This window comes from Sturnira hondurensis, unplaced genomic scaffold, assembly GCF_014824575.4.
Source record: "Sturnira hondurensis isolate 20B ecotype Veracruz unplaced genomic scaffold, ASM1482457v3 Scaffold0020601, whole genome shotgun sequence".
NCBI lineage: Eukaryota > Metazoa > Chordata > Mammalia > Chiroptera > Phyllostomidae > Sturnira > Sturnira hondurensis.
This window is the reverse complement of record NW_028093232.1, coordinates 1,945,210-2,017,298: the sequence shown is the minus strand read 5'-3', so window position 1 is coordinate 2,017,298 and position 72,089 is coordinate 1,945,210. Positions and strand designations below refer to the sequence as shown.

Here is a 72,089-nt window from a genome sequence, read left to right as displayed (position 1 = left end):
GTGCGGCACATTCCAATGGCTGCGTTGTTTAGCCTGGAAGTGTCTCCTATTTCTTCAATGACTTTTTTTTCTTTTTAAAAAATTTTTCCTGGCATTTTAAAATTAATTAATTACATTTTATTGTGAATGTTATTACAATTGTTGCTGCTTTCCCCCCCTTTTCCCCACTTCCACCTGGCGCCCCCCTTCTCCCTCAGGCAATCCCCATACCATTGTCTGTGTCCCTGGGTCATGCATATATATGTTCCTTTACAGAGTCTCTAAATCCTGTTTTAAATCACTCTCTGCTTCACCTAGCTGGTGTAGTTTCTGTTATCTGCAGTTTAACCCTGACCAATATAAATTAGCAGAGTATTGGGCATATTGTAGATATCAGGACATATTTCTTATCTAAATGAATTTAAGGTCAGGGACTAAAGGGTTTTTAAGAAGAGGATATTTAATATTCAATTGCTGATTGTTCACATTGTTGCAAACAATCCTTTCAACAAAATCTAATAGTCTCTCTGAGGTAGGTTAGGGATGACGTGAGGAAATGAAGGGGCGGGTGGCGGCGGGAAACGTGGCTGCCCCATCCGCCAGCGTGGCGATGCTGTGTCGAGGCAGCGGCAGAGTTGCGGTCCCAGGGCTCCGGGCCGTGGCTGGAAGTGAATAACAGTGTCTCTTGGTGCGAAGCAGCTGCAGTTTGAATTCCATGCAGGAGCTGATCGAGGGAAAAAGACACTGGAAGGAGGTCACCTTACAGTGGGCGGGTGGGTGGCAGGCAGATGCTGATACTTGGGTTTACATGCAAACCCATTAATTCTATATATGTCCGTAGAGCTCTTCCTCAGAGATTTAAAAAACCAACCCAGAAGAGCCACCTCCTTTTCTCCTTCTTGCTGTCTTTCCAAGGTATCTTCCTTCCATTGTTTTTTTTTTTTTTTTACAGCTGAGCACCCCCCTCAAACAGAAGGTTTAAGGCAAACACTCTAATTCAGTCTACTGTGGAGAAGGCTCGTTGTGCTCATAAAATCTCAGCTATTTTCTGAGAAGTAGGTTTCATATACTTTGAACTGTACTCTCACATTTCAAAGGACATTGAACATAAAAAAGACAATGTCTGAAAGAGGTAGAGGTCAATGAAGTTTTGCAGAAAAATTCCCGAGCAAAGGTGAAAACACACTTAAAATATCAGGACTTCTAAAGTTAAAATTGTCAGCACTTCTGTAAAAGCACTCACTTGTTTGCTGAGAAGAACTGCAGGAAACTTAGGTGGAAGTGGTCGTTTGTCCAGATGATAAACCGCAGTAATCGAAGTTTCTCTTCAACCGTTATCTCAGGCTAATTCCTCACTTCTGCACCTGGGACCATCCAGGCTGATGAGAGAAACTAATCTAGTCTTTAGCTTTGCCAAGCAGTGTTTAACATCTCAGTCGAAGGGCTGTGGAATCTCCCTTGAAGAGGAGGACAGATTTAAACCATTGTCTAATTCTCAACCTTCCTTTTTTCTTTTCCTCACACTGACCAGGTACGCCCTGAAGGCTGATGCTTTATTTCATTAGTGTGTCTAATTACAACTAATTCTGACAATGTGTGGAGGCACTACACTCTCTCTGTATACACAATTTAGATGGAATTATTTATTTATAATAAAGTTAATTCTTAAATATCATAACATAGCCAGCCAGAGTTACAATGTCCAATCATCTCTTAAGTGCTAGAGGATTTTTTAGTCTTATGGTTTGTTCAAATCAAGATCTAAATAAGGTCCTTGTGTTGCAATCACAATGCGAGGACCTTCCTCTGTCTCTGTATCTCTGCAGTTTGTCTGTTGAAGAAATGAAGTAATTTGTTCTGTAGAGTTTTCATAGTCTGGGTCCTGCTGATAGCATCCTTGAAAACGCTCCTAATTTTTGCATTTCCTGTAAATTGGTCACTGGATGGAGGTTTGCTCTCATTTACATAAGCCTTTCAGTGAGACTCCTTCATGGACAGTGCTCTGTGCTTCCCTCGGGAGGTGCGTCCTATCTGGTTGTCTTTTTCTGTGACGTTAGCAGCTATCGGGGGCTCCTGACTAGATGCATTAATTCATGAGGCAGTCCTGGCTTTTTTATTTTAAAATAATTATGAACTCATAGGAAGTTATGAAACTAGTACAGAGTCACATGTACCCTTCACCCAACTTCCCTCAGCTCTAAAAGTAATTTGTTATATAACCTGAGTTCAATATCATAACACAAGTACAATAGTAATTGACTTTTAAATGTTCTCTGATTAGAACATTTTTCCAAGTCCAGCAGAAGAATCCAATTCAAGACTATCCATGATGCGATTAATTAGGTGTGAGTTTCACAATTCTGTTCCACCTCAAAATAAAGATTTTTCTCTGGAAGTTAAATTATGAACCTAGGTTAAAAATACATCAAAGCTAGCTTTATTTTTGTCTGAAGACAGCATTGGCACCGTCTGATCCTGTTCCAGAGATTTATCTGTAATTCAGTGGTATAAATTTGGATTCTGGGTATCCAGGAAAAACATGCCCAAGGCCCACTTTCAAAAGAATGATCTTTTTGGCGGTGAGGTCACCCTCCTTTTTCTTGAACTTCAGGGAATGCACTTATATGATGACTTCATGGAAAAACAGCACATCTGCAGTTACCAGGGATGACAGAAGCATTTTTAGTGTTTTGTAACTTACAAAGTACTTTAGTTAAATAAAACTGTACTGGAATAGGGTGTTTGAGTTTAAGAGTCAGTGGAAGGCATATCTTTCTTGGAATATATATCCTTTCTTTTTTTTTAAAATTTACTTTTATTGTTATTCAAGTACAGTTGTCTCTATTTTCCACCACCAGGTTTCCCCGCCCTACCCACCCCCACCTCCCACCCTCAATCCTACCTCTCTTTGGGCTTTGTCCATGTGTCCTTTTTACATGTTCCTTGACGACCTTTCCCCTTCTTTCCCCCATTATCTATCTCCCTCTTCCCCTCTGGTTACTGTCAGTTTATTCTTTATTTCAATGTTACTGGTTATATTTTGCTTGCTTGTTTGTTTTGTTGATTAGGTTTCACTAATGGTGAGATCATTTTAGTAAAAGTGGCCTCGGCAATTCTGGCCATGTTAGCAGTGCTGCTTGCAGTCATTTAAACATTGCTATTTGTTGAGACACTTCTGAACACTTCCAGGTCTAGTTTTAAAATTTAAAGTTACTCTTTAGATTTATAACTTGCAAAGGTTGGCAGAAATTTTATAGATCATTTGGGCTACCTAGTCATGGTATAGAGGAAGGACTGAAGCTCAGAGAGGTGAACTGAGTAACCTGCTCAGGGTCGCCCAGCTAGCCATCTGCTAGGCCAGTGAGTTTATGGTTCTGATAAGCCAGGATTAGGGGCAGACGAGGCAGCATGTGTCAAGGCACAGAGGCCCAAGACAGTGTGATATCTTCAAGGACTTGCAAGGTCACTGTAGGTTCCAGGAGGGCTGGGGCCGTGTTTTCCTGTTCACTGTTGTAACTGGGCCAGAGAGGCACGTGTGACATTCATGAGTCATTGAAAGTGGCTAAGATAGGATTTGTATGGGGGAATGATGGGAGATGAGACTGAAAATTCTGGCAGGGACAGATCATCATGAACTTTGTACACTCTGTTAAAAAGGGCTTGGCCCTGGCTGGTGTGGCTCAGTGGATTGAGCGTGGGCCCGTGAACTACACGATTGAGGTTAGATTCCCAGTCAGGGCACATGCCTGGGTTGCAGGCCAGTTCCCAGCAGGGGACTCACGGGAGGCAATCATACATTGATATTTCTCTCCTTCTCTCCTTCCCTTCCTCTCTAAAGATAAATAAATAAAAAATATTTTAAAAAAAGGGCTTGAGCTTTGGGTTGGAAGAATGACAGCCCTGGGGATTTTAATACAACATAATCAAATGATCATTTTAGAAAGATTGTTTGATAACAGAGAAAGATGAGTAGCTAGAGGCTGATGAGACTAGGGCAGAGGTTCCACATAGAGAGTTATTGGGGCAAGTGATAGACTTTGAAGTAAAGCAGTGGCACGAGCATGGAGTTTACAGAGTTGCATTTGGAAGATGCTTAGTGGGTAGAATTAGTCAGTGACTCACTGTTGTGGGGAAGGTTGAGAGAGGAGAGAGGGCTGGCTCCTGTGTTTCTGGTTCGGGTAAGGTGGCTGATGGTGTTTTACTTGCTAAGATAAAGAAGGCAGGCTTGCTGGGGGAAGATGAGGGTTTAAATCTGGAGATGATGAATAGAGGTCTGGAGCTCAGAAGGGAAATGCCAGCCTCTCTCCCAGGGCTGAGATAGTAGCATGGAAGTTCACAAATTTGAATGCTTTTAAAAAGAATTTTGTCTACACAATATAACCTTGATGTGTTTCTTGCATTAACAAGAAACTCACTCAGTTTCTTTGCAGAAATGATTAAAATAAAAGTGCTTCAGATGATTTTGTTACCAGAGAAACGCTGGTTCTTCTTGCTGACACAGTAAAGAATTACAGGTCAGCAAGACTATTAGCATGAAAGCCAGTTTATTGGTGCTAAGTTCTAATGGGAGAGCAAAAGCATGGATGGCAACAGCAAGGGCGGTCAGAGGCTGGGCAGCCAGGGGCAGGAGAGCCAAGACAGTGAGTCCTTTGTTCTGGGAATCTATGTAGTGGGCAGGGGTGAAGAAGATACATTTTGATTGACAGGTAAATGTGGGGCCAGGTTTTGGAGGGATGTGATTACCCAAACATAAGTATGGGTGGCAGTCTGTTAGCCTCAATCCTTATCTTGGCCCAGACTCTATTTGTTCATTTTCCATATGTGACTGGGAGCAGCCAGTTAACCAAAGTTGTTTTATGGGTTTTTCTTTGAGCAATGAGGACCCCTTCCCCCCCCCCCCACCCCAGGCCTTGGGGTGAATACACAGTCTCAAGGATTTCCTTTTCTCAACAAGTGGAGATGATACACACAGACTCTCAAGAGCTTACCCACTCCCCCCACCACTATCACAATTTATTTGTGTTGTTTGGAATTCCTGGCAGCCTTACCAGACCAGGCTCACGTCAATGGGTGAGACACGTCTTCCTTTGTTTCTAGCCTCCTGTATTAAGTTATTTGTGAGATCATGATGCTGAGGGCCCTGCCTTTATTTCCACTCTGGCTGTTCATTCCTAGCTGCTACCTTAATGTTCCCCCCTCAAGTAATAGGAACCCAAATCTCTGGGAACTTTGGGCTCCGGACTACTGGGTCCACAGATGAGATATGTCTCCCTCCTCCTTCCTGCCTTGGCTTGCTGTCTATCCTACCTAACATCCCCAACCCCAAACATTCGGAACCCAAATCTTTGGGGCTGATGACCCCTCTGACTGCTTCCTATTCTAAAAGAGTCATTGAGCCTTCTTTGAGTTCCATTTGCTTCCTAACTCTCAGTCAGAAGAGGTGGAAGGAGGTGTCCCTCCATCGGCCCACGATAGATGTCCGGAGTCTGAGATTCCAGAGGTTGATAGCTGTCATTTGTAGCTTTATAACTTCTGTTCTAGAAGAGATAATTTTAGTTAGTAAGTTGATTATCATGGGTCCAAATAGAAATATTGCTAGTATAATTAACAACGGTGCTGTGTGGTGGATCCAGGGCTGGATTCCCATCAGCTTTAGGGAAGAACGTGATGTCAACAGGGTGTCATAAGGACCAGCACACTGTTTGGCCAGCTGCTGTCCAGGGCCTTCAGTCTTTCAGGTCTGTAGAAAGACTCGGCCTCCAGCTGGAATGAGTGCAGGGGCTCATCAGCGGGATAGACAAACCTGCAATTAGCAAACTTGTGCAAAATAGTTAATTCACACAACCACCCAGTAAGCAGTCTCTGGGTCTGCAAGACTGTCTTTTGGGAAGACATCCAGTTGTAAGGGCTTTGCTGAAATGACATTTAACAGTGGCAATTTGACAGGTCCTTCTTGCCTATAAATTCAGTATTTTTGATGATGATACAAACCCAGTTTCAACTTGCAAATGAAAACAAACGTTGAAGACAGTTAGCTGCCCTAGTCTAGTGTCTGCCACTTGGCATTGTGCTTTTCCTTGAATCATGATTTTTCTCCTTAAGATCACCCTCATTGTCATTAAAGGGACGGCATTAAGTCCAGTTTAAATTTTGCCTGTTTGTATAAATGCAACAAGAGCAGCAATTGACCTTTATGTCTGTTTTGCCGGAACTCTCACGAGGAAGCTGCAGGAGGTTCCTGCTGTGCCTTAAGGTTCTTGTAAGTACAGCTGACGAGCTGGTATGAGGCTGCCAGTGCCAGGACGTGGGGCGCTGGGTGCAGCACCGATTCACTTATTCCTTAGAGTCCTATAAATCCTTGCCATTTTAAAGGTATGATTTGAAAATTTATTTCTAGAATTAAGTTTGGGAGGAAAGGGATCCAAACAGTATATTATGGAAAAATTTGGCTTTCAAATTGACAAGTGACAGGGGGTGTGTACCAACAAGTCCTATATTTTTCTTCAACCCCCACAATAGTATCCGAGTTAGAGGAGAGAGGTCCAGGGTAAAAGTTGAGGACAGAGGGAGTGGCCCCAGTATCAACAAGAAAATTAATTTTCTTACCTGCCATGTCAGGCACCACCCAGGGTTCTTCGGTAGAGATTGAGATGCTGGTGCAGGCTGGGGCCACCCTGCTCCCCGGCACCCTTAGTCCTCAGGTGCTGCCATGGCCATAGGAGATGACCCCTTTCTGCTCTGGGAACGAGGGCAGTCTGCTTTCCAGTGCCAAGGGTCAGGGCTTGTGCCTTTGCACTTGGGACGTGGCCCTGGGGGTGGCCTAGTGCGTTCCCTTGCCCAGTGTCCAGGGTGTTTGCACTTAAAATGCATTTGATCCTTGTGCCCTTCAGGCCTTTGTGACTTTCCTGGGTCACCTTGAGGTAGTTGGTCACGACCGGTGTGGCCACTCATAGCTAGTGTGAGTCTCGCCTCTAAATCCTGATTGATAAAGACTGAGAAAGCAACATCCATCAGTTGTGCCAGAGGGGCTTGGGGTCCCATTTGTAATTTCTGAAGCTCTTTATGGATATCAGGAGGCTGACTGGGTGATAAAGTGTTGCCCTATTAATACTTGTCCTTCTGGAGAGGATGGGTCTATATTAGCACATTTCTGAGAGGCCTCTATCGGTCTGTTGCAGAAGAGCTCAGGGTTCTCTTCGTCTCCTTGTGTTATTTCCTTATCTTTATCATAATTCACATTGGTAGATCCGGAAGTACATATTTCTGTCAACCCAGAACAAAGAGGTGGCACATGAGATGACATAAGAGGCCTGCTTTTAGGGAAGCTCTGACCACTTGCCTCGCCTCCAACAGAATACACGTGATTGGAATATAGTATTGTAATTGATACTCCCATTTTGGGGGCCAAATTTTCTTATTTCTGAACTTATACTGAGGCCAGGTTGTATTGCACAAGGAAACTAGCCTCTTTTTTTGAGCGTTTCAGCATCAGACTTATCCCAGTTCCCAAGAATGCATCCCAGTGGGGATCCTGGGGAGACAGAGGGTGCATTTCCTATCTGGTCTGTGGAGTACCTGGGAAAAGAAAACAGAGTAGAACTTCTGGGCTCCCAAGAGGTGTCTGCCTTGATCACCCAAGGAGCCTTCCAGTGGGTTGCAGGGTGTCCCCTGTCTTCCCACCACAAAGCTACCAGATGACTCTGGCAACACAGAGCTCAGATGCCCTGGTCAGGGAAAGAAAAGAAAACAAGGAACTCCAGGGCTCCATGGGCATTCAACCCCCGCCCTCCCCACCCCGCCCTCCCCACCACTGCCGCTCCTTTGTCCCAGGAGTTGACTAGTGGGTTGTACATTGTCCCCCATTCTCCCACTGCAATGCTACCAGACATCTCTGGCAACATGACAGACTAAGAGCTGAGCTTACCACAGGCTACTTGTATCGCCTTTGCTAGGGGCTAAGTCGACAGCTTTAATTAAGCTGGGCCCTGTCTGCAGATCTGAGGGCTTTTTTTTTTTAAGCTTGGCTCCTCAGCTGCAAGGAGCTAAAGAGAGGGGAGGGCACTAGTCATTTGGTGTATTTCCTGCAAAGACTGGAGGCCGATATAATATTGTTTAACCCAAGAAGAGAGGTTCCTACTATGGCGAAATATCTGCCACCTATGTGGCCCTGGGTCACCCTGGTCTCGGTGGCCTATTGGATTAAAACATAGAAGGTGTCTAAGGAAGAGAGGCAAGGCTCTCTGTGTAAAATACCAGGGGGGTTGGGGAGTGAGCCGGGAGCAGAATCTCCCCCTCACTGCCCCGGGGCTAGAGAAGGAAAAAAAACTTTATTCTTGGTGATTACTATATTCCTGTAGTGTGTTCAAAAGTGAGCTGTTTCATTATCTAGTGACCTTGACAACGTTTGCAGAGGCTAGAGAAGAGGCAGAGGAGATACCCAGCTTGGCATGGCTTGTTCCTGAGCTTCACTGTCTACCTAATGGGCTCTCTGATCGCATCAAAACCAAGCAACTCCTTTTTTAAAACAGAAACAAAAATGGCATCTAAAGCAAAGATGAAGTTTCAAGGGGTCACTGGGACACTAGCTTTAGATTCTTATCTCACACCAACCAGCACCACAAACAGCCCTGACAAGGTCCAAGTGTGTGAAGCCAGAATGGTGGAGACAGAAGACCCCTGGTATGTACAAAACAGCAAAGATCAAACCAAGTCCCCAAAAAGTAAGGAATCAAACAAAGGATGACTGCATTTGCTCTGGTGGAGGAACACAGAGACCAAACTAACAGACAGTTAAAAGCATTGGGATTCCCATGCAAATTTCTTTGAGGCTGGAACAAGACAGTGGAGATTTATCAGGCTCGGGCTTCAAGCAGAGGCCAAAAATGGCCTGAGTTTTAAAGACCCTTTTCCCCTCTGCGTTGGAAGGACACGCACCCTGCCGTTTCTACAAGCTGCAATGAGTTTGAGTAGCAAGTTAATTTAGTCATTGTTTCAAAGACTTATATACTCATTTTTCTTTCTTTAAGACACAATATTCTAAAATAAGCCTAAATCGCTTAAAACTCAAGGCTGATAAGCTTGCCCGAGTTTTAAAGTGTCACCTTCACCCATCTGCGTTGGAGAGACAGACATCCTGCTGCTTCTACAAGCTGCAATGAGTTTGTAAAGACTTAACTTGTATGCTCATTTTTCCTTCTTTAAGACCCAACATTCTAAAGTAAGCACAATGAATTCCCTGAAACTTAAGTCCGATTAGCTTGCTTCCTTTGAATTACCCTATTGTTCCCAGGACCTGGTCCTCCTTGGTCTAGAATTTACAATATTGTATATTGTTTCAAAGACTTGTATGCATACCTTTCCTTATTTCTTTTCCACTTCCATTTCCCTTCTTCAGTTACCCAGTCTACTGTCCTTCCTTCCCATGCCACGCAGAAACGTGGCATTATAGCTCTTCCCTTTATTCCTTCTCTATTATTTTTCACTGTTGAGGTTTTGTCTTACTTACACTGCTTTTAGTTTTTTTTTCTTCTAGATTTTATTTATTTATCTTTAGAGGGGAAAGGAAGGAGAGAGAGAGAGAGAAATATCAATGTATGGTTGCCTCTGGTGTGTCCCCTGACGGGAACTGGCCTGCAACCCAGGCATGTGCCCTGACTGGGAATCGAACCACGATCGTGTGGTTCGCAGGCCTGTGCTCAATCCACTGAGCTACGCCAGCCAGGGCCTGCTTTTAGTTTTTAATGAAAAGTAATCTTTAAAGAAGTAATCCATAAATTATTGTATATTCTTTAAAAAATCAAATAATACTTAGTAAGTAAGTAAATAGAGAAAGCCCGGTTACACCCACCTCCCAAACCACCTTCTTTTTGGCAGCATCTGCTGGGAAGGGTTTGGTGTGCATTTTTAAGCCCCATTCTAAGTATTTACATGCATATATACGCACCCAGACAAACTCATGGTTCTTACTTTTCATATTGTTCTGCAATTTGCTCTTCTTTTTGAATGACAGACCTTTGAGATTTTTTCCATGTCATTACATATAAATATACCTGATGTTATTTGAATTTGCCCCATATGGCATCTGATGTGTGGTAGACACCACAGGTACACGTGCTTTGCCAGCGACCCCTGATTTTGTCCGGGTAGAAGGCAGATATCCTTGGACCTCAGGGGAGGCAGGCTCTTTTTCCAGCCAGTGATGGTTCGATTTATAGGAATTTACATCCCGTCCTCCCTGATAGCTAGAGCAATCATGTGGCACAGTTCTGGTCTATGAACTATAAGGAAAAGTTCTCAGAGAAATGCCTTTATTCCTAGATAAAAAAGCAAAAGAGTCACAAGGAGTTTTTTCTCCATCCCGGCTCTTTCCTCACAACCCCAGGTTTCTGCATTTGAAGATCATCATTGATTTCTGGATCTATAACCATCTTGAGGCCATAAGGCCTCAGGTACAAGGGCGGAAAGTCAACATGGAAAGTGTATTAGTCAGTTCTTCTATCTAACAAACGACCTGGAAATCTCAGTGCGTCACAAAAATAAACATTTATTTCCTTGCTCACAGGTGTGCGCGTTGTCTCTGGTTCTGCTGTGCTCACTTGGGATTGGCAGGACTTGGCTCCAAGCTGTGAATTTAGGCTCACGCCTATTCTATGCATTTCCTCGTTCTTCTGTGTCAGGGGCTTCCTGTGGTAGTTCTCATGATGGAGCCCAGCGGTGCATGAGAGTGAGCAGAAAACATGAGATACCTCTTAAGACCTTGGCTTAGAACAAGCACACACAGTTACCTCCACCTACATTCAGTTGGCTAATATGTGTTGCAAGGCCAAGTCCAACATCAGCCCATTCTAGCACACTGCAGGGTTATAGTGCAGAGGAAGAAGTGAGAGGCTGAGAACACTGATGCAGCCCACACAGGAGGATGGGCTTGCAGAGGGCTGCAAAGACCTGAGTCCCTGGTGACAACTTGGAGGAGCTGAGTCGACACTGGCACTCGTTTTATCCAGGTGTCTGTTATGTGATGACAGTGAGTCTCTATTTATTTAAGGCACAATTTCCACTTGCAGTTGAAAACATTTCAAAAGGATAAAATGCAGTTGTGTTCTAGTTTATTTATTGATGGGCATTTGAGTTATTTCCAATTTTCCATTATTACAAATAATGCTACAATAAAATTTAATATACAACTTGATCAAATGTATTATTATTCCTATCAGATAGATTCCTAGATAAGGAATCACTGGGTGGAAGCCTATTTACATTTTAAATTTTGATAGATAATATCAAATTGCCTGCCACAGGAATTTGTCAGTCTATTCTTTATGTCCTGACTAATCCTGATAGCATCGCATAAAAAAAATAGTTCCAATCTGATTGGTGACATATAGTTCTGGTTCATTTGCATCATGATGACTAGTGAAGTTGAATGGCTTCTTTTACATTTATTGGCTGTATTTCTTATTGTGTGATCTGCGTGTTCATATTCTTTGCTCACTTTTCTAGTGTGTTTTCTGTTTCTCCTCATACTTTGTAGGAGATAATTTTATTTTATGCTTTTAATCCTTCGTCTTAAACACGTGATAAATATTTTCTGTCATATTCGTCTTTCCTTTAAATATTTTAAAGTTAAATATTATAGATACAAAAGATTACACATGACAGATGTTTAAACACTGAAGAATGACGATACATAGACCCCAGGAACTCACGACCTTGTTAAAGAACTTGTACTCTCTTGCTACTGTCGGGGTCCCTCCAGTTCAGCCTCTTTTCTCCACCTTCAGAGTAGTGTGAATTATTCTGTGTGTGTAATGAATCTTGATTTTCTTATTTCTTTGTTTTTATTTATAGTTTTACTACATACATCTGTGGCCACAAACAAGATATTATCTATTTACATGTTTTTTACTTTTACAGTAAAGAAATCATAGTATAAGTATTCGTTGGTGACTTGTTTCATTCACTGTGTTTCTAAGATTCACCCCCTTTGGTGCATGTAGCTGCACCTCACAGCAGTGAAGAGTTCCGCCCAATGAAGCAGCGTAATAGGTTTACCTAGTCCTCTGTTGATGACACTGAGTTGGTTCTGGTTTCCTACCCTGGCAAACGGCGGCGCCCTGAACATTCTTGTCTGTGTTACTCGGTTCCCACGGACAAGAGTTCCTCTAGCTTATCTAGGAGTGGAGCTGATGCACGGCTTCAGCCTCACTAGATAATGCCGAAGTGATTTTCTTTTTACCCACTTGCACTCCTACCAGCAGATTTGCTGTTTCTGTTATTCCACACCCTTGCTAATGCTCAATGCTGTAATTTAAAAATGTTTGCAAAGCTGTAGAAGTAAAATCATATCTTATTATGGTTTTGATTTCCATTTTCCTAATTACTAAGGAGATTGGTATCTTTTCCTTTGTTTATTGAACATTGGTGTTTTCCTCTTCTATAAAATCCCTGTTTTCATATCTCGGCCCCTTTCAATTGGATTGTTTGTCTTTTTCTTATTCATTTGTAATAGTTCTTTATAGAGTGTGGATATGAGCCACTTTTTCAGTTCCCTACACTCTACCTTGCTTTTTCACTCTCTTAATGGTGCCTCTTAGTGAAAAATTCTTAATTTTTAGTGTAGTCAAATTCAGCCATCTTTTAAAAAATATTCACCCAAGGATATAGTTATTGATTTTTTCAGAGAGAGACATTGATGGAGGGGAGAAACATCGATCTGCTGTCTTCTGTACAACCCAGGCCCCCCACCCCCTCCAGGGATCGAACCTACAACCTAGATATGTGCCCTGACTAGGAATCAAACCCGCAGCCTTTCGTGCACGGGACAGCACTCCAACTAGTTGGGCCACCTGGCCAGGGCTACATTTTTTTCTTAATCTTGATTACAACCTGGAAAACAGATCACCCGGAATCAGTTTCCATGAAACTTCCTCTGGTTTATTCATTCAAAAATATATTTGAGTGCTTCCCACGAACCTAGGGCTGTGCTGTGTGTTCATTCAAGTTTATTTAGATGAAGAAGAATTTATTTCCCACTCTGTATTTGCTAGATACTACCGGGATGAATAATGCAACTCTGTGAACCCCCAAAATCAGTTTAATTGGAGAGAAAATTTAAATTTGGGGACAAATCATTCGGCAGTTTTGTACTGACACAAAATATGGATATAGCGCCTTTGGCTTGCTGTTTATGAAAACCATATCTCATGTCCTTGTGGATGTTCCTGAATTCAAGTGAACCAGGAAAGTGTTACTTCTTTTTATTTTTTTCTATGTTTCCTCTTTCTGAAACAGGCCAACGTCTAATATCCCCTTTCTTTTTAGCATTTAATAAATAAAACCTAAGTGTAGTCCCCAATATACATAAATGACCCATGCCATAAACAAAGGGATTTTTTTCTGCCCTCACGGTGGACAATGTTGCAGGTGGTGATAATTTCCAAGATCCTCTAAGGATCAGACTGGGCAGAAAGGAACAAGGCCCAGATAGTTGCTGGAGAACCTTGTTTACTGTAAACATAGAAAAATATTAAGAATAAAAAATACTCATGGGGAAACTGAATTATAAAATATGTTTTGAAAGGAATGCAGTTTTCTTACTTTCAGAGATACCTAGTAGTGTGAATGAAGCATACATTCCTGCCTGCTAGAGATTCCAAGCAAATCTGCCGGAGTAACCAGGATAGAATTATGATTAGTTCATCGCTTACTTGTTTAAGAAAAGGATGCTCCAGATAATAACAACAATAACAATAACAATATAACTTGGAGCACTGCGTGCTTGTTGTGTGTTGCTAACTCTGACTTTCATGGCAATCTGCTGTGAAGTATACCGTCTGTAAGTATGTATCTGTACCAGGGAGGTCACCACTATTGTGGTCTTCATGTCCCAGATAAGAAGACTGAGGCACCATCACAGCACATAATTCGCCCCAACAGTGGTGAGTTAAGATGTGAACCCAGGAGGATAGGCCCTTGAGTCTGAGGGCTTCAGCTTCACTGCCTCAACTTTGCCTTCCAATCACAGCGTAGGAACATTCTCAACTTCCATCTTGTTTTCCGTAATATTTTTACTCTACTAATTCACTAAGCAAATTTTTAATAATTTATTTTCTTTAAAGATTTTATTTATTTATTTTAGACAGAGGGGAAGGGAGGGAGAAAAAGAGGGAGAGAAACATTAATGTGTGTTTGCCTCTCACATGCCCCCTACTGGGGATCTGGCCTGCAACCCAGGCATGTACCCTGACTGGGAATCGAACCAGCAACACTTTGGTTTGCAGGCCAGTGCTCGATCCACTGAGCCACACCAGCCAGGCACAAAATTTTTAAAAATATATTGTGAAAATGCCATCTAAGACACTGCCCGACATATTAAAAGTTAAGAGTAGTGGAATCTAAATTCACAAATTGAAAAACGGGATTGTGTTTATTGATGGTGGTTTGCATCCTGAAATAGTTATATGTATGCATATATGTAAAAAGTAGTATTTAAAAAGTGAGAGAGAGCGAGAATGAGTCTCACACACACAGAAACTCACAGTGATAAATTGGACAATTCACAGTGTTGTCTAATCCTCTTAAGAAGTGGATTATGTTCATCTAGTCTTTATATGTTTGTAATGATGTTTAGAGTAGGATATGCACTTTAACCTGTTCCATTAGATGGTGGTCTACAATTATGCTTCTGTTGTACTTCTGTCCTCCCTCAGGAAGGAAAAGATGATGGATTCGCCATGAAGCCGGACCTCACTGTAGGAGTAAGTAGCCTGACTGCTGTGCCCATCAGGACAGCTTTCACGGTGCACCGAGGTAACACAATGGGAATCGCGGTTTAGAGATCCACTTTATCTTGCTGTGAATCGAATGCCTCCAATACAGACAACAGTTAGTTCTGTTCCATAACACTGTTATAGAAATGTGACACTGAAAAACGGCTTGCAATCTATTAAAGCATTCATCTACCATGAGTTCATGACACGAAGGGAAAAATGTTAATTCCATTTAAGAGAAAACACATAAAAGCATTTTTTTTTTTAATTTTAAAGAGCAGCCACAAGGTCAGGAGACAACTGCTGAGGTAATGAAGTGAAGGCTTCCCTGAAACTTCTAGTTGCTTATACATTCTATCACAGTTGCGGAATTCTGCTGATTCTTGTTTCTCAAAACCGCTGGGGTTGCGGCTCTGTCACATTATGGATTAAGCACAGTGATGCCGGCCTTTAATGTTTCCTCGGACTGCACCAGGGCCGCCGCTGATGGTCTCGGCCAGCCGTGGCTCTCCCCTTGGGCTCCAGCATCCTCTTCTGCTACTTCTTCCTACATCACCGGTCAAGTCACTTCGCTGCTTATACTATGATATAGAAAATCCCCAAAGTGCACCTTCACATTCACTGTGAGAACAAAAAGGCCTTTGCTTTGACTTTAGAAATTGAAACCATCCCCGAAACATAGCTAACATTTTTTTCCAGTCCTCTGTAGGCAAGCACACATCAAAAGAAAAAATCCATATTTTAATAAGATTGGACTCAGGCAACTTGCAACTCAACTGCACATGAGTCTATTGATCACCCACGAGGGGTGGGCACTCTCCAGGGAGAACATGGCACAGTGGAAAGAGCATGAGATGTGGAGTGGGGCAGACTTGAGTGGGGATCCAGACTGCACCATTCACCGGCTGTGTGAGCCTGGCAAATGCCGAATATATCCCCATTGGTAAATGGGGGAGAATAGCTGTCTCGTACGGTTATTCTGAGAATTAGACAGTATGTCTATAGTATCCTTGGCACATCCTCAATATTAAGTTGTAGCTATTATTATTAGGCTGTGTGAAATAAATAAAGATGAGACTTGGTTTCCACCCTTAAGGAGCCTTTTCTAGGAGAAGAGAGAGAAAATGTACACAAATATCTATGCTTCAAGGTGGGATGGATAAAGGCCATGAAGGCCCATCAGGGCTTCAACATGCCTTGATGAGGATGCTACGGATGAGAACCTATTAATTGGGATGTTGCAACAACCTCCTACCTGGTCTCCTCCACTTTTGTCTTGCCCCCTCTGATCTGCTCTTCACAGAACAGCCGATGTGTTCTTTCTTAAATGCAAATCTGACCAGGTTTAAAAATCCCATGGATTCTCATTTCCTTTGGAATAAAGTGCTCAGTGTATGAATTCCTGCTTAATTCTTGATCTGCATCTCTTTCCCAAACATATACTTGATGTGCTACTCCTATTAAACTTTCTCTCTCTTTTTTTTTTCAGTTTTGTATCAGCCAGTGTTCTGAGCAATGAGAGAGAGAGGGAGAGGGAACATATGCTGTAATAGTAGATTATTATTATAAGGAATTGGTTCACATGATTATGGAGGCTGACATGTCCCCAAATCTGAAGTCAACAAGCTGGAGATCTGGGAGAGCCAGTGGTGTAGTTTCAGTCCAAATCCAAAGGCCTGAGGACCAGGAGAGCTGAGGGCGTAAATTCCAGCCTGAGGGCCGGAGAAGACCAACAGCCCAGTTGAGGTGGTCAGGCAGGTGAAATTCCCTCTTACTCTGCCTTTTTGTCCTATTCAGGCTTCAATTGATTGGACAAGCCCGCCCACACGAGGGGAGGCAATCTGCTTTATTCAGTCTACCAAATATTAATCTCACCCAGAAATTCCCTCAGAGACATACCCAGAAGAAGGTTTGATCAAATATCTGGGCACCCCATGGCCCAGTTTACTTGACAAATGAGATTAGCCATCACAGTTTTCAGGAACATGCCTCATTCTAGTTTATTACTGTATTTTGACATGTATAATGCACATTTTTTTGCCCAAATTTTTGAGGGAAAAATAAAGATGCGCATTATACATGAGTAGTACTAATTTTGTACCTACATAAATGTTTTTAATTCCTTTATTTATTCTCATGCATTAAAAGTATAACTCTAGAAAGCAATAATGATATCCATATGCAAAATAATATCCTGAAATATGATAATCAATTTCATTTCTAAATATAAATAAATAAATTAATTAAAATGAAAGATTTTTTCCCTGAAAGTTGGGCCAAGAACATGGGTGCGCAAACTAGGGTGTCTCTGTTCTTTTGTGTAGACTGTCTCCTATGCGCAGGTTGCTCTTGGTCTCCTGATCCCTAGCTTACTCCTAATTTAATTAATTTAAATAGCTCTCAGGACTTGAATCACTTTCACGTTATCCCTTTAGAATACACTGAAAGATCAATATAGTTATTTAACAAAAGAGTCTAGCCTCTTCTTGAATCTTGTATAATATAGTCATCCATCGAATTAAACATTTTTAGGCTGGATGTGTATTTGGGGTTGAGGCTGAGATGCGTAGAAGTCTCTCATTCACTGTTTTTGTTAAGAAATAACTATTTACATCAGCATTGTAATCACTTTCATTTTACTTTCCCAATCTCTTAGCTTAGGGCCTGGCACAAAATAAATGTTCAATAAATGTTTGTTGATTGATTGGATTACCTAATTACTTTTCAAATCCTTCTGATCCCAAGATGGAATGGGGAACTAAAAATATACTTATGAAAATTTTATACAGTTGTTATATAGGTGTATAATTTAAGTAAAGAAATACAAGGTCTTTCCAGAAATTACCCAGTAGTGTGAAAACTAGAGACATTTATTGAAGAAGATATAAAGTATAAGAAACATTGTAGGTAGGATAATGATGCCTCAGTCCTTTTCAAAGTGGGCCCCTGGGAACCTCACACAGGTCTTCAGCATGTCTTCGCTGTCCAAAACACTCTGCAAAATGCTCTGCTGGAATTGCCATCAGTGGCCTTGTTGTGTTCTCCCAAATCTCATCAACAGTCTAAAATCTCTTCCCTTTCAAAGGTGATTTTAGTTTGGGGAAAAGCCAGAAGTCACACTGGGTGCCAAATCTGGGCTGTAAGGGCTGAGTTGCCTGGGTGATTTGATGTTTTGCCAAAAACTCTGCACGAGGTGTGACGTATGAGTGGCTGCGTTGTAGTGGAGAAGCTGCCAATCACCAGTGGCCCATAGGTGTGGCTGTTTTCACTGCATTGCATCTGTCAGCTAATGAAGAACATTGAGGCAGTACTCCTTATTAGTTGTTTGGCCTGGAGGGGTGTACTTGTGATGGACAACATCTTTCTAATAATTAAAAAAAAACCCCCACAGTTAACATGGTCCTGATCTTGCTGCAACTTTGCCATGCCTTCTCCAGGTATGGAGAACCAGGTGACTTCCATTGGAACCCCTGGGCCTTCGTTTCCAATTACAGCTACAGACCCATCATTCACTTCCGGTTATGACCTTCTTGAGAAAATCTGCTTCATTGGCAGTGGTTTGAATCAAGTCATTAGCAACTGCATGATATTTCTTCTGCTCTGGTAGCAGAAGCCACAGAATCAATTTTGTTACAACATACTTCATGCCAAGATCCTGAGTCAAAATCTTGGACAGGGTAGGCTTTGGAATCCCCAGATCAGCTTCTAGTTCATGCACCGTTAGTAGCCGATCTTTGTTGATTGCCGCCTGTGCACATTCAACATTCTCCGGTGGTCTGCTGTTGCAGGCCTTCCAGAAAGTGGATCTCTTTCAGCAGATTCTTGACCATTTTGAAGCACTTGTACCACATTTTTATTTGGACTACACCCATTGCATCATCCCTGAAAGCCTTCTGAACCATCCAAATAGTTTCTATAGAGGAATGTTCAAGCTTAATGCAACATTTGATGCAGATTTGTGACTCTACTTGCCCAGTCATTTTGAATATGAAAGCCACACAGTACACATGCTCACTCAACGGCATCTCCAACCCCCACTGACTAGCCCAGTGAAGTTGCAATTGTTCACGCAATGTGCATTCTAGTCCACTCTCCTGGCTGCCAGGTCACATCAATGTTGTGTAAACCATTCTCCTTATATAACAGTGGCTGGACTTTTTCTGGAAAGACATAAGTATATTGATTGGAAATACCATAAATGTTGAAAAAAGTATATATAGATGGTACCGGACTAATGATGGTTCAACTTATGATTTTTTTGACTTTAGGAGAGTGCCAAAGCTATATTCATTCAGCAGAAACTGTACTTTGAGTTTGAATTTTGATATTTTTCTGGGTCAAATTCCACACAAGAGCACTGTGTGGAATTATCATCTCTCCTGATGCTGGCAGCGGCAAGGAGCTGCAGCTCTTGTTAGCCACGTGATCGCGAGGGCAAACAACCGTTAGTCTATGGTGTAGTATCACATGCATTTTCCATTTACAATATTTTCAAGTTACAATGGGTTTATCAAGATGTAACCCCATCTTAAATCACAAAATTCTGTGAGCAACTAATAACCTTCCAGTACTAAAAGGAGACTCTTTTCTAGAAAATACTCATTTTCTAGATGAGGAACCTGAGGATCACATATGATTGTGACTTGTATGAGGCCACATCCCTGATGAGGGGCAGAGTCACTCGGACCTGGTTTTTTTGATTCCTGCATCCAGGCACTTACTCCACCCTCGGCTAACACCCAACCAAGGACAGAGAGGAGGAACTGACTGACTTCCATCTTCACCAAACCCCATGCACTTTCTTTTAGAACTTTGGGAAAAAGGCCATTCCCTAAGATGAGAATAAAGCCCATATGTCATGCATTTCCAAAAACAAATGAGAAAATCCTGCCAGTCAAAACAAGCCTTCTAAGCCCGAGAATCAGAAACAGAACAGTTCCTCCAGAGCTGGGACGGATGGTGCAATATTAGGGACATTTCTGCAGCAATGACATAAAACTAACTATGGGATGTCTGGGTGAGAGTCTTCCATCTCACCGAGAGATTGGTAGAATTGCTATTTTTTTTTAAAGATTTTATTTATTTATCTTAGAGGGGAAGGGAAGGAGAGAGAGAGAAATATCAATGTATGGTTGCATCTCATGCATCCCCTGCCGGGAACCGGGAACTGGCCTGCAACCCAGGTATGTGCCCTGACTGGGAATCGAACCGCAATCGTGTGGTTCGCAGGCCCACGCTCAATCCACTGAGCTACACCAGCCAGGGCTAGAATTGCTATTTTAATTTTTGTGTTTCCAGTGTCTGTGTTTAGGGTGGGTAGTCACAATTTTACTTGTGTCTGTTTGAGATAAGAGTGGAGGAAATACTAATAATGTCACCAGAGGAAGCACACAGAGAGGATTTATCATCCTGGTGATCAGTCAGCTGAAAATTTTGCTAGCACATCACTGGAGCTCGGTGGGAGCTAAGAGTAGCAGTGAGTTGTGCCAGCAAACCACTGAGGGTGACGGTTTAAAAACGATGGACTGAAAAATGTCATAAATTTGAAAAACAGTGAACTGCCTGGTGTCAGGGTTTAGAGATTGATGGGTCTGGTGCCTGAAAATCCAGATAGGGGTGTGGAAATTCACACCATTTTCACATTCAAAGTGTCCCTTGCATTGATTCATTAAGGAGCCATATAGATACAAGTACATATCGATGTGTGTGTATATCCATACATTGTCAATATTGTTTTCTATGTGTGTTTAAAATGCCCAGAAGCTGAAATTTGTTTGGAAGTGTTCAGTCAAGGGAAATGGTTCCTTTTTCAATATGCAGTTAGTCTTGATAGTTTCTTTTGTTTCCTTTTCTCCCTATGTAATTAGAGGCGAAGGGCAAATGGGAGAGAGTTTCACTTATTCTACTGCCTCACACGACGCAGATACAAGGTAGTGCAGCAGCGCCGCCAGTCTGATGAGGCCAGATGGAGATTTGGGGTTTGAAAGTATATCAGTTAGCTATTGCTGCGTAACACCTCCCAAACTGTGTGGTTTACCACAATAACCATTTATTATATCTCATGAGTTGAAGGGTTAGCTGGGTGGTTCTGCTGACTTTGACTAGGGTCCAAAATGCATCTGTGCGGTCAGCTGGTGGGTAGGCTGGTGGCTGGTGGGTCTGGGATGATCTTAACAGGGACAGTTCATCTGTCCATCATGTGTTTCTCACATCCATCTAGCAGGATAGCTCAGGCTTGTTTTTATGTTAGTGGAAGTTAATGTGCTATTTTTTCCAGGCTTTTGCTTAGTCAGATGTACTGCTTTCCCATTGGCCAAAGCAAATCACATGGCCAAGTCCAGCGTAATGTGAGAAGAAACTACCAAAAGGTGTGCATTCAGGAAGGTGTGAAAACTTGGGATTCAATGCAACTAATTTAACACAGAGTGAGTTAGCACACAAAAGGCTCAGAGATACCATCATGAATGCCAAGGTCATTGCTGTTCAGGTCAGCCATGTTTTACTCTGGAGTTTGTATTTATTAATTTACTCATTTATCCAACATTTATCAGGGAACTACCCTGTTTAGACACTCTTCTAGAGGCTAAGACAAACTTTGTGCTTAACAGAGTTTTACCCGGCAAGACAGGATTTTCTTTGTCCCTGACTGCTCCTGTTTCTTTCCTCACCACAGGTATAAAGGGGATCTTTTGTAAATTGGAAAAAAGAGGTAGAGATTTTGTCAACTTAATAACAAATCAGAAGTTTGCTCTAAAAGGTGGTCAATGTTGACTTGAGAAAGATTTTTTTTAATCTGTTTCCAAAGCTTAGCTTGCAGCAGTTGGAGACTTGAGAAAGATTTGAAGGTCCTTCCAAGCTGGGGCTTGGAAGGAGGGAAAGAAGGTAGAAAAGGACCGATGGGATGGGGCAGGTGGTGGGAGGGTAGAGGGAAAAGGTAGAAAGTCAAGAAAGAGAGAGTAGAACTTTAAATGCTTATCTGAGGTGGGCTGAATTAATTGAAGGATGACAATGTGGGAAAGCGAAGGTGTTCTGTTTGCATCTTTCTCTGGGTTCTGTGTGTCCGCCTAATTGGCTAATGCTTCTCTGTAATGAGCTCTCCTAATGTGTCACCCAGATACTATGGGGATTACAAAGGCACTTCATTATGTGGGAATACTGAAGAGCTAGTCTTTTAACTTGCTCCACTACTCTTCCCTCCACAGCCCCTCACACCTTCTTGTCATCCTTACCACTTCTGGTCACCATCAGCTTCCTTTGGGTTTCAGGACATCCCCATTAGTGTGACCCCAATTATTAGTCACTTTAATTTTGAAAGCAGAATTCTAGAATTCTCATCTTCTTGATCCTTATTCTTCAAAAGCATCTTCACATCCTAGCTCTCGGAGGATTACCTGGATTCCAACTTCATCCATCCAGGGAGCATTTAGAGAGCGCCAATGATCATGCAAGGCAGTGTGGCTACAAACAATTACTACGTAAAACAACAACTGAGTGCTTCAGACTGACGAGGCTCTATTGTAAGGACTTTCTTTTGTATAAGTTCAACCTCTGGGCAGTGATATTATTATCCTTATTGCACAGATGAAGAAATGGAAGCACAGAGAGGTCAAATAATTTGCTTTAAATAACAGAACTGCTGGCAGAGCTGAGATTTGAAGCCAAGTGGGCAGGCACAACTACACAAGATAAATGAAGGCCATTCCTGGTGTTAGGGAGCACCTTCATTTTCTCTTCTTTTTATCTGCCATCACCACCTCTCGTGGTTTCAAACCTTTTTTGCCTCCATTCCTTCACTCATTTTTAAGAAAAATTCCTCGACATTTCAAAGTCAATCACTTACATGATATTTTAATTCTTGCCTCTACTATTTTCCTCCCTCTAGTCCTGACCTCCTCCGAGACATGGACCTTTTTATTATCTTGGCTCTTACTTTTATTACTTCATCTCTGCTAGTTCCTAGCAGCCAGCAAACAGGCTTAGCATGAAAAAACAAACTATCTTCTAACATCTTTTTTGAATTACAAAATTAAAAAGAAATATGTATCTTTAATAATTCACAACTTGAGGGAATCTGTCTCTTGGGGTCGCTGATGACTGCACCGAAGCCGGCCATCTTTCCCCAGTCAGGTTCCTTCTTCACTTCTCTGAGTTACTCCGTCCTGCTTCTTTGGTTGTGCTTTTCTGCCTCCATAACCAGCTTTTCTCCTTCTGCTCTCACCCATCCATGGGCATTGCCCAAAGTCCTGTCCTGTGAGCTCTTCCCTAATCTTTTCATCTTTTCCATACAATTTATTGCCCAAACTGGGACACTGTTGTCTGGAATAAATGCTAAACTAGATGGGATTCCAGAATAGGCAACATAAACCAGGACTGTAGCTGTTTCCTCAGTCTCTCTAAATCCCCCATTTTCCACCCCTTACTGGTGGTTTCTGCTTGTATGTTCAGGGATTCAAGCTCCACGTATCCTAAATCAGACTCTTCCTAGTTTTCTTTCCTTGTCTAAGCAACTGTTTCTGATTGTCTTACTTTTGCCAATGGAGTTGTTCTATTGTAATGACTGAGACTTGAAAACTTTAGGTCATTTCTGAATGTTTCCCATACACACTGCCTGTGGCATCAGTCTCCAGATCTATTTATAATGTTTCACTTTACTCTTCCTTTCCATTTTTAATGCTGTGATTTTATTTCAGGCCTTTATCACTTTAAGCTGGGGCTTTTTAAGTAGACTGATCTGAACCAACTTTTATTTTTTGTTAAATCTTTAAAAAACATATTTTATTTTATTTAGTTATTTTTAGAGAGAGGGGAAGGAAAGAGAAGGGAGGGAGAAAGAGAGGAAAACATCAATGTGTAGTTGCCTCTCATACACCCCTTACTGGAACCGGAAAAGACAATGGAGTTTGGGCTGCCTGTCACAACCAAACCTAATTAGCAATAACAGCAATTGAATCTTTTATGGGTGCTTTATTCAGATGGCTGGTGATCCGAGAAGATGGCGGGTTCATATTCTAACAAACCATCTTTCCTTCTCTTTCACACCAGATCTTTTATAAGGGGGTGGGGGAGGATGAACAAGGTGCCGTGAGGGCTTTGAGATTCAGAAGCCGCAACATTCCTGTCTGGGGCAGTTAGCTGTTCCCAGGGGAGGGTGGTCCTCTGCTCTCCCTGGAACATACAAGGCCCAGATGCCTCCAATTTTTCCCCACGTGGTAATCTCTAGCCAGTGTCCCAGGAGCCAGGCTGTTTTCCAGGAGCCAGGATGGGCCTTATTTGTAGTTTCTGAAACAAAAGCTTTAACATACACATTACTTGCTAGACTTATAACTTTTTCCTTAAGCTAAAATTTTCCAAGTCTTGAGTCCCCTATCATTACCGGGGACCTGGCCTGCAACCCAGGCATGCACCTTGACTGGGAATTGAACTGGTGATCATTTGGTTCACAGGCTGGTGCTCAATCCACTGAGCCACACCAGCCAGGGCTAAATCTTTTTTTTTTTTTTAAGATTTTATGTATTTATCTTTAGAGGGGAAGGGAAGGAAAGAAGGAGAGAAATATCAATGTATGGTTTCCTCTCGTGTGTCCCCTGCTGGGAACTTGGCCTGCAACCCAGGCATGTGCCCTGACTGGGAATCGAACCGTGATCGTGTGGTTTGCAGGCCCCCACTCAATTCACTGAGCTACACCAGCCAGGGCTAAGTCTTTTTAACAATAAAAATTGTTATTCTATTACAGTTGTCCTAATTTCTCACCCCCCTCCCCTTTGCAAAACTTGTAAAACTGTTTACTCTCCCACTTATTCAAGAACTCTCTCTGTGTTAGAGAATGTCTTCAATGCTGTGGTAGAATTTGCAACATAGCTTAGCCTTTACTTCCAGCGTGCCCAGAGCTTTACGGTCAGCCCGAGGTAGGACATATACACAGCTCTGCATATGGCCTTTCAGCTATCCAGAAATAGGGCACAAGTCTTTCAGTTTTCTATCGACTTCTCATTTCAAGGATAGCTTTTCCTTTTTAAGTTTTTATCTTCTCATTTGTCCCCACTGCTACTGCTGCCTCAGGTAGCTATAGTATTAAACAATTTCTGCTGATTGTTTTTTGACCAATGCCCCAAGGGGAAAAACCTGTTTCCACCGAATGAGCTTCGAGTCAGGTCAGTACAGATGAGCCTTGGAAGTAGAAGTGTTCAGGTAACCGCCACAGGTCAAACAGAGGGATGGGGCTTCTGGGGACTCTTAAATCCATTCTACCCCCACTAAGGTCTGGTTTCCATGGCTTTTGTGGGTAGTCAAGCTGCTGATGTTCATGATTACTGTAGAGCTTGGGAGAAGGGGATGGATATAGGGCAATTTAAAATACCACAAAACTCCCTGTTTCTTATGGAGATTAGGCCACTTAAGTAATGGTGGTGGTCAGGGGAAATGGGGACAACTGTAATTGAGCAACAATAAAAAAATTTTAAAAATCCAAGGATTTGGATATATTCTTGGATATAACAATCCAAGGATTGTTAGAAGCCTTTGACTAATTTCTAGAGTTCTGAAAAAGATGATTTGGACAATCCTTGCTGGTATTCTCATTGCTTTCATGAGAGGAGTGGGTTTTTGGAGCTCTTGGCTCTATCGTTCCCAGTTCAGAATCCCTGTTTGGAATGTTTTGGTTTCAGGTTCCATGTTATAACATCCTATTCATCAATTCTGAATTCCTAAACCTTTCCCTGACCATAGCAGTTGAAAGAGATGCTTCCTTTTAAAATTTCTAGAGTTCATTGCACGTGCCACCTGCATCATTGTCCGGAAACTGTGTGTTCGTGCATGTAACTGCCAGGAATCTGGCTTTGGGAGAGCTGGAGAAGGGCTCGAGGGTCTGCATTTATAAACACATTTCAGGGAACTGACATTCTAGTGGTTCATGGGCAAAATTTTAAGAAACACTGCTCTAAATGGCATTCATAATACTTACCATGTACCAATTAATATTACATATGCATGCTTTTATTTTTTGCACATTTCTACTCCTCTACTTAAATAAAAATTCTCTGTGTACAGGAACAATGTCCTGAATCGCCTGAATTTCCAGGAGCTTCAATATTATGGGCAGCCCTCTAAAGTTTCCCGAATGAATCAATAGGTAAGGACATAGTTTTCATTGGCAATAAACTATCAATTCCGAACTACAACAGACCGAGTAGAACTTTTAGAAATTGGAGGCTCACTGGTAAATTGAAAATTGGAGCTATTGCTTTCTTAATTAAGAAGGCAGTTGATTTTATAAATATTTGAACTTAGAAAATGACATCAGTTGTTTTAATAAATTGTTTTTTTTTGGAAATGCTAAGTAGTCAAACTCTAACAAAATGTGTAAATGAAGAAACTTTTACCTCAGTTGATTGGGGAGAAAGGAGGGAAAACACTGAACTGCAAAAGTCATGGAGTTTTCAGGTTTGAGGTTAAATGTCAGCAGCGCTGTCATCATGCATCTTTTTAGTCTCAAAGCTGATAATTTACAGACTTCTCTACTTTCTCTGCCGTATGACCACCTGCCTCTTGTGCATTAGACAGGCAGGGGTTGCTGGGGCTCGTGAGTCTGGTTTGGACACAGATGGTGATACTGTCTCTGCTCTCGGACAGTCTCTGTGTTCCCATGGTGTGATGGGGTGGCTTCCTGGTTGGTTAATTAACCTACTCTTGCCCCAAGAAACGATGAGATGGTAAAGGAGTCTTGTGGAGGAGAAAGGTGCAGCAGGATGGTAGACCACACGGACACCATTCCAGTTTTCTGCCAGAAAGTGATAGGTTAAGTTGTGAACTCAGCAAGTCTCTAGTGCAATTTAGTTAGTTGTCCTGCCCCAAGTGAAAGAACATCATTAGCAATTGGTCAGGTAATCACAGATTCTCTTGCTCAGTGCATTATGTAAATAGGTGTTAGTTTTAAAATATTTAAGAAGATAGGAGTGAAAAACAACACTGTAATGTTTCTGAGTTGTATTTATACTAAATACATTTATTAGAAATAGTGGAAGTGGATCACACCATTCAAGAAACAGTGACATCATGGGGGAGTGTATTAATTTATAAAATGCTTTATTTAGGTATTTAGGGAGTTAGCTTAATCCATATGTAATACTGCCTGCTTTTACAGTATGATGTCTTCACATATGATTATACCAAGGAAACCATCACTATGATCAAGATGACAATCTGCCTCCCCTAAAGTTTCCCTGTGCTGCTAGGTAACACTTCCCAGTCATCCCTTCCTGCCCTCCACCCCCAGGAAGCCACTGATCTGCTTTCTGTCAGTGTAATTGGTTTTCATTGCTTAGAGCGTTACATAAATAAAGCCGTAGCATTTACTTTATTGGGAGGGGCAAGGTTTCTTTTATTTAATGTAATTGTTTTTAGATTCATTATGTTTTAGAGTTTGAAAATAGCTCATTCCCTTTTGTTGCCTAGTAGTATTCCATTGTATGGATGTACCATGCGTAATTTGTTTATCCAGTAGCCTGCTGATGGGCATTTGGGTTGTGTGCAGCCTTTGACTATTACAAATACAGCTTCTAAGAACATTCAAGTCTTTGAATGTACAAGTGTTTATGCACTCCCATTTCTCTTGGGTAAAATACACAGAGGTAGAGTGGCTAAGCATAGGATCATGTTTAACTTTTAGAGAAATTGCTGAACTGTTGCCTTAGGGCTGGTCCCATTTCACATCCCCAGCAGCAGTTTAGGAGAGTGCAATTGCTCCATATCCTTGTTAACACTTAGTGTATTTGGCCTTTAAGATTTTAGCCACTCAGTAGATAATATAATGATGTTAAGTGTCTTTTTCATGTACTTATTTGCCATCTGTCCATCTTTTTTGGTGAAGTGTCTCTTCAAATATTTTGCCCATTTTAAAAAATTGGGTTTGTCTTTTTTAGAGTTGAGTTTTCAGAGCCCATTATATATTCTAGGTAAAAATCTTTACATCCAATTTCTAGTGGCAAATACTTCTTCCTAGTCTGTGGCTTGTCTTTCATTCTCTTTATAGTATCCTTTGAAGAGTAGAATTTTTAATTTTTTATGAAATTTGGTTTATTTGCTTTTGTTTTAAAAAATGATATTCTTTATTTTTCTTCTTCACCATCTTGAAGCCTGTGGAGCCTGCCAGGAGCAGGACTTCTGCAACAACAAACATGTCTGCAAGGCAGCGGTCCAAGGCCTGTTTTGATGGCTATAAACTGGGTCTGCGGAACTAGAGGGAGGACACGGCTCCTTTTAAAATTGAAGGTGTTTACGCTAGAGCTGAAACTGAATTCTATCTAGGCAAGAGATGTGCTTATGTGTGCAAAGCAAAGAACAGCACAGTGACTGCTGGTGGTAAACCAAACAAAACCAGAGTCATCTGGGGAAAGGTAACTTGTGCCCATGGAAACAGTGGCATGGTTTTTGCCAAATTCTGAAGGAACCTTCCTGCTAAGGCCATTGGACACAGAATCCCTGTAATACTGTACCCCTCCAGGATTTAAACTTATTGGTAAATAAACAACAACCCTGACTGTGTGGCTCGGTTGGGGGCCCTCTGGCAAAGCAAAGGATTCCGGGTTGGGGCACATGGTTGGGTTGCAGGTTCAGGCCCTGGTCAAGATGCAAAGGGGAGCCAATTAGGGAATGTTTCTCTCACACATCGATGGTTCTCATCTTATTTTTCTCCCTCCCTTCCCTCTGAAATAAGTAAATAAAATGTATTTTAAAGAGTAAATAAAAATGATGGGTATTGGGTATACCCACTATATTGTTGGGTATAGTATAGGTTGACAGTTTTCTTTTTTCAGTATTTTAGATGTTGTTCCACTAACTTCTTATACTATTTTCAAAGAGAAATCTGCTGTCATCTTCATTTTTCTTCCCTTGTATCTTATGTGTCTCTTTTCTTGTTTGATTTTAAGAACTTTCTCTTTATCACCAGTTTTGAGCAATTTGATCATAATGTCTTGACATAATTTTCTTTGCATTTCTTGTATTTGGGATTCATTGAGATTCTTGAACATGTGAGTTGGTATTTTCATTAGATTTGAAAACTTTTTGTCCATTGTTTCTTTAAATATATATTTTTTGATACTCTCATCTCCCTTTGAGGGACTTCAACTGAAGCTTTGCCACAGCTCTCTGATGCTCTGTTCATTTAAAAAAAATTCACATTTCTCTCTGAGTTTCATTTTGGATAGTTTCTATTCTATTGTTTCCAAGTTTACTAAATCTTTTCTTCTGCAATCTCTAATTTGCCATTAACTCCATCAAGTTAATTTTATTTTAGATATTACTGTAAGCATCAATAGAAGTTCAGTTTGGGGATTTTTATATTTCTATGTCTCTATCTAAACTTTTGAACACATGGAATACAGTTATGACCGTCCTAATGTCTTGTCTGCTAGTTCTACCATCCGTGTCAAATCCAATTCGGTTTGCCTCCTTGGTTTTGGTTATATATTCTTGGTTACTTGTATGTCTGGCAATTTTCTGACTGAATAGAAGACATTCTAAATTTTATTTTGTTTTATATTTAATATTTTTTTATTCCTATTAATATTCTTGAGCTTTGTTTATGGGCACAGTGATACTATTTGAAAACATTTGATCTTTTGGGGACCTGCTTTTAAGGTTTAGTCTGAGGGGCAGAGCAGCATTTCACCTAGAGCTAAGTATCCGCGTTGTCGATGCAGGTCACTTGCAGGTACTCTACCCAGTGCCCCACGAATCATGAGGTTTTCAGCCTGGCTGGTGGGAACAGCTAGGGATTGTTACCTTTAATCCCCTCAGGTGGTCTTTCCCCAGCATTTCAGGTAGTTTCTTCACACATGGGCACTGATCAGTACTCAGCTGAATACTCGGGGGAGACCCTCATCAGAGGTCTGAAGTTAGTCAGTGCATCTCTCTCCTCTTCAATACTCTACTGAGTGAACTCTAGATGTCTCGGCCATCCCCACGCCCAACTCCGTTTCCTTGTCTCAGGTTGTCTGCTGGGTCCTGTCAGGGTTCCCTCTCCCTGCATTATGTCATGGGAACTCTTCTGAGGCAGGAAGCTGGAGCAGTTGTAGGGTTCACCTCATTTGTGTTCTGTCTCTCAGGGATCACTGTTCTTTGTTGCTTGTGTACTGTGTCTTGAAAACCATTATTTCATATACTCGTCCATTTTGGGGGGTTGTTTTAAGTGAGAATGTAACTCTAGTCCTGCTCCCAATCTTGGTGAGTAGTCGAAGTCCTTGGGGAGTGTTTTAAACACCAATATGCTTCATTAATATTGTGACCAAGCCTGAAGGCCCAGTTACCTGTGGCTCATAAATAGACCTTTTGTTAAAAAATATTCCAGTAATTTGTCACTTTTATCATTTGACATTCATGATTATACTGATTTTTTTGCCTTAATTACATCATTTTGCTTTTTAGCAGGGTGCCAATTGAGGGGATTCTATTTTTAATTGAAAAGTTATTACTGTGGCTGTTCTGAGAAGAAGAAAATTACCTTTTTGGAAAAATATTAATGTTTCAGTTCTTTTTAATGTCTGGGCATAGAAGGCTCTTCAGTGTACTGGCCTGACTTGAAAGAGCCCACCTATTATGAGACAGTGGCAATTAGGCGGTGGTTTAATCCAGCCTCAGATTTGTTGGACTTCATCTTTCTTTGACATTTCTCTCTGTTTCTGAGAAGGTAGAATAATTTTATGGTGTGTTGGCATCGTCATGAGGATATAAGAGTAAGAGCATCAGAGTGGGACTCCGCAGAGCCTGTTTCTACCCCCTCTTCTGTCACTATTTAACCATTTGACCTTGGGCAAGTTGTTGGACTTCTAGGTCTCTTGTTCTCAATATGTAAAATGGAGTTGATCACTGATTTCCAACATCCTTCTCAGTGCAAACATTTTTTAAAAATCCTCAGCTGAAGACATTTTATCATTGCTTTTAGAGAGAGAATAAACTGGGGGTGGCAGGGAGAGAGAGAGAGAGAGTCAGAGAGAGAAACATCAATGTGAGAGAGAAACATCAGTTGATTGCCTTCCATGCCCACCTGTGGATCGAACCTGCAACCTAGGTGTGTGCCCTGAGTAGGAATTGAACCAGCAACCTTTTGGTGTATAGGACAATACTTCAACCAACCAAGCCACGTCAGGGCCAGGACCTCAGTGCAAACATTTTATGACATGTCAACAGCTTTTTGGATCCATGGTTTGGAGTGTAGATTTTGAAGGAGATACATAATGAAAATTGTAAGTATTTTGACATGGCCTTGAACGTGCACAAATTCCTTGGATGAAGATGAAGATGATGGTCACTTGAAGTTGTAAGACAAATTCAGTGAAACAACAGATAAACCAACCAACCAACCAAATCTCTTCATCAAAATCAAACTCCTGTTAGATATGTGATAAAGAAGTTAACTGGAATTAGCAAACTAGTGTCATAATATTTTAAAGTTTACCTTATTTTAGCATGTCAGACCTCACAAGCAAACTGTCTACCTATTAGCATTACTAACATGAGCCAGCTCCCCCACCCTTTTAAAAAAACTTTTATTTTGAGGTGAAACTTCTTTATAATAAAATGTGTAAAGCACACTAGTCTTAAGGGCACAGCTTGAAAGATTTTTACATAAGCACACATGAATATGACCATCACCCTAATCAAGAAATAGAATATTTATTCCTTCATGAAGTTTCTTTTCAATTTCTTTTGTCGTCCCTTTCCCCCACCCCTCCCAAAGGTGTACCTCTGATTTCTACCACTGTTCATCTTGAGCTTTTTATGGGTGTAATCATCCAGTGAATGTTCTTTTGGGTCTGGCTTTGTTCACTGGACATAATCCATGCTGCTGCGTGAATTGGCAGTATATATATTTTTGTTTTGATTTTTCCATTGTATGAATATACCACAATTTATTTGTGTTACCTGTTGATGGGCCCTTGTGGTTTCCAATTTTGAGCTATGATATTCATGAACTTTCTTTTACATGTGTTTTGGTGAACATAACGCACTCATTTCTCTTTGGGGTAATTGCCATAGGAATGGTCTATGCTCAGATTTAGTAAATACTGCCATGGGCTTAAGTTGAGGTCTGAAGTGCTTTTGGAATTGTCATTTGAAAGAATCACAGAATCAGAGGATAGAAAGTGGGACTTAAAGAAGAGATGTACTGAGTGATTTAGTTCACACTCAGTGTGTGCTGGGCTGTCGGGCGATGATAGGTTGGGGGTTCAGGCCAGACAAGCAGGGGAGTCACACTTGGGGAGAATGTGGGCTTGTCTCCTGAGGGAGCACAGGAAACAGGTGGGGCTTGTTTCTAATGTGGGCCAAAGAGTGACTTCATTTAGACTCTTTGAGTGCGCTGTTGCTAAATGGTGACAGATGGTAAGCAGACAAAATTAGAAGTATCAGTCTCAAGGGGGTAAAATAGTCAGTTAAAGTTTAGAAACAGGTTAGTCTTTTCAAACCGAATTTCCTTGACAGTGAGATCAGATGAATCATCTTAGAGCTGATGCTATATCAAATTCAATTAGAAATTAGGACTAAGATTTACTGTATTTAAAAGAGATCCCAAGGATTATAACACAAAAAGTTGCTTGCATAATTCTTTCTCTTCTGGTTTGCAGGCCGGTGCTCAATCCATTGAGCCGCACCAGCCAGGGCCATCCTTTCTCTTCTGGAAACACCACTCGAGCCAGATAGGCGGAATTCCCTAGGGAAGGCCACCTGTTTTCGGCTGCTGTGGATCACGGCAGTCCCCATTCCCTGACCGTCCCTCCCCGATTTCCACTACCTGCTATTCTCAGAGGGAAAGCCCAGAGCAAGGATGGGTTCCTGGGCCATCTAGGGTTCACACGTGGTGCATCCAGGGGGCAGGCAGCTCACTGTAAAAAAGGGATGGGAGCTCCATATAAAGTGGTTTTACAAAGAGAAAGGTAGTCTCTTTCCCTTCAGATGTGTGGCCCACCATAACTGAAATACATGGATAAATGGGCAAAGTTGCTTTGGGAAATACTCTTAGACAGTATTTGTCTGGTGACAGATTTTTTTCTAAAGTGATTTTTGAGAAACTCTATTTATTCTCTTTTCCTCAAATGTTGATAGATGATCCGTGAAAGTTGTTTTGTTGCCAAATGTTTGTGCATCTGGGGGTTAATCGGGTGCATTTACTGTGGAGCTTCTCGGAGCCGTGCCGTGTACCCCAGGCTGGTCCATGTGGCTCCCCAGGAGGGCTGCCAGGGTGAGGCCTTTTCAGAACTTGTTTAACTATATAGGACCACGTTTCCTTGGAGCATCTCTTCGAGTTGGTGCTGCACAGGATATGTGTTAAGAAATGCTGTGTTAGAGATACGTGAAATGTAGACTTTAGATCGTTTTCTAGAACGCACCACCGAAAGCCTTTCAAGTCAGGACCCAGGACATTTTTTTCTTATTATTTACTTTTCTAATTTTCTTCTGTAATCATTCTCTGATTCCTTGCCAAACAGAAGATCTGAATCAAGCACTTGATACATACCCTGGCAGTTAATGAGAAGTAAGATAATCGATTTGTTTGGTCTGGGTCTCAGGTTTCTCATCTGTGAAGTGAGAAGGTTGGATAATGACTGCTAATGTCTCCTCTAGCTGTTCAACTCTGTGCTTTTTTGGTTCAAAAAGCACTAACCCTGACCCCAAGGTGCTCACTGTCCAGCCTGGGGTACAAGGCTAATGCAAATGAGATAACTAGCAAGCAATTCAAAATAGCGCACATGCCTGCGCCAGACTGTGTGGTGCAGTTCAGAGGGGCTACCCACGTGCAGAGAGGGAAAACCCACGAGGCTGGAACACGTCTAGCTCCCTATGTTTTTTCTTGCTGCATTGGGCACTCAGCAGAGCCCCTAAAACAGTAATTAGTGAAAATGTATTTGGCTATAGAGATGTGAAATGCACTTACTTCATGGAAAGATTTTTTCCCCTGTCTAGCTAAGCTCACTTCAGGACAGTGAAGAGGTTCATTACAATGTGAGATCAATGAAAACACCTCTGTCAATGTAAGCGTCTAATACTCATTAAACTCATCAGTAGGTCACTAATGCCCTTTGCTGAACTTGGAGCCATAAACCAGCAATTTTCAACCAGTGTGCTGCCAAAAATTTTAAAACATTCAATATGTGACTTTGAGCTCCTTTCCCTTAGACTGTCAAATAAAAAACTGACAACAGCCAACACAACAATAGCCGTCTTGTGTAAATGATTCAAAGTATACCTGTTTTTCGTCTCCTTAAATGCTATTTTTAATGTATATACTCTCCAACTTCCTATTTCTTTCAAGTTTTCAGAAGACATTAGAATTAGTCATGTTAAATGGAGGCAAAAAATATTAACTGATAAAATTAAATGTACAATTTGTTGAATTAATAGAATTTTGTTGAACAATTTGTTATAATTGAACTTGCATTTTTTAACTTTAGTTTTATTGTTGACACTACCTATTTTTTGTCAGATCGGCAAAAACAATAATATATTTTTTGTCTGTGCTGCAGAATTTTTGTAATTAGTTTAATATGTATCACACGATGAAAAAGGTGGAAAATCGCTGACAAACTAAAAGATATTTTAAGGTAGGAATAAGATCTTAGAATGTTAGAAGAGCCTTTAAAAAATTTGTTGTTTCTACTACTACAGTTGTTCCTGCCTTTTTTCTCCTTTATCTCACCTCCACCCAGCCCCGCCTGACCCCTGCCTCAGTCAGTTGCAGTATCATCCCTCTCCAAGGGTCAGACGTGAATGTTCTTTCATTAACCCCTTTAGCATTTTTCATCGAGGACCCCTCCACCTCTGGCAGCTCTTGGTATCTAAGCTTCTCTTTCTATTTTGCTCATTAGTTTATTGTGTTCATTAGATTCCACATATAAGTGAGATCGTGTGGTATTTGTCACTGACTGGCTTATTTCACTCAGTGTAATAGTCTCCAGTTCCGTCCATGCTCTTGCAAAAGGTAAGAAGAGCCGGAAGGGATCATCTAGGTCAGGGGTCAGCAAAGTTTTTCTGTCAAGGGCCAGATAGTAAATATTTTAGGCTTTGCAGACCTTTTGATCACCACTGCAACTACACAACTCTGCCCTTCTAGTGTAAAAGCAGCCATAGACAATAGGTAATAATTAAGCATGTTTGTGCTCCAGAGAAACTTTATATACAAAAATACATATGGGGGAGGCTGGGGGGAGTGGTATGGGGAAAATGCAGACAACTATAATTGAACAACAATAAAATAATTTTTAAAAAAAGAGGCCAGCTGGGTTTGGCCTGTGGGCTATATATAGTTGCCAAACCTTAATCTAGATAAGGCCGAAATGGCAAGGCGGTTTGATCCAGACCTTACAGAGCTATGGCCTGAACTGTGCGCCCTCCCCTTACAGTCATGTGTTGAAGCCCTGACCCCCGTGTGACTGTAATTGGAAACTGGGCCTGCAGGAGGTAATTAGGGTTAAACGAGGCCATAGGGTGGGGCCCTATGGCTTTCCAAGGAGCTTTGGGGAGGAAAAGAATGAACGTATTGGTTTAAGTTTGACAAGGAAATTGCATAATTTTCCCCATTTCGCCTTTGTATACTTTTACTCAACATACAGATTAATAGATTAAAGAATTAGCTCCTCATTTTGGAAAGCTGAAGTGTTGAGAATAGAAAATCAAACCTGTTAGGAGACTGAAGAAATGCCTAGATTAAAGTTGATGACTTAGACCACATTTCTTAAGCTTGCCCCCTTATCCTCTGGGGGATTAATCTTTCTCTTTCCTTTCAACTTCTATTATCCACATGCTTCTTACTCCTTGTCTGTTACTACATGTCTGTTTTCATCTCTGATGCTTCTGGAAAGTAAGTTCCCTTTTTGTTCCTTTACATTAACCACAGCACCTAGCTGGTGCCATGCATCGTGTGTGAATGGAACTGAGTAATCATGAGTGTTACAGCTCACTCATTCAGTAAACAAATATTTGTTGAGCATCCATTAGGCGCCTCGCTGTGTGTTAGATGCTGACAGAATAGTGAACGAAGAAGACACCATCTCATGGAGCTCCTACACTGGCAGGGAAGACCGATCCAGTAATACATAGTGATTCAGTTTAACATACATTTATAAATTTTGATAAGTGATATAAAGGAAAGTTACACGTGCAATGAAGCCATAAAACAGGGAAACCCAAGAAAGCTTTCCCACGGAAGTGATGCTTGTGGTGAGATCTAAAAAATGAGCGGCCATTAACCAGATGAAGGAAAGATGTTGGCGAGAAGAACAGGGGCGGAGGCCTGGAGATGAGAGCAAGCCTGGTGCATCTGAGGAACTGATAGGAGCACAGGGACACAAAAGAGTCCGGAGAGAGTGACCAAGGCCTGGCCATTCAGAACCTTGCGGCCTGGATTAGGGATTGTCTTCAGCAAATTTAGAAGTCATTAACAAGCCTTAAGCATATTTAAAAATTTGTTTATAGAGAGAGGAGAAGGCAGGGAGGAAAACATCAATGTGTGAGAGAAACATCGATTGGCGGGTCCCCAACCAGGGATCCAGGCTTGTGCCCTGACTGAGAATCAAACTGACAATCTTTTGGTTTGCAGGACAATGCCCAGCCCACGGGGCTACACAGGCCAGGGAAACCCTTAAGCATATTTAAGATCATTCAGGCTGCAGTGTGTTGCAGGAGAACAGAGGTGACTGTGGGAAGGCCAGTTGGGAGACACTTCCTGTATATTGGTGGTTTGAATCAGAGATCTCACTGTTGGTTTTGCTGGAGAGAAGAAGGTGGAACTGAGAGACTCATAGGAGCACTTGATGAAGACTGAATATAGGAATGAGGTGTGTAAGGTATTGGGTAAGTCAAATACCTGGCTTGTAAAACTGGAGAGGTGAGGGTGTTATCCTCTGGGTGAGGGCACTAGAAAAGAGCTGGGTTTCAGAGGACAGGTGGGAGTGGGTTGTGGTTGAGTTTGAGGCACCCTTGGAGATATGGAATAAGCAGTTGGGTATGTGGACCTTGGTTAGGCTCTTCCTTAACCACAATTAAGATTTATGATATCTTCAAAAGAAAAAGGGAGAGCAAAAGTTTTTTGGATGAAAAATGAATACAGAAAGACTAACTTGCTTGCCTCTGCTTCACGATCCTGGGGAGGCACCTTGGAGCTGTGTCTGAGAGATCCCAGCACTAGGGTTGGCTTGAAGTAAAATAGATGAGGACTCTCCAGTGCCCCTCATATCAAAGGAGGGGATCATCTTCCTAAAGTTCTACAGATTAGATGGTGAATTTTCAGGCATTTTCCCATCTGTCTTTGAAATGAAACCTGAACTTCCTTCTCACAAGATCATGCATGATTTGGCTCAGTCTACCTCTCCAATGTCATCTGGCACTCCTGGCATCTGTCATCTGCCCTAGATTCTAGCCAGGCTGGCTCTTTGCTTTTTCCTCTCACAAACCAAACTTGCTCTCTCTCAGTGCTTTTCAACTTGCAGCTCTGTTGGTGTGTTCCTCTCATGTTATCTTAATGGCAGTTTCTTCTCTGAATGAGGCTAGAGTTTAAATATCTTCTCCTCAGTGGAGCCTTCCCTGCTCACCCAATCTAAGTACTCACCCCCATCACTTGTTATTCCATTACCCTGCTTTATTTTCTTCAGTGATGGATGGTCCACTAACTGGAGCTGGGTTTGTGCACTTACTCTGTTTTTCCCCACTGAATGGAAGTTTTATGAGAACAGGAGCTGGGTTTGTCCTGTTCAGTGTCTTACCACCAGCACCTACTGCTGGGCCTGTTAAATGTGGAGGTGCTCAGTAAGCTTCTGTTTAGTGTGTTCTATTAGGCATTGAGGAAACACAGATAAATATTTAGGAAGAATCTGAGTCTCGAGGGCTGTCAGTGTCCCACTTCAGAGAAATGTTGATGCTTTGGTGAAGAGTATGATGTGGGGACAGGTGCTGGGTAGAGATACTGAGGCCAAATAGTTCTGAAAAGTCCAGAGGAAGCATCCTTAATCCCCCGCAACCCAACAGAACTGCTATCTTAACCCAAACTCCTCTACCCGAGGTAAAACACACAGATGCCACCAGCACCTTGAACAGCACAGCTGGAAGGCGAATGTCTCTACACCTGGGTACGCTGATGCCAACTGGTACGCTGTCTGTAGAAACAACATAAGCTCCTTTTTCGGAGAGACAAAGTATGAAATCAGAAGCACGAGTCTCCTTCAAGAAGGAAGTCATCTTTAATTAAAGGAAAACTAGTAAACAATTTACCTGGACCTAAAATTGATTAGTCTACCTGAGTTATTACATTGGATTTATGATCTAATAAACCAAATGAAGAGCTTTGGACAGCTGAACAGCCAACCAAGGTGAAGATTTTTGAGAACATTTAAAATTTGGTTACACTCTGTTCTCTACCACGAGGAACAGATTTCTTCACTGAATTTTTCTTCTGTTCAATATAAAGAGATGAGGACTGTCTTGCTGTCAAATTGTCTCGTTACAAGACTGCACTTCTATGCTTGTGAAGCCTATTTCAATCCTTGCAGAAATCATAAAACATGCCCAGGGTAAGAGATAATTACAGGTAGTAAATTTTGCCTACTTTAGTCAATTTAGACACAACTGAACCTAAAATGAACTTTCTAGCAACAACGTGGAGAATTAACCCCCCACCCACCACTCCCACCCTGAAGAATAAGTTACACTCTGAATGTTTAATAGCATCAGCCAGTGACAGTTCACTGCATCTGTCTCCAGTATCAGCCAGGTTTGTCTCCAGGGCCGTTCCCCAGAGGCTATTTGGAAATTCACACCAATGTTTGCCTCTTTGACCCTCTAACTCATCTTTTCGTGTGTTTCAACCCATGACCAATCCTCTTATGACTGAGATATTCTTTTTTTTAGAAAGATTCTATTCATTTATCTTTTTAGAGAGGAAAGGAAGGAGAGAAGAAGAGAAACATCAATGTATGGTTGCCTCTCGTGAGTCCCTTGCTGGGAACTGACCTGCAACCCAGGCATGTGCCCTGACTGGGAATCAAACCATGATCGTGTAGTTCGCAGGCCCGTGCTCAATCCACTGAGCTACACCAGCCAGGGCTAAGATATTCTTAAAAAAGCCCATCATGTTTCTGGGTATAAAAGTTATGTATGTATATTACAGAAAATACAGAAAATGTAAAGAAGATAAAAATCCCTATATCAGATCATCAAGGGAAAAAAAAGGTTACTATTTTGGATATTTTCACCCAGGCTAAATTATTTTATTCTTAGACTATTTGTCTCATAGTATATTATTTCCTGCTTTTCCCACTTGATATTATATCAAGAACATTTCCCCATGACGTATTTTCCCTTTTTGTGAAGGTGATTTTCATAAAATAAATATAAAAATAAATATTCCATTGTCTAGATTACCATTGCCTGCTTTTAGATCGTGGATTATTTCCAATCTTTCCCTCCTTTCCTCTCTCTCTTCCTTGAATTTTGTAAACCTCAATTCATCTGTTAATTTTTTCAGGATGTCAGATTGAGTTACACATTTGAACCATAACTTGATAATCTCAGTAACATACATTTAATTAAAAGCAATTTATTTAAAAGTTATCATGGAACATTGAAAAAAAAGTAGAGTGGGGGCAGGATGAGGGGAGATACTTGAGACACTTGAGGAAGTACTGCCAAATCCCAAGCTTTCGTTTTGAGCGAAGGTGAGATTTAGTTTCAGAACCCACACTGCACAGAGAAAGGCTTCCTTGTCACACAGGCTAGTCCTCACTCAGTCTGCACACCACTTCCCGCTACCTCACGTAAAAGGAGACGCGTTTACAGAGCCTGCTTTGTTCGCAGCTTCAAAGTTCAGTTGCTCTTGGTGTTTGTCTTTTTTCCCGACAGGCAGAGTTGCTCTACACAGGTTTCGGCTCTACCCACTGGCCAGGTGATTTTGCTCCCTTTGACGCGTTGTATTCTGTGCCAGTTTTGGTGGCCCATGCACTCCTTTGCTTCCTTGTGTTCTCTACCACGCAGCCATTTTTGTCAGGAATCATTCAAGACCACGAGCAGTATTTGCCTCCTGGACATCAGACAGATAGTGCAACATCTGAACCAGTGCCTGCTCTCTTTCCCCAGCCAAACAACTCCTGGATGTGTGTGACTGAAGCTTGCTACACTCTCTGGCTAGGTGGATTGTAGCCCTCCAAATGTGTCAGATACTTATCTTGGAGATGATTTATATTCTTTTAGTTACAGAAATGAGCAGACAGTGTTGCTGTGGCAGAGAAGGCCATTGCAGTAAGAGCTGAGACGTCTTTGAGTAGAAAACATGTGATTAAAGCGCGTAAGGTCCTGGACCCCACGTTTAGGGTGAAGCTGGAAGAAATCCTCAGGGGCCGGACATGAAGATCTAGTCTTCTGTGTTCAGAAAGAGGTGACAAAGGGTAAAACATGGCAAACCTTGGGCTTTTTTTACCCCCTTTCCAGGGAGAGATGTGTTCTTCAGAGAAGTTGTTGCATTAGCAGTTGCACAAAGTGCCCCGTGGGCCAGAGTGAGTCAAGGCAGTGAGGGCCTCAGGGCACTTGTGGCCTGGATGGGAAACTAGTCAGCCGTGGTACTAACTAAGAAGGTGGCTTTGAAATTGGATTTTATCAATAATTTTTATGAACATGTTCTTTAGGTTAGAGTTCTAGAAGTATTTAGGAAGAAATAAATGTCCAATCTACTTTTCATATGAAAACTCAGCTTCTTTTTCTTTGTGTCTTTTGAAAACTATGTTGGTGGAAGTCATACAGCCAGTCCTTAGGCAGAGTCTTGGAGAGGTCAGGCCAATGGCCAGAGTTCACAGAGCCTGTGAGGACAGCCCTGGGGTCCGGGCTGCTTCTCCACGTCAGCAGTGACCTGCCAGGCTGAGGGTCTGCTTGTGACTGATGTTTCCCTTTAGAGAACACTGTTTTATGCTCAGGAGTTCAGGATTTTGCTCGTATCTCAAAATGGCTGCAAGTTCAACAAGTCAGTGTAATTAGAATGGAAACAGGTCCTTGGGGCCTGTATCAGGAGTGAGCAGGAGGAAAGTGTGTGTACAATTACAGGTGGTGGCACCCTCACAAGATTGATTTTGTATATTGATGGAAGACCTTGCTGACCATGTTATTATTCACAGCAACAATTTTAGGTAGTTAATTATTCATTGCATTTTTCCCCCTAGTGGATGTAATGGGACAAGAATCTTTATACGAGGACTATACGAATGTTGTCCTTTAACCTTACACAGTGGAAGGCACTTTTGCCAGTTAGAGATAATTGCTATCATTAAATATTGATATATCATTTAGAAAATTTCTACGAGTAAAATGAAGGAAACGACTCTGGGAAATATAATCGATGTGCCCCGGACTTTTCGCCCAATCAGTACCAGGCCTCAAGGAGGAAGAAAATTATCTGGAAGGAAGAATGCCTTCCTTTTTATTTTTTTAATAACAGGCCTTCCAAGTAATTATTGCCTGAGATGTAAGAGAAAGGAGATATTTTACAAGGCAGAAACGAAGAAAGAAGTAGCACTTTTAAATATCAAGCCAAAGTGTGACGTGTGCATTCCCAAACTGGGGCACCCTGCCCAGAAGAGGGCAGAGGGAAAGGGTAAGTTGGCTTCTGCAGCTAAAGCAAAGCTAATTAGAAGGAGGAGGCGAAATCTCTGAAATCGCTACCTACGGCAGTCTGGGGCTTGAACAACGACATTCAAAAGAGTGGCAGGCTCCGGACAGATGACAGCAAAGGAAATTCTGAGCAGGAGCCAACTCTGACTACGGCAGGGGCAGGAGCAGGGAAGTCAAATCATAAGGCCTCCTCCTCCTGCAGGGCCCTGGCCGGCCTGGCGGAAGATGCACCTCAGCCTCCTTGCTCCTGTCCCAGTTTAATCTGAATGGTGTTTATTTTTGTAAGCATAAAATACATTTATTCATTCATGTCTTTGTCACACAAAGGGTTTGAAGGGGTTAGTGGGACATCCAGGGTGAGCTGGAATGAAGGAAAACCACTTACAAAAAGATAGTGGGGTGTCTCAAGCAGGAGATCGTACACGTGGAGCAAGGGAAGGGACTGGTTTGCCTGCGTTCCTCAGAGGTAGACTAGTAGGCTGGCGGTAGGGAGCTGCTTAGCAGGTGATTGCTGCATGTATGTGTAGAGGTGGGTCAGTTTGCAGCCACTGTTCGAGGCTCTAGAGATTTGGAGGTGATGTGTGTTTCATTTAGGACCAAGAGGATAGGGGCATTTAAAGGTCCTGCTTAGCATTTAGATGCTCCTGGAGCCCCCTCTCTGGTTATGAATGTTTCAGTGGATGAATGTTAGGGCCCCGTGGCAGCAGAGGTGGAACCACGCATGCACACACTTCTTCCTCCCTCCGACTGTTCTGAAGTTCATGAGCCCTGGGTCCCAAGCCCGGCTGTCTGGGGATGTCTCTCTCTCCACTGGCTTTGTCAGGGCAATGGTGAGGTTTGGGGGACATCATATTCCAGCTCTCAAAATTTTCCCAGGTACATCTTGATGAGATGAGATCCGGTAGAAAGAAGGAAATCTTATGCTGAGATAGAAAAAAACCCCCTCCAATATTTGAAATAAATTGAGTAACGTAAAATTGGAGGGTGGCAAAGGAGAGCTTAGGACTATGGGTAGTGGTATGATAAATTCACTTGCCTCACAGGGATGTGCAAAGCAAATGGAGTTTCCTAAAACTGATGTGGTCCTCCTCACCAGGGGGGTGGCAGTCAGGGGGAAATGTGCAAACTGATGTTAGTTCTTGATTTGTACAACCCCAATCCTTTCAGGTGTAAGCAATCTCTTTTGGATGATTCAGGCCTCTTTGAGTAACTGTTCATTCTTATGGATTCCCACCTCTCTCTAAGGTGGTGCCTGGATAGATCAGTGTGCAGGGCGTGTGTGACCTCATGTTAGCAGGGGAGAGGGGTCGTTTCAGACCCGTGGAGTCTCCTTTGGCTCCTCACTGGTCTTCGCTGGGTTGGGGCGGATCTAGTCTGTGTCCTGTAATAATGTTGGTGATGGGCTTATCTGGCCACTTGGAGGTCAGGTCCACAATTTGCTCAATGCTGTTGCTTTTGATCATGAAGTCCTTGAATGCTGCAACAATTTTATCCTGAATGCAATTCTCCACAGCCCCCCTCAGGTTTCTGAAACCCTGCTCCAGAGCAGCTGGGAGGTCTTGAATCCCTTGTATGCTTTGCCCAGTCCTTGGGGAGCCAGGAGCATCGCCTCGGCTCCTTGGTTAGTCTCCTTGCCCTACCAGTGCAGCTCTGTTTCCCTCATACTGCTGAGGATGAGGGCCTGCCCGAGCCCTCCCCGGCTTCCCAAGTGATGTCCAGGGAAGCACACTGATCACAAATTCTATCAAAAGGCCCTGCGCTTCCTCCTATCTGTCTGTCCAAAGGTTTCTATCCTGCTTCCTGCTTCCAGAATTTCACTTCAAAGAGAACAAGTGAAGTCATGGGCATTGATCTCTTCACCCCCTAATCCACTAGAATTTGGAAAAAGAAGGTTTCCCATTTTCTCTTCTTGTCTGGTACGGTCTTCCTCAACAGCGTATTCTCTTCCTTCCGGTGATGGCATTGACTTTCCCTCCCCTCACATTCTAATGACGGAATGGCTGGCTGCCAGGGAACACGAACCATACACGAACCAGCAAAGTCTCACACATATTCTCCCAATTATGTGTGTGTACCAGGAAACGGTGGGGAGCCCCTTTGCCCTTATAACTGTAGAAATCTTCTAAGTAATAATTGTTGGTGAATGGAAGAGGAGTGGTGATTGATCCATTACTATTTACACATTAAAATCATGAATGTGGGGACTGGAAACTTTGGCCTGTGCAATTTGAGCTTCCACAGCTTCTGTGTCAGAGCCTACTATCAACACTCCTTGTTTTCAGGACTAGGGATGCTGTAAAGATCCTAATTTTTTTTCAGTTTTGCTGGAAGTGTTCACGCTTGGTTTCAATACATTCATAGAACATTCACAGGAAATAATTGCAAGTTCACACAATACACTCCGTGGGTGTGATTCAGATAAGCTCTGGGGAGCGCAGAATACAGGCTCTCGGCCGTTTATGCGAGGAAAAGTTATAATCATGATAAAGGGGTCCCAGGGTGATCGAGGGGAGTGGGAAATAATTAGATACTGAGGCACAGGTCTTTATCTTTTTGGGGATCAAAAGCTACTGGGCTCACCAGTGGATTTGAACTTCTGTTGGGAAGTGCTCTTAGGGTTTTAAGGGTTTGAGTCATGTTAGCTTTGTTTGCTGAATCCTGGTCACAATAAAACTTCATTTTGTGGGGGAATAATAGGAGTCAGGCACAATGAAGGAGCACAGAATGGGGCTTACTCTTTATAATAAAAAATAAGTGCAAAAGATTTGAGATTTTACTCTTGCCCAGTGGGGAACAAAGTATCTTTATGCAGCCAGTCTTGTCTCCCAAGAGCCCTCTGAGTACTGGAACTTGATGTGAACACTGTGAGGGCTGAGGCCCTTACATCCGGATTCATCTAAGCTATTTTAGGAGGTAGAACATGCTTATGTGGAGCTTCACAAAACTAAACAAAAGTTAACACAAATTAAGGTGTGCCAGACTGAAAAACAAAATTCTGAAAACCTACACATGGAAGACTAAAACTGTATATACTTGTAAGATAGTTTTAATGTATAACTAGTGATTAAATATAGGATAAATTAAAGCTGTCACTATATAGTTCATTTAACAATAATTAGAGCTCACATCTATGTTGCACTTGATAATTTTCAGAGCACTTCCCCCTACTTATTAATGTTTTTACATTTCCACTACTCTTATTGACTTATTTACCCATTTTTTTCCCTGGGAGGCTAACATTGGGGGATTATTAGCATTTCCCACAGTTATTACAGTGTAGAATCACCGTCACTGTTTCCTACTACGAGAATAGTGCCTAACGTGTGGTGGGCTCTCAGTTTTTTTTAACTTACTTAAAACAACATTTATTATCTCATACAATTTCTGTGTGAGATGCTTCATGACAGCTGGCTTTGTCCAGGGTGAGCAATCGGAGAGAGAACAATGATTATTGATTGAGTAGATAAGTCATAGAATTTAAAGGAACCTCAGAAGCATTCTGGATCCTCCTCCAACTCCCTTTGCTGGTGATGTTTAGATGTCCCCAGTGATGGTGAGTTCATGGCCACATAAAGTGGCTCATTCCATTGTCAGTAATGAAATCAGCTACCTCTCGTTGGATGTTGCACTGGGTGATCTTCCTACCACACCGCACTCCCCTTGTCAAATGCCTCTCATTATTAGAAAGCTCTTTTTTACTTTGAATTGCAATCTGACCCTTACTATATTTCTCTCACTGTATTAATTATGTTCTTCTAAGCTTTACATGGAGGTGCCCATCAGGACACTTTTGAGAAAAATTAAAACAGTTTTGAGAATGAAAAGGAGTGAAAGGAGCCACACATAATTAAAATGCATAGTTTTTTTGAAGTATTTTCTGGTAGTCAAATAGAAATTTGCTTTGATTTTACATCAACCTCATTAAATTTTTTCAAGTTCAATTACTCCAATCATTTCTATAAAGACATTTTAATACATTACCATTATATTTCTATTCACAGGTTTCCAATTTAGTAAAAATATTGTTTTGACCATGACACTGTACTCTAATAATTATATTTCCATCATAGAAATTTTAATTTTCACTATTGAACTTTTTCATGAAATGAGTGAAATATTGGAGCTATTATTGGAATTAACTGATTTTCTCTTTGAAACTTCAGTGATGACACTGATATAAAACTGATAATTTTAAACTCTGGGTTTTCTGCTTACAGAATCAATCCATGCAGCTTCCTCTGTAATTTTGGTGTATTCACAGAAACATTTGGAGTATAAGATAAGTGAAATTAATTTAGAAGAGGAGTCACTTGATCTGAGACTTTATGTGTCATAAAGTGATACATAAATTTATCTTATGCAGCTGAAAGGGTTAAACTTTTGCCCTGGCTGGTGTGGCTCAGTGAACTGAGTGCCAGCCTGCAAACCACAAGGTTGCTGGTTTGATTCCCAGTCAGGGCACTTTCCTGGGTTGTGGGGCAGATCCCCAGGAGGGGGTGCACGAGAGGCAACCGCACATTGATGTTTCCCTCCCTTTCTTTTTCCCCTCCCTTCTTCTCTCTCTAAAAATAAGTAAATAAAATCTTTTTAAAAAAGAGTTAAATTTTTATCTTTGGATACAGTAGATGATGATGCTTTTCAGAGAGTTGTGTCTTCAGGTTTTCACGTGGTCAGTGATATCACACCCTCCCCATAGTGAATGGTAAATGTGAACATTCTTGAGAAATAGAAATTTAGTACTTATTATTTTATTATTAAGTACTTTAAAAAGTCATTGCTGCCAAAATGTTCATTACAAAATAAAAAAAACAGCATTATAAAATAATAAAACTCCATACAGTGAATGACAAAATCACTTCACGAAGAGGGTTCAGGCAAATTCCTGTATTACTATGAGAGGACTGTCCAGACTCTACCTCTGATTTCAACCGGGGACTTGGTCTCTGCACCGAGACTCTCAAGGACTCATCTGCTTGCCTCCTCCACCACCTCGCCAGCAGGGGGAGCAATGCTGAATACGTCTCTCACACCTGAAAAGGGAAGGCGTTTTTCCTAAGTGTATGAGTATTTTTTGCCATGTGGGTTAGTGGGCACCCTGTGCGCTGTTCTTGAAATGGAAATATTAGTCACATTGCCTCTGGAAAGGGGTTGGAAAAGAGAGATGGGTTCTTTGTCTTTGTTAAACCATGTTTTTTTTTAGAAACCATGTCTTACAGTTAGATCTCTGTTCACTGCCTCTGGGTCTCACAGAAAGCTAAATGAGGATTACACCAAGACAGCATATTAGCTTGCAATTAAAAAGGCATCCTTGTTTTCTCCAAAAAAAATTATAGCAGAAACTGGAAGTACAAAGTGGAAGTTTACTGAACCCATGCTGAGTTATCTTAATGAAGCTTTAATAAGAATACTTGCAATGGGCCAAATGCTATGCTGGCCCTGAGCCAACAGAAATAAGCCAGTACTGCCTTAGGGAAAATGAGAGTTATGGTCACTGTAAGGAGTGACTTCTTTAAGTAGAAGTGACTTCTTTTCTTCACCATGTCTTAGCCTTTTACATGCTTAACCTTACTTCTTTGCCTCAAATTGGCTTATTCTCTAGGCTAGGCTTCCTCATTTCCTTCCTTTGTTCAACATATGAAAGGAATCCCTGTGTTGTCCTCTCCAGGGGTGTGGAGTGGTTATTCAATGTCCTCAGGCTCTGTCCTTGGACATGACTGGCTATGTGGGGTTTATAGGAATAAAACAATTCGGGGACAAGACGGGCAGCCATGGAATGTTTTCAGTGCTGCCTGGAGGGCAGATGTAATCCTGCCAGCCCAACCCTGTTCATTTGACTTCTAGCCTGTACTCTCTTCTCTGCCAGTCTGCCCCGTACGGCACGTTAGGGGCTCCTCTGTGCATCTGGGTCTGACCCAAGTCATCCGAAGGCTGGTGGGGTGGATGATGAGTCATCTTCCTCTCTCTCATCACTGTGCTTTAGCTCACCTCCATTCTTCCTTTAACCTATGGCATGGATGTGCGCACTACATCCTGTAGTTTCTGCAAAACTTGTCTGTGTATAACCTGTTACTGTAAATGAGCACCTTTAAAAAGGTGGAGAAACAAGAGGCACATATGATCCTGGAGACAGAACTGAAGTTATTTCTTAGACTTTGTCTATTGCTGGTTTCCCTAAAGCATGCTGTGTACCCCTGTGGGACTACTGGTTCCTCTTTAACTTAGATGCCTATTGTATAAACCATCTAGTCTTTTGCTAGGGATGCCTCCTTAGATCTCCTTCCTTGATCTCACGTGTGCTCATTACATTTCTCCCCACGTTGCTCTAGACAGAGAGAGAAAACATTGGAGGGAGATATTAGAAAGGGAAGAACAAGACTGGACGATGTTACAAAGTGATCAGAGAGTCAGAGCCAAAGACCGTAGATGGCAGTGTAAGTGATTCCCACCCCACTCTTCACCCATAAAAATAGTGCAGAGGTTAAATTGGCTAATCACAGCATGCTAGTGCTGGTCAGAATCTTTGCAATCATGTGTTTCCAATCCCTTCACTGTATAGATGAGAAATCAGAAGTTCAGGGAGGCGTTAGTCTGGGAGTAGAATGTAGGTCTCTTGACTCTGTCACAGTGTCTTCTCATGGATGGGTACCTGGCTGGTCAAGGTTGGGTCACAGAAGAGAAAAGAGCAACAGTGTTGGAAAAAGCATTGGTCTGGGAGTCAGGAAACTTGTGTTCTAGTTCTGTCTTCAAATGTCTGTATGCTTTTAGGAAGTCAGTTTCCCTCTCTAAGCATCAGTGTCCTCATCTATCAGCTGATAATGTCTGAAGTCTTTTCTATCTTTAAAGGTCTGTGTGGTAGCTTTTCTTCTAGCGTTAGTTGAGAGTTGTGATGCGCTAAGTCTGTGCCAAACACACAATCAGGTTTGACCTGTAAGTGACTCTGAGGTACATTCTGTCATTATCCCATTTTCAGATGAGGAATCCGGAGAACAGAGAGAGAGGTTAAGTAACTTGCTAGTGAGTGGGAGAGTATGGAACATCACTCTAAAGCCACCCAATGGGTGGAAGATGTGTGCGTATGTGTGTACAAATGAAGGAGCTTCTGAATCTGTAATATTCATCCGGGCACTGGGGAGGGTGTCGAGAAATAAAGAGCTGAGTAGCATTGATTTGAGTTCCACAAGCAGGAACTCAAATATATATAACCCAAGGAACCCAAGATATAATATTTGGACAAATTGTTGACCACTGAAATTGAAGTCTTTGTGCAGATTGTTGAAAATGAAACTATTTTCTTTTAGAGCAGCCAGGCACACACTGCACAGTGCTTAATTCATAGACCTCAAAGCACTTACCAATCACTTTGGCTTCATAAATGCTTCTGTTCGTTGTCACTCACAATCACCTTTCACTGATTGCCTCCTCAAGTTAAAATATGTTTCTCCACTCTCATAAAAAAGAGACCAAAAATAATAGGCAGTATTATAATAGGCAATTCATAATCAAAGAATTGATTTAAGATCCATTGCGACAGGCAAGCTAAAGTGAAATTTTAATGAAGCCTTTTGAACAACACTTTTTCCTCTTTGATTGCTCAACATACTGACAGTTTGTCATGTTTAAAAGGGCTTGTATTTTGCATCGTCATTATATTAGGCATAAAGCCATATATTCTCTATTATTAGGTAATATCTCAAATAGAACATACCTGAGTTTTTCCATTTCCCAAGGATAAATGCTTATGGTGTTACTTGAAGTGCATCATTTTTTAAAAATAGTAATCCTCAAACTTTTTTTCTTTACTGAGGAATAATTTACATACAGTATAATAGATCTTAAGTCCAATGACTTCTGATAAATATATATACTGGTGTTATCATCATTCACATTGAGATACAAAACATTTTTATTATCCTTGTAAATTTCTACACGCCCCTTTAAATCAAACCCTCCTGCCCAAGACAAGTGCTGTAGGTATGTTTTTTGCTTATTCCTCACCTTCAGGTAAACACAATAATTAGTCAACATGTTGTTCTGAGATTCATCCTTATTTTTGCATGTTTTCATAGTTTTTCCTTTTTATTGCTGGGTAATATTTCTATCCCATTGTATGAATATACCACAATCTGTTTATTTCCCTACCTGGTTGTGAATATTTGCATTGTTTTCAGTTTCTGAGTGTTATGAATAAAGATGCTATGCATATTTATGTTCAAATATTTGTGTTGGTGTATGTGTTTTCATTGTGGCTGCAAATGAAATTTTGTGTGTTGGCCCTTTAAGAGGCTCTCTGTTTCTCCAGCTGTCTCTATCTGGCAGATAGAAAGCCTGCTGCTTTTCACAGTGGGATGCTATCACAGTGGGATACAGTGGGTGGACTGTAAAGAAAAGTTCCTCCTTTGGGCCAAAGGGTGAGGAGAGTTTGTTTTTTGGGATGCTATCTGGGGTGCTGTAGGTTGGGGAGCCTAGCTTGGGGTTTAGGCCCCACACTTCTCAAGGGGAACCCCCTGGTACTGAAATATCCCTCTGGAACTTCAGCTGCTGCCCATGGTATCTCATCCAGCCCTCTTACATCTCCTCTGTACTCTCTTACCAGTCTTGCTGTGGTGAAGTGGTTTCTTCTGTCTGTCTGTGGTTATGAGGCTTCTCTCGAGCTAGTGTTCGCTTGATTATCCAGATGATTTCTCAATAATTTAGTTGTAATTCCAGATTGGTTCTGGGTGGAGGTCCCACTTACTCCTCCACCATCTTGGATCCCCTGTTAAGTCTTATTACAGAAGTTATGTACAGGGTACCTGAGAGGCACAAAACCACCTGGTGGGTTAGGCAAGGCTCCTAGAGATGCTAATGCTGAGTTGATGCTTGAGGACATGTAGGAGTTCACTTGGCGGGCCTAGGGCAGAATCCTTCATCCTTCTCCTAACCTAGATTCATACAAAAGCACTGAGACCTAGGGTGGAAGAGGTGCCATTAGAGGTGGGGAAAATGGAGATGACATGGTTTTTCCCATTAAACACTTGATATTAAAATCTGTACAGTGCCATCTTCTGGTGAGAAAAAATTTCAGGCCATTGCTCTCTAGTAGGCCCACTCTCCCTCTGGGTTCCTAGGATCACTGACAATGTCGCACAGGATCACAGATCATGATGTTCAAAAGGATGCTAGCAAAAGATTTTCTAGTCTGCTGTTATTTTTAGTTGCTTGTATTTATTCATTTTCTAGTTTTGTTAAGATATAATTGACATATACCTCCAATTTTATTTTATTTTATTTATTTTTGCCCAATTTTTTTATTTAATTATTTTTCAAGTACAGTTTCCTGTCTATTACTCCCATCCCATCCCACCCCCCATGCTCCCCCCTCCCTCTCGTTTCCACCCTTCTCAGTTCTTGTCCATGTATCCTTTATATATGTTCCTCTAAATCCCTCCCCTATTTCCCCTGAAATTCCCTCTCCTCTCCCCTCTGGTCACTGTCAGCCTGTTCTCTATTTCAGTGTCTTTTGTTATATTTTGCTTGCTTGTTTGTTTTGTTGTTTAGCTTCCTGTTAAAGGTGAGATCATATGGTATTTGTCCTTCAACACCTGGCTTATTTCACTCAGCATAATGCTTTCCAGTTCCATCCATGTTGTTGCAAAAGATAGGAGCTCCTTCTTTCTTTCTGCAGCATAAAATTCCATTGTGTATATGTACCATAGTTTTTTGATCCATTCATTTACTGATGGGCACCTAGGTTGCTTCCAACTCTTGGCTATTATAAATTGTGCTGCTATGAACATTGGGGTGCATAGGTTCTTTGGGATTGGTGTTTTAGGGTTCTTAGGATACAATCTTAGCAGTGGAATTGCTGGGTCAAAAGGCAAGTCCAATTTTAGTTTTCTGAGAAAATTCCATACTGTTTTCCATAATGGTTGTACCAGTCTGCAATCCCACCAACAGTGGACCAGAGTCCCCTTTTCCCCACACCCTCTCCAACATTTGTTGTTTATTGCTTTGTTTATGATAGCCATTGTCACCGGTGTAAAGTGGTATCTCATTGTGGTTTTAATTTGCATCTTTCTGATAGCAAGCGATATTGAGCATCTCTTCATGTGTCTCTGGATCCTCTGTATGTCCTCCTTGCAGAAGTGTTTGTTCAAGTCCTTTTCCTATTTTTTAATTGGGTTAGTTGTCTTCTTAGAGTGAAGTCGTGTGAGTTCTTTGTATATTTTGGAGATGAAACCTTTGTCTGAGGTATCATTGGCAAATATGTTTTCCCATAGAGTTGGTTGCCTTTTATTTTAATGCTGTTTTCTTTAGCTGCGCAGATGCTTTTTATTTTGATGAGATCCCATTTGTTTATTCTTTCCTTTATATTCCTTGCTAGTTGAAGAAACTGTGTGGTTTTCCCAGTGTCACAGTACTGAGCCAGCACTGGTGTACATGTTTTCTTGGCCGGCAGTCTAGACTGATAGAATCAGTGATAAAGGCAGATGAGTAGCTCTTTTGTCTGTGGTACCTCTTGAGAGTGAAGGAGAGGAGGAAGGGGGCCAGATTCGACCATCAACACTTAATAAAAGTTGGTTAGGGACTTGTATGGACATCAGCCACACATAGGACTGCGCTTGGTATGGGCAGGTGGACTGTAAAGACAAATCCGTCCTTTGAGCCAAAGGGTGAAGAGAGTTTGTTTTTTGGGATCTTGACTGTTCTTTTTGTCTGGCATAAAGCCTTTATCTCCAAATAGAAGACCCATCTCTGGAGCCCTAACCCAGCCTGGTTCCAGACTGCTGCAGCATCCTCCTTTCAGGTAGTCCCAGGAAGCTTATGATGCATTGCTTCCCTAGTGGGTGGACTTTTCTGAGCTCACACTATGAGAGTAACAACATGGGCATAATAGAATTTCAGCGCTTTAGAGCTGGAGTGCAGACTTTCCATGTGAAAGTTGATACAGAGACAAAGAGAAGAGGTTATACATTTGCAAATTCGGACCCTAAAGGTACATTTGAGAAGGGTCTGGTTTGCTTTCTGTTTGCTGGGCTGTATATGGTCTTTTCTCCTTCCCTTCATTCTTCATCACTCAATGAGATACACACTTGGATGGTATTTTAACAACAACAGCAGCAATAAACAACAATGAGTTATGCAGAAAACCCAAACCATACCAGTAAATTAAACACATTTATTTCTTTTTCTAGTGAAGTCTGGGTGGATGGATGGGGGATGTGCCAGTACATGGTGTTGGAGACCAAGGCTCCTTCTATTTGCTTGAGCACAAGAGACTGCAACCTCATGGTCCTGTGTGGCAGGCGGCCTTATGTTGTAGGTTGCAGGAGGACGGGACAAAGAAGATGCAAAGGGTGTATTCATGTGCTTCTTAAGGATGGTGAATGAAAACTACAACTTGACATTGTTATCTGCTTCCCATTGGCCATAATGTAGTCACATGTCCACACTTAATTGCAAGGGATCTGGGAAATAAAATATTTATTTCAGGTAGCTAAGAACCTACGTAAAAATTGGGAGGTCTTACAGCAATCTCCGTCACATGTACATTATTTTATTTGATCCTTACAGTAACTCAGTCGGATGGGTGTTGTTGACCCATTTTTATACACAAGGAAAGTAAACATCAAAAAGGCTACACAAGTGGAGCTACCAGAATCAGATCCCAGGTTGCGTGATTACTGACACAGTGCCTGTCTCAATATGTTACATCACCCCTAATGTTTAGCACATGCTTCGCACACAGTAAGTACTCAGTAAGTGACAGTTATTTCTTTGGATTCTTCAGGCCTCCTTTTAGTTCCTAGGGTCTTAGTTTTCTGCCTTTGTAGTGCTGCAGGGTGATTTCAGCCCTATGACAAGATCATTTCTCTCCCAGGGAGAAGAGTCTGCTTAAATATTTAAATTTCTTGGATCGGTACTGCTTTCCAAAGTGAATCAAGCCACTGGTGTATGAAGGGCAATGGATATACCCAATTCTTAATAATTGGATGGGTTTTCTCATTTTGATCTTGTTAGTCGATTCAGCGCGGTACAATTAAATCAGGGGAGAGGGGGAGTTCAGTGAAATGGCTTCTCTCCCAGCCTTTNAGGCTACACAAGTGGAGCTACCAGAATCAGATCCCAGGTTGGGTGATTACTGACACAGTGCCTGTCTCAATATGTTACATCACACCTAATGTTTAGCACATGCTTCGCACACAGTAAGTACTCAGTAAGTGACAGTTATTTCTTTGGATTCTTCAGGCCTCCTTTTAGTTCCTAGGGTCTCAGTTTTCTGCCTTTGTAGTGCTGCAGGGTGATTTCAGCCCTATGACAAGATCATTTCTCTCCCAGGGAGAAGAGTCTGCTTAAATATTTAAATTTCTTGGATTGGTACTGCTTTCCAAAGTGAATCAAGCCACTGGTGTATGAAGGGCAATGGATATACCCAATTCTTAATAATTGGATGGGTTTTCTCATTTTGATCTTGTTAGTCGATTCAGCGCGGTACAATTAAATCAGGGGAGAGGGGGAGTTCAGTGAAATGGCTTCTCTCCCAGCCTTTCTTTTCCGCACTGGAACACTGTTGGATGAGAGATGTCCTTTTTTTTTTCCTGCCAGAAGTAGCCCGTGTGCAGTGGCTGAATTGATTTGTATGAGTTCCATTTCCATGGGGCCAAAGGTTATGAGATTATATTAGGAAAAGGGTTAATATAGGTGGTTGAATTATTGAATTAATTTACTGATTAAGCCTTGTAAATCTGGCCCTAGAGGTGGCTGACAGGAATCGAGTGCTATGTAAACTGTGCTATCTCCTTAGTTTGCTTTTTAAAATCACCTTGTCCTGTGCCTGAGAAGGTACCACAGACACCAAATTAAATATTAATTCTCTGCAATTCAAATGCATTGTCTTACACTTGTTAATCTTCTTGTAGCCAGTTAGATATTACCTGACTAAAAGAAAGGTCTTGGAGTCTATACATATTTAAAAAGCCATTTTATTATGGTCATAACATTTTTCTCACCATCAGATTTTCTCTCTTCTTTATTGCCCCTTTAGATCTTACCAAAGGAAATACAAGTTCAGAGTATTTTATATAAAAAGTACCTGAGCATACAAACAGAATATTTATTTATCGAATTGAATAATTTATGTTTACATCCGCAGACACATTGTAAAGAAGTGTGTTATTTCCAAACCTCAAGTAGTAAAGTTGCTTCTGAAAGCCTCAGTCATTGCTTTGCACAGAACAGTGGGAAACGTGAAGATGAGAGCATGGCCGCTGTGAGAGGCGGTAGAGAGCGGTGGTGGGGACACTGGCCTTTGGCACCAGCTTGTCTGCCTGTGACTCAGTTTTCCACTTGCCAGCCATGTCAGCTTAGGCAATTTACTTAATTTCTCTATGTCACTAATCACTTTGTGTAAATTAAGGCTGACAGTAATACTAACTAACTAGGAGGGGTTTGAGGATTAAAAATAAACATGTATTACATTTAGATAGTGTCTGATATAGTATGTGCTACATTAAGTGCATGCTATAAGGATTTGGTCTTTCTCTCTAAGGTATGGTTTTTACTCAACATGAACATTGACGAAAGACATCCTTAAAATTGCCTGAAAGGTACACAGCACCACTCCAATGGGCTGATAGCTGATTGGATAATTCAGCTCTCAGGATAGCTGTGGTCTCATGTGAGCTGAGGCCAGAGTGGGGTCAGCTCTGTCACAGCCAGAGCTGTCACAGTGAGGGCTTTGGAGTAAAACAGGTTAGGGATTAAACCTTGGCTCTGCCACTTGTAGGTTGGGCAGGTCACTTAGTCCTTCTGAGGCACGGTTTCCTCACCTGGGAAGGATCACTGGGGGGAGAATTAAAAGAAGCAAAGTGTGGAGAACACTTTGCACAGTACCTGGTACATGGTAAGTGTTCCATATAAAGGTAGCTTTTCCTTGTGACTGAGTCCTGGACAGAGACAATCCAAAAGCTTAGACCAGGAAGCATGAAATATTTTCTCGTTTCATGCTTTATTCTCTGGGTGTAAGAATAAAAAACCCTTTGCTAAAATAACATCTCAAAAAGCTATTGTGTACTAATGTTAACTTCATGTTGGCTAGTTAAGTTCAATTATTCAGGGTAGGTGGGGAACCTTTTGACAAATTAGACCAATTATAGCTGAAGCAAAGAACATATTCCAATTCACAGTGAGTACAGAAATTCCACTGTAGGGCTGCATCTATGCACATATAATTAAAAAANTTTCTCGTTTCATGCTTTATTCTCTGGGTGTAAGAATAAAAAAACCCTTTGCTAAAATAACATCTCAAAAAGCTATTGTGTACTAATGTTAACTTCATGTTGGCTAGTTAAGTTCAATTATTCAGGGTAGGTGCGGAACCTTTTGACAAATTAGACCAATTATAGCTGAAGCAAAGAACATATTCCAATTCACAGTGAGTACAGAAATTCCACTGTAGGGCTGCATCTATGCACATATAATTAAAAAACCTACATTCTTCTCAGTCAACATTTTGATGAAATTTAAAAACTTTTCAAACAGTTGTTTTTTTTTGCCTTGTAACAAGCTGAGATACAAATTAAGCTGTATAGATATTTAAATGCAAAATCACTGTTGTTGATAATTCGCCTCCAATTTCATACAATAACCTTGTTATTGTGAGGTGGGAGTGTAATTACAAGTAGAGTGTTGAACAGAGCTGCCTTGGACCTGTCACATCACTGTTTGCTACTTTAGTTGTCTTATATTTTGCACAACCCATGACGCCAGCAAATATTTATTGCATTTCATATGCAAAATAGCACGATAAACTCAGGAAACTTAAAATCATGTCTTAGAAACTTGTCTTAAATAAGTGCCTTTTTATTTTAACCCAATTCAAATAATTACCCAGTAGTGAAATAAATTCTCTAATGGGACATTATGTCAAAATGAGTGCATCAAAAAATATGGTACGTTTACACAATGGAATTCTATGCAGCAGAAAGAAAAAAGGAGCTCCTACCTTCTGCGACAGCATGGATGGAGCTGGAGAATATTATGCTAAGTGAGATAAGCCAGGTTGTAAAAGACAAATACCATATGATCTCACCTATAAGAGGAATCTGATGAACAAAATAAATTAATGAACCAAACAGAACCTCAGGCAGGGAAACATGGAACAGACTGACAGTAACCAGAGGGGGTTAGGGGATAAGGGTGGAGAGAAGGGAAAGGGATTAGTCAAGAAACATGTATGAGTGAATGAATTTATCACACCAAATAGGATATTTACATATGAAAAATTGCTATAAAAAATCTTGTTCCAAAAATGGTGTCTGATTGCTCTTTAATGTGGTTAGTAAAGATTGCAAGGAATCTGCTCATTTAAAAATCCTCTAAGGGGTAATTGAGTTATGACTGGATTTCACTACTTATGACCAAAAAGATTATAAGGGCACTGGATCATTTCCTCTTTCAAGCAGCTGCCTGTCTGAGGGCCGAATCCTCCGCATTCACTCACCAGAGTGAGAGGTCCTAATGTGCTTGTCTGGATGAAAACGATCCACCTCACGACAGGACTCGGACAAGAGTGGTAACCTCCAGGTGCTATATAAGGGCTATTTTGAGTACAGAATTAAGGACGGAATAAATCTTGACTCGTCTCTATGTCTTTCATGAAATTTCCACCTGATTGCTTATATTTAAAAAACCTAAAGTTATATCTAACCTAAAAAAGGGAACCACTGCAAGTTGTGGCCCATACTTATTACTCTAGTGAAAATTCTTTGGCAGGGAGGTGAGGTTCCCTCTTAGCCCCAAGACACACAGAACACACCACTGATGCTATTTATTCTCTTTTTGGGATTTAACAAAGTTCGTGTTTATTCAATGATTTAAAAATAACCTGATGAGATTACACTTTGAAGTAAGTCATCTGTATGCACAAAGAAAATGTATTTTGCTTTGACACCTCTTCTTCTGCTCCAAAATTATGATCTGTGCTCTAGGCTATCAAACATCAGTGCACAAAATTATTCACAAAGGGTTTATGGTTCAAGTGGTAAATCCAAGCATTTGCAAAATGTTGACCCAAGTGAGTCAGCACAGAAAGCTTGATCTTTCAGTTTGATGAAAATGTAATTTTATGGATGTCAAGTTGAAGTTCAAAAGTGACATATCATGTCACACAGATAAATAGTTTTGCCAAAAGCAATGCCATAATTCATAAGCACTTGTCTGACCAATAGTAACTCTCAGGCTGATTAAGCGAAGTGCTTGCTAATAAATGCAGACTTTATCCCATATTATGCATTAATGTTTCATGAATAATAAAGATTGCCCTATTTACGCAAGAAATTAGTGCTGCCAGTCAGTATCCAATATAGAAATACTTACAGATGTGCTCTTCTTTTGACCTCGCAAAGATTAATTTCAGAACAATACCAAGCAATAGAAGATGAGTATCTGATATGCTTTCTCTCCTTGGTTCCTCACAGACCAATGGGGTAACAATGCTGGGGGCCAAATAAATGTCAAGACAACTGTTAAAAAATTAGATGTTTTTCTTCACATGCTTTTAGTGCTGAGGAGGAAGCAGTACATAAATAACCTTCTTTACATTCCACCCCCCATCAGTTTTCGATCAGATCTCCAGTGGGCCCCGTTTTCCTGGCTCTCAGGCCCAGTAACCAGCTCTCACTTGGGACTTCCTGCAGCTCTGGAAGCCCCGTTGTGCTTTTCTAGTTTTGTGCCCTGCAAACTCTGCATGGCTGTTATGCCTGATGTGGCCTTCTATCCACTCTTCTTCTGGAACTTCTGTTCCTCTCTCAACACTCAACTCAGTTTCTGCCTTTTGAAAACATCTACAACTTGCCAGGTAGAACAGCTCCCTTTGTCTCTGGTAGCTTGATTACACTGTTACAACCGGTGTCACTTTGAATTAGTGGACTGTCTCCCTTACTACGCTCTCTGTGCACAGCATTCAGGTGTGTTAGTTTTTGTATTTATAGAGCCCAGCACAGCGAGTGACACATACTAAGTAGTGAATGAATAACTGAGACTTAAGTTGAGTGGCAATGTGGAACAGAGTGCAGAAGGGCATAAAGCAAGATTCAGAGAAGCTACCCTGCTTCAGGCTCCATTCAAAATTTAACTTGTCCCAGAATAGCAACCTGCGTGCCTCCTAATTTGACAGCAATCATTCCTTTGTCATTCTCTTAGGCATTAAACACACTCTTTCCAGCAACTAATTTTGCCCTTGTAGATATACTATTTTGCATTTTAATGTCCTCTTATTAATAAATTTGCCTTCTTAGGCAATTCTTAGGCCTCCTTAATAAAAATTTTGCCTTATATTGAATTCCCTATTTTACTTCCCCCCACCCCCCCAACTCATGTCCCACTCAGAGGAAGAACTGTGTGCACAGGTTGAGGAGAGGAAAGTAAAAAGATTACCTGGAATATTAAAATTATATTTTTAATTTTCTTCTCTCATCTCATTATTCAATAAGAAATGAAAATGTTAGTCAGGCCCTGGCTGGGTAGCTTAGTTGGTTGGGATGTCATCCTAATCAGCCAAGTTGCTGGTTTGATCCCTGGTCAGGGCTCATACAAGAATCAACCAATGAATGCAGAAATGAGTGGAACAACAAATCAATGTTTCTCTTTCTCTCCTTTCCTTCCTCTCTCTCTGTAAAATAAAAAAAAAATTAAAAAATGGTAGTCGGTACACCTTTAATTTTAAAAAGTTGATTTATATTCAAAAAATAATATGGTCATTACCCTGAATTTATAAGGAAAGCTGCTCTTTGAATTTCTGTGGAAAGTAAAGGTCAAACTATAAATAATTAAGTGTATTAATATTGGCTATTTCTGTCAGTCATAAAACAGAGTGGAAATATGTGTATTTTCTGTGGAAAGAACTTTTGATCACAAATCACTCTTTTTCCGACATCCTTGACACATTGATAGCAAGGGCATTTTTGAAAAATGGATTTGCTGATCTTTAGAGATTTTATTTGGCACATTCTGAAAGTGATACAGGTGAATTTCTTAGTTCCTAAATGACTCGACCTTTGAAGGTGTGCACTAGCTGGTGAGAAAGGAAAGGGCCATTGTAATGTCATCACGAGGGAAATTATTTCTTTGAATTGAGGCAATTTGATATTCCTACATTTCCTGCACACTGAAAATACATATTTATGCATCGATAATAGCGGATGTGGCGCAAATCTGAGGCTTTCCCACAAACAACAGTAGAGACGCTTCTGGAGTGCCAGGCTTATGCTGTGGGGGTGCCTCCACTGGCAACACAGGTGTGCCCTGGCCCTTTTGTGTCTGTTAAGTAAGTGACAGCGAACATTTCCCTTCTTGGATCACTGTATCTCTTAAGTAGTTCTAGTCTTCCGACCTCGATTTCAACACTTTGAAGTTCATAAAAATATGTTTTTTTTGGGGGGGTGGTAATTGTTCTAACAGATTATACAGAAGCATTTACACTCTAAGATAATATTTCTATTATACTGTCTTTACTAATTAACTCAACCCCACGTGCTGCAAATACCCCACTGGATTACTAAAATCTAGGCTGGGCTCTTTGGTGATGGCTGTAACATATTTATAATTTTGAGACTGATGCAGCTTCTTGCTAGATTCACTTGTCTCTCACAAGAATACTACTTAATACTTTACTGTGAACATGGATGCACTTAGAGGGAGCCTTCAGTTTCAAGTGCTTTGTCCTATCTGTGACCTGGTTTTTGCTCTCAGTTAAACAAATGTTATATTCTGGTTAATGGTCAACGTGTTGACCTTGCCTCATTTTTATTTCCAGAGAATATTATGAGGGATACTTAGCTTTTTTCTTTGCAAAATTTGTCTTCAGACCATCTTCTGTTGTTTGAAAAGCCCCACATGTAGCTTTCGTCCAACAAAACACTCAGTTAGGGTGAGGATTGTGCAAGAAGTGGAGTTGAAATTGCTCACTTTGTCATGTTTTTATTTATTTTTTCTGGTTGGGGACTTTTAAACGCAGTTTTAATTCCATTTGTATTCAGAATCACTTCTCCTGACATGTTTTCTTTCCTTCTGTATTTCTGTTGAGCTGCTCTTTCTCACAAAACATGAAACCACCCAGTTTCATTCTGGCACTGTATTTTGTGTTATTAACTTTATCCCATTGATGAGAGCATGAATGCAAGGCTCTTAGGCTGATCCATGAGCCAGCCGTTTTGATCAGTTGGGAACAGTGCACTGCGATGAAATCATTGCTTCGACTCATTTGCAGTGTTGCCTCTAAATGACGCCTGTCCCAAGTTGTTCATGACCTACTGCAGACCCTACTAACAAAAAGGAAATCATGAAATAGATTGCACCTAGTGGGAATACCATGGTGTTACACTCCCTCAAATCTATCCAAAGACAGTGGTAAACTATCTTTTGCATGATTTCTTCTGCATTCAAGAGAAAACCAAAGTAAATAAAATGGAAAGTACATGTGTGCACAGGCACCAAAAAGCCAAATAAACAGACAAAGAAGTGAAGGAACCTGTTTAGTTAAATACCCATCGTCAAAAAGTGCCTACTTAGTTTTGGCACCTTAGAGATCAAGTTCAAAGACATGGTTTTTGGTCTCACTGGGTGGCTCAGTTAGTTGGAATGTTGTCCTGTACATCAAAAGGTTGCAGGTTCAATTCCAGGTTCAAGCACATACCTAGACTGCGGATTTGATCCTCAGTTGGGGCATGTTCTCTCTCTCTCTCTCTCTCTCTCCCTGCCTTCCTCTTTCTCTATAATCAATAAGCATGTCCTTGGGTAAGAATTAAAAAAACCCATGGTTTTTGTCATTTGGGGGTGATTAATATGTAAACAGGCTTGTAAAAATTTGCCAAAAATTAAATAATGAATGTCAAACAAATAGAGTAAGAAATATTCATATTTTATAAATAATGGTGAATGATGGACTAATTATGATTAAAATCTACAGCATAAAAATGCTGTAGACATTTTTTCCAGTTAGGTTTTAGAATTGTTTGTTAGCTTTAACCAGGGCATGATGAAAATTCATTATGCCAACAGTATCATGGTTTACATTCAACTTTACTTTTATTTAATGTAAGTTTATGTAATACCTACACATGTTAGGCACTATTCTTAGCCCGTTATAAAGAGAAATTCATTTAATCCCCATAACATCTCTAGAGGTAGGTTCCATTGTTTCTCCTTCCCTACATGGGAAACTGAGCCACATCGCAGTTAAACAAGTTGCTCAGGTCACTCATCTTGTTAGAAGCAGAGCCAAGATTGAACCCAGACACTCTGGGGTTCGGGAGACCAAAATTTAACTAAATGCTATGCTACCTGGGTTTCAGAGGCATTTCCAAAGGGTAAGTTCCAAAGCTGATGTGGTCAACACCGTCTGTATCATTGACATCGATGTCAATGACATAACTATGTGACTTCCTAAAAGGACCACATTGATTTTGCTGTTTTCCTGTTTCTAAAAAAAATCCATTTTATTCCCATTTGATTCAGTTTATTATATAAACTGTTAGAGACATTGATAACCTTAGTTGTTAATGTAAAATACAAGCCAAGTAAAAGTATTATTAATTAAAACACATTTTTAAAATTTATATTTAGAGAGAGAGAAAGGGAAGGGGAGAAACATCAATGTGTGGTTGCCTCTGGTGTGACCCCAAGTGGGGACTTGGCCTGCAACCCAGGCATGTGCCCTGACTGGGAATTGAACCAGCAACACTTTGGTTCTCAGCCCGTGCTCAATCCACTGAGCTACACCAACCAGGAAAAACACATTTTTGACACACACAATAATTATAAAAATAAAAGATTATTACTGGCAATTATCATTGTCCATCTCCCCATGTGTAAAACCTGGTTATTGGGTAGGTGACTTCTAAACTGTCCTGTTCAGAACTAATACCATACTAGTTTATAATTCTATATACAAATCATTTGCAAATCAACTTTCTATACTGTCAACCTTAATGCACAATCATCTTTAGCTGCTACATACATTTAGAACCCCTGTTTATCCCTCTCCACCTATAGGTGGGAGAGGGTGGGACAAAAGTAGGTTTACAGTTGTGAGTATGCAAAACATAGCTTATTCTTGTATTATTATTTATCATATTATTTTCCATAAAAACAACTGTAAACCTACCTTTGCCCCACCCTGTACATTTATAACACACACACACACACACACACACACACACACACACATACACCCCCTTCATTCTTGAATGGTTCCCAATCACTTTCAGGGTCAAGTTGGAGCTCCTGGCCTGGCACACAAGGCCCACCCCCATCTGCACTCTCCCACCTCTCCAGTCTCTTCTCTCCTCCTTCCTCTTCCTCTTCCTCTTATGCCTGAAAACTGCTTACTGTTTTTTCAAAATGGGTGTTTTAATACAGGTCTCTGCCTTTTAACATTATTCCCTCTTCCTAGAAACATTTCCCCATTTTCCCATCTAATAAACTTAATATCTCAAGAGTGAATTAACTTCTTTGGCTTCCTTCCCCCTTTGACCCCTAGAATGAATCAGGGGCCCATCCTCTGGGGCCTGTTAGGACCCTGTGTACCCCCTTCATCGCACCTGCCACATTCTATGGCAGGTCTTCTTGCTTGTCTTCCCCATTGGAATGTGGTTGGAACAGAGACCGAATATTTCAACTGATTCCACCAGCAACTAAAACTGTGACCTCCAGTCAGTGCCTGAACCTCGCTGAGAATCAGTTTTTTCTTCCTTAAAATGGGAATACTGCCGCTGGCTCTGCTCCTTGCTGAGCTGGGGTGGGATACAGGAGGTACGTGTGCGTGCTCCCGTTGGACTGTCACGTAGTCTGGTGCACTTTTATTGGCTCTTTAATATTTACCACTGGAGAAGATTGTTGTGGAATCTACCTGCTGTGCTGTGACATAAAGAATGTTGCTTAATTTTAAGATTTAAAAGATATCTATCCAACCAATCAGGAGAGATTAAATTTGCCTCTAGTATCAGGCTGTCAGAATTTAAAAAAGAAATTAAGATTTAAATCAAAACTAGGTCAAAGCTTAGCCCTGTAACAAGCAATAGGACTTTAGTGATAAGGCTACTGTAGCTCTTTTTCTTGCACTGAATTTGCTAAAAGCAATCTCCTGTTTTTAACCCAAGTAGACAGCCCCGGTCCCCCAGGGGTTCATTAGCCCGGTGTTCCAAGGCAGTCTCTTTCCTGTTGTTTGTCTGCAGCATGAAGTCACAACAGCTGGGGAAGGTTCAGCCTCACCTTTGTGGTTAATACTTATAATCTTATTAAAGGCTAAAGAAATACACGATCAGCTAACTCCTCATATCACTAACAGCTGATTTACCAGCAATCACATCAAATGTTTACCTTGCTCTAAGCTACCAGTAATTACATGCTAATATTGTTCAGGCTCAGACAAACACAGAGTAATGAATTTCTGCTAATTATGAGGCACTGATGAAAAATATGACTGGTCCACTCCCAGCGTATCCTGGGCATCCCATCTTTCTGCACGAGGGAGAATGTCCATTGATATGAATGTATTCAGTGTGCTGGAAAGCACTTCAGTGGTGTCAACCAGAAGTAATTACTGGCATGTCTGGGAAAGTGATTAAAATGGCTTAAAATTAAGATTTTGGCTTGCTGTAGTTATTTCTATGCAAATACGCTACATTTTTCAACTGATGTGGGTGTCTTAATTAAAAACAGGCCAAAGTTTTAGAATAACAAGAGATTTTTAAATTCTGCCAAATCTCACACTATAAAAAATAATGATTCCAGCCTTAGCTTGCAAATTAAAGTAATCTTTCTCCTTGTTTTAGATCTTATTGGGCTTCGTAAAGTTACACTGCAGACTGTTATTGCATCAAGGTTTCAGGAACTTTACTTTGCGGTCAGTCCCTGTCTACCTGGCCCCTCGGTGAGAGTCAGGGGTGTCTTCTAATACTTCTTCTGTAGTCAGCACTGGCAGGGGACCTCCGGAGTTGGCTGATTTTTTTCACTTCTAATCTGGAGGGAGAAAAGAAAGAGGATAAAAACCTAGGATGGGCTCAGACCCTAGACCGCGCTTCGAGGCTCTTCTTTTTCTTCTTCTTCTTTTTTTGTGTGTGTCTTGTTTCTGTTTCTCTTAACTCTCTCATTCAATCAGATGTGGGGTATACAGAAGGCATATTGGGGAACTTTTAATGCTCTGTAGTCCTTTCAGGCCCAACTTGAGAAATCAATGATGAACAGAGGCCTTTTAAGATGGTCACAAACCCACCAGGTGGCAAGCATTTGCTTTCTCATTTCATCGCCCCCACTTTTGGGAAGTTCTGTGTTCTCTGTTTACTTTGTGGTTGTCTTAGCTATGTTAATTTGTGTACTTAAAGTCCATCATTATGGAGATAACATTTGTATTACAGCAAACGCATTGCAGCAGCTTAATCCAAGGCCAACGTTACATGAAAATTTAAGGAGCTAAAACAAATTCTAGGAATTGTTGTAAGATCAACAGGTAATAATGATGAATAAAATCAATAGGTAAGGTATAGGGCCAGAGTTATTTTTTAAAAATCACACTAGAGAGAACTCATAAAAGTAGCAATTCCTTTCTCAGTCTTTTCTCCTCCCTCTGTACACAGCACCTGGGTGAACTTGGTAATTCCCAGGACCTCAACTGTGCCGATACCTTCCAAAGTTGCTTTTTCAGTCCAGACCTCTCTTGTGAGATTCTGATCCCAGCATCTGCTGGAGATCGCCCCCTCAATGTCCATGGGTCTAGAACTGCATTTCTTCCTCATCCTTACTGCCCCTGGGCCAATCACCAACCTGCTCACACCCTGAATTCTTCATAGCATCTAACCAGCTGCTAGAGTCAGAAACCAGAGAACTGTCCTTGACCATGCAATGGTCCTCGTTTCCCATTTCTCCAGGTTCTACTCTTTTGTTCCTCTGAGCCATCTCTGAGTTTTGGTTCCCCGTGTCCCCTGTATTCCTTCCTCTGTTCCCAGCTGGCACTGCCTTTTTCCCATGTTTTGTTGTGTCCTGCTCAGGCTGAGTCTCCTAACTCTATCCCTGAATTTCCTTCCTCTAAATCCTCCATCACTTCTTTCTGTCCGTTGTCTTTATGCTTCTTGCCTGATTAAGATTCTGCTGTGATTATATGTTGCTTATAGGCAAAGTAGAAGCTTCTAACCATGAGGGTGTGGGCATCCATTGTACCCTCCCCACCCCCAGCGTCCATCACTCTTCCAGTACCAGTAACACTGTCCCTGGTTCTGTCTTTATTTAAAATTAGAGCCAAAAAGTCAGTAATACTGATCTTGTCTTTATTTAAAATTTTGGTATGTTATTCATAGATTTCTTTGTTTCCATTTTGAATTGTTAAAATATTGTGTTAAAACATTATTTATGTAAATTACTGAGTTTTTGGGTGTCCCCTTAAACTTCTGCTGGGTGCCTCCCTCACTTTACCCTAGTCTGGCCCTGGGGTGTGATCCTGGTTCTAGAAATTTCTGTGAGGAGTTAGGGAATGAAGCCAACCCAGCAGAAGGCCGTGGAGAACCTGAGCTCTAATGACCACAGTTGAACCCAGAACCCAACTGTGCTGAAATCCTATACCCAGATTGTGCAGTCTCCTGAAACAATAAATTGCCCCCTTTTCTGCTTAAGCCAGTTGGAATCAGATCTTTTTTCATGAACTGCAGAAAAGCTCTTGAATGATAAATGAGGAATATGTGGCTCCTTACAACACGCCTCTCCTTTTACTTGTCCAGCCTCATCCCCTGACTATTTCTATGAACATCCGGGTCTCTGTCACACCGTACAACATGCTGGTTCCTGAACACACGCTGCCTTTTTGTGCTATGTTCCTCCAGGCATGGGGTTCCCTCTTCCCGGAACATTCTTTCCTACCTGGTTCATCTGCTGAAAAAGCCACTCATTCTATAACACAAAGTTAAACTGTCACCTCTGGTGTAGCTGACTGACATCCATGGTTATTTTCTTTGTTCCAGGTTTTGTTTTTCTTCAAATTTTCAAATATGTGAAGTAACAACTTATCCAGTTGCCATACTGTTAAATTTCCCACTCATGCCCTTGCCGTGTTAGAATTTTCATTCCAAAACAATGTCCAATAAAATATGATGCAACTTCTTGGTAGACACGAAAAACTTGGAGCACTCCAAGGGTAAGTCGTGCCAAACTCTAGGTGTCTCTTCAGAGATGACCTGGGTGCTTCCCCCCAACCCCTCTTAATCCACACTGGCCCAATAATGAATATTTTCTTCTTATAAAATAAACACAACATTTAATAATATAGATGATGAATACTAGGTTTTCTGTGTCCTAGACAGTCCTTTTAAAAGCCTCATAATCATGAAGAGAAAATGAACAAAGGAAATAGTTCAGCAGACCCTATACTTCTGAGATTTAAGCACCCTCTTCCATGGCACTTCTTGGCATGTGAATTCGGAGTTAAACACACTGTCAGCTCCTTGGGACCACATTTCCCCTTCTGTCATTTGTGTTAGCTGCGTGCTCCACAGCTTCAGAGCACACGCTGCCTCAGCTGCTCTCTGGGGAAAAGAGTTGTCTCCTGACGAGGCTCAAGCCCAGCATACCATCCCAAATATAATGAACCCACCTTCTTTCCCACAGTGCTGCATTTTGCACTTGCATTTCTTAAGCAACATGAAGAAGGGTAGTGAAAACACAGAAGACAGAAGCAAATCTGACACTTGAAGGTCTCCCAGAGTTCTCAGAGACTGAAGTCTGGGTATCAGAATTTCTGCTCAATGATGCACACGCTTAGTCGTTCAAGGCTCCCAGCTCCTGGCTGTGGCTCGAGGGCGTCCTGGGCCCTGCTCTGTGAGGACTCTCTGACCCTTTGCTGGAGCCCCTATCATCACTCCAGGTGATGAACATGGGGGAAGGCAGGCTCCACCCTGATTACGACACTGGAATTGGCTTCTGGGAAGGTGAGGTGGGGGAAAGGGACAGGGTTCACCTTAGGGAAAATTTGGAAGCAGACCCCTTCCCAGACCCCTCTGTGTCCCTGTTTCTTTGCCACTCCCTCTTATGGGGCTCCCTCTGCCCTATCCTCTCATGCTGTCCCCCACATGTGTAAAGACCTCTACTTTAGGCTTCCCTCAAACCTGCTTCCTCAAAGAGGCCCATGTTCCAAAGTTACTTCATCTCCTTTTGGGAGCAGCCGTACCTATTAGTGCTGGAGAGTCAGGGATCACTTTGCCAATCCATTCAAGTTTTCCATTTAGGGTAATATTTGCTCCATTTTTGCTCTCTTCATCAGGGTGAGGACATGGGTCAAAGTTGAGTTTTATAAAATAATTTTCCTGCATTTTTAAAGATGGTCCTGTGGTATTTCTTTTTTAATTAATTATATTATAGGTTATATTTATGGATTTTCTAATATTAAACCATCCTTGTAGATTGGTAAAACCTTAAGGTTGGTAATAGGAGATTGGAGTTTGTATTAAAAATATTGTTCTATTATGTTGTATCCAATGTCATCTATTTTTCTTGGTACATTTTATGTTGATTGCTCTTTCTTTCTATAAGATTTAGAATTTTCTCTTTGTTTTTGACATTCTTAAATTGCACTAAGTATAAGGCTTTTTAACAAATGTCATCTTATTGGTCTCTCACAGTACTTTCAATCTATAGTCTTTTTTTTTATGTCAGAAAATTTATTTTCATTTTCTCCAAATATTTCTTATCAACTTAAAATTTTTATCTTTCAAATTTCAAACATACATATTTCACAAAAAAAGAAAATCCTTTTTATTTTTATGTGTTTCTTTGGCTGTAATTTCTTTTTATAAAAGTTTTCTTTTATCCTCTCCTGAGGACATTTTCATTTGCTTTTTTAAAAAAGATTTTGGGACTTCCACCAAGATGGAGGCATAGGTGGAAACACTGTGCCTTCTCCCACAGCCAAGTTTGAATACAAAAAAGGTTTGGAGAACAAAGACACAGCCAAAGGACAGAAAATTGAATTATACAGAAGTCTGACAACAACGAATCGTTCAATCGGGACGGTAAGAAGGGCGGAGCCAGCAGTGGAGCAGGGTCAGGCAGAAAAGATCCCCTGACCTAGGCGGCGCAGGTAGACCGGACCCAGTCATGGTGTGGGGCAGGCTGACCGAGGTTGCACATTTGCGCACAGTGAGACGGACCACGCAGGCCCCAGGGCGCGAACCCAGTAGTGGAGGGCTGACGGCGGTGGCACACTCGCATGCAGTGGGATGAAATGCGTGGGCCCCGGTGGCAGCTGTGGTGGGAAGCGGCAGACAGAACGCCATTGCTCCTCTTTAACCCCGCCCCCACATACAGAGTCACAACCCAGCAGCTGAGTTGCCCTGCTCTGGTGAACACCTAGGGCTCTCATCCTGATACGAAACAGGCACGGACAGCCCAAAAGATGGCGCAAGAAGAACTCAAAGTCCCAGAGCCAATAACTCTCAGTGACTGAGAAATTGCCAGCCTCTCAGAAGCACAATTCAAGACACTGTTTATCAGGATGTTCACAGAACTGGTTGATTATAGTCACAAATCAGGGGAACATATGAAGGCTAAACTAATTGAAATGAAGGGAAATGCACAGGAAACCAATAGTGATGGAAAGGAAACTGAGACTCAAATCAATGGAATGGACCAGAAGGAAGAACGAAACATCCATCCAGAAAGGAATGAAGAAATGAGAATTCAAAAAAATGAGAAGAGACTTAGGAACCTCCAGGACATCTTTAAACATTCCAACATCCGGATTATAGGGGTACCAGAAGAGGGAAAGAAACAGCCATGAGTGGAACACTTATTTGAAGAAATAATAAAGGAGAACTTCCCCAGTCTGGCAAAGGAAATAGACTTCCAGGAAATCCAGGAAGCTCAGAGAGTGCCAAAGAAGTTGGACCCAAGGAGGAACACACCAAGGCACATCATAATTACATTAGCCAAGACTAAAATGAAGGAGAGAATCCTAGAAGCATCAAGGGATAAGGGGACAGTCACCTACAAAGGAGTACCCATCAGACTGTCAGCGGATTTCTCAAAAGAGACCTTACAGGCAAGAAGGGGCTGGAAAGAAGTATTCCAAGTCATGAAATCCAAAGACCTACAGCCAAGATTGCTTTATCCAGCAAAACTTTCATTTAGAATGGAAGGACAGATAAAGTGCTTCTCAGATAAGGTCAAGTTCAAGGAGTTCATCATCACCAAGCCCTTATTATATGAAATGCTAAAGGGACTTATATAAGAAAAAGAAGATGAAAAATATGAACAGTGAAAGGACAGCAAACACACAGTTATTAACAACCACACCTAAAACAAAAGCAAACCAAGAGGACAGCTAGATCAGGAGTGGAACCATAGAAATGAAGAACATATGGAGGGTTAGCAACAGGGGAGTGGGAGGAGGAGAAGGGGGGAGAAGGCACAGAAAATAGCATAGACAGTAGGTAGGGGGAGAAAATAGATAGGGGGGGCAAGAATAGTGGGGGAAATATAGAATCTAAAGAACTTCAGACACGTGGTTATAAACTAAGGGGGGGGGAGAATGGTGGGGGAGAGAGTTTGTGGGTGGAGGGGAATGAAGGGGGGAATAGAACAACTGTAATGGTATAATCAATTTAAAAAAGATTTTATTTATTTATTTATGGAGAAAGACGAAGGGAGTGAGAAAGAGGGAGAAACATCAGTGTGTGGTTGCCTCTCTCACACCCCCTACTGGAGACCTGCCTCACAACCCAGGCATATGCCCTGACTGGGAATTGAACCAGCAACCCTTTGGTTTGCAGGCCAGCACTCAATCCACTGAACCACACCGGCCAGGGCACATCTGTAATTTCTATTATCTGGATATCAGCACTTCTAGCCCCCAACTTGTTAGCTTTCATTTTCTATTTTCTATTTCTTTTTCCTTTCCTTCTCTCTTTTGGTTGGTTTCTACAATTTGTTCATTCAGTTCTCTAATTTGAACCCTGGAAGTTTCTATTATTCTACTTATTTGTTCTGTTGCATTCTTTATTTCATTGTTGCATATTTTATGCTGCCTATTTCTTCTTGGTTTTGGTCTTTCTCCTCACTGACAAAACAACTCCCCAGGCCAGAGTCTTACCTTTGCCCTCCTCCCCAAGGAGAAGCAACCTTGGGATACTCTTCTTTCCTGGTTATTCATCAGCCCTAAAGCCTGGATGGGAGCAAGGCTGGAGAAGCAACTTCCCAGGGCTAGTTAGGCCTCGCCTATTTCCCTCAGCTTTTCATGTAAGCAGGGTTCTAGACTTCACTCTGGAGGACACCTGGACCAGGTGTGGGGCAGCACAACTCAAGCATCGATGTCTAGCAGTTTTTCACACACGTAAGCCTTTCTCACCATTTGCTAGATAGTTGACCCATTAGAAACCCATCAGGCCAAGGGGAAACGTCTTATGGAACAGTCAAAAGAAAGCTTAAGTTTGTTTTATCAGATATCTGAGTTATAGACAGAGGGTTTTATTTAGGAGCAGGATTTCTCAGTGAACAGCAGCAGTATGTTATTGAGTGAGCCCTGTGTGACAAGTGTTATGTTAATAAGATCTCTGTTTTTCTCTGGACTCTAGATATTCCACAGCTTTAACATGATAATAAAATATACTTTGAGTTACCCTTAGGTTGTTTAACTTGAGGAAGTACTTCAGCCATTGTCGCTGATCACTTCTCCAAATAAAAGTTGATTTTATAGTCTTAACTCTCAGGGGGAGATCTTCTTTTAGTTTCAAGTTCTTAGGAGGTAGATCTCAGCAGTCCTCCAGTATCAATAAGAGATTAATGAATAAAATGTAAATATAATTATAGAACTTAATTAAGAAAGAACATATACTGTGATGATAATGTCCTATAAATATTAATTCTAGTTTGACAAACTCTATGTGAACAAAGGCACATGTAAAAAATGCAAACATTTATTGAGCTTTTATTAGCATTGATAATTCAGCCAGCATGTGGTGGTACACTCCTACTAAAGATTTGTGGCTGGTGTTTGTTCTGATTGGTGGATGACCATGTCAGACTCACGGTAAAATATTTTAAATATGATCCCTGGCTTCTATCAGGTCCTGGGCACTGTTCTGGGTGCTTTCACATGTTTGCCAATTAAATATGAAAATATTCAATGCTATTTTATCCTACAGAACTGATGGACAAAACTCTGGCACTTTTGAAAGTTTATCATCAACTCAAAACCTAAAGTAGTTTGAAGATGAAAACGGTTGGGGATAAATGTGTGTATGCATGGTTTGTGTGTGTGTGTGTGTGTTTATAGCAGTACAAAATACATGATAGATTTAAATAAGGCCTAAAGGTTGGAGCGAACTTCAGAGAGTACACGTGTCATCTGTCTATAGAAAAAAAAGGTTGATATATTTTATATTATTTAGTCACCCACCTGTGACATGAAGAAATATATATTTGTTCTCTGTCTCCAGTTCCTGACACAGAGGTCTAAAATCCTTGTAATTTCCTGAGTTATGGGGGTATTAGGAGCACCTTATACAGAGCTTCTAAATTCCTTGGAAACTCTTGGATGATAGGAATGTATTTTGTTCTAATAAGATGACTCTTGGTAGGCTTCTGAGTAGCTTTAGGATGAGGGCTGGTCGCCCAAGACCAACTCTAATTAGAAGCTTAGAACTTGGAGCCCATTCCTCAGCCTCCGGGGAGGTAGAGGGACTGGAGACT

General features: G+C 41.3%; 1 pseudogene; it reads left to right on the top strand.

Moving 5' to 3' along the window:
- Positions 1-27,862: 27,862 nt before the first annotated feature.
- Positions 27,863-28,425, top strand: LOC118975994 (60S ribosomal protein L35a-like; annotated as a pseudogene).
- The last annotated feature ends 43,664 nt before the right edge of the window (positions 28,426-72,089 follow it).